This window comes from Accipiter gentilis, chromosome 12 (genome assembly GCF_929443795.1).
Source record: "Accipiter gentilis chromosome 12, bAccGen1.1, whole genome shotgun sequence".
NCBI lineage: Eukaryota > Metazoa > Chordata > Aves > Accipitriformes > Accipitridae > Astur > Astur gentilis.
Window position 1 is genome coordinate 23,638,312 of NC_064891.1, and position 70,716 is coordinate 23,709,027.

The 70,716-nt window shown below is 40.2% G+C and overlaps 1 long non-coding RNA gene across 1 annotated transcript; it reads left to right on the forward strand.

Moving 5' to 3' along the window:
* The first annotated feature begins 20,695 nt into the window (after positions 1–20,695).
* LOC126044795 (uncharacterized) lies at positions 20,696–44,589 on the forward strand. Its single transcript, XR_007507780.1, has 3 exons — positions 20,696–20,846; positions 30,928–31,126; positions 43,349–44,589. It is a non-coding gene; the product is annotated as an uncharacterized LOC126044795 (long non-coding RNA).
* The last annotated feature ends 26,127 nt before the right edge of the window (positions 44,590–70,716 follow it).

Sequence of the window (70,716 nt, forward strand, 5' to 3'; positions counted from 1 at the left end):
CAGCATGTTTTCCTGAGAATTAGAGGTTTGTATCAATTACAGACTGCCCTCTTGGACACATTTAGTCCCAAGCCCTTATGTAAATGAGTTTACTATTTATCCCTGCTTTTATCATAGAATGAGCTTGTATTTGTGGTTTCTGGTTTCACTTACATAAGGGTAGGATCCTGCTGCAGGAGTTTCATTTAGTGATAGCAACAAGTGCTATATGGTATGGTTCAGCTTGTCCTTGTAAATAATCCAAGAGATTCAGCCTGGTTAAATTATCATAAAGGAAAATGATGACTGCATATATGTCTGCTCTTGGGGAAAATGAGGGTGCTTTCCTCTGATGTGGGAAGGTGTGCTACCAAGAGACATTGCGTGGGAGTGGAAAGAATGGGGCGGTTTTGCCACAACTGAATGTCTCCGAGACGTGGTGAGCTCTGGAAAGTGCACTGCAGTCAAAGGAAATTTATAGACTCAATGCAGACAAGCAATAAGATTTAAGAATGTGTAATACACAGAACAATAAATTAGAGCTGTATTTGCATCCTTCATCTGAAATATTTAGTATAGCCTAAACTGCATATATAAATGTATATACAATCAGATACAGTCATTTAGTCATATTCTTGATCATAGGCTTAGATGCAGTTACAGTGCTCTCATGCATGCCTTTTTCTATTTTTGGCATGGAGCTTTTGTATGTTTTCTAGTCTCAAAGACTCTTGCTAGCCAATCTGTCTTAGTGCAAGAGGAATATTTCATGGTGCTCATAGTGGAGGATTCACTTTAATCTTGTATTCCCCAGGAAACTGCTGGGCTTTATGAAATGAATCTCTGTATCCTTCCATTACATCTTCTGGCTTAATGCTGGTAGCACTGGAAGTCAGATGGTTCCCAGTCTTAATATCTACACGATCAATTTAAGATTCAGGCATGGTTTGAAAGCAAGCAGTAGTGGGACATTGTATCTGCAATTTAGAATTGTAAATATTTTATCTGCTTTAATGCATACACACATCTTGCACGTTCATGACTAATCTGCAAAATGAGGCCGGTTTTTAGACAATGTCTGGGGTAGGCTTGAATAGTTTTACCTGTTCAAATATCCTTATGGATATTAAAATAACATGTGCACTAAATGCTAACTAATGTTTATCCTGGTGTCATTTCTCCGTGCTAGTAACCTTTGTGAATACGCCCTGCTATTATAGCTGAACCTTCTATTATTTCTATCCAGGCAGCGTTGTGCGTCCACTGCATCATTCCTTCTGCAGTGTGACCCTGAGTCCACTGCATTGACTCTCTGAGATCTGCACATTTCCAATTTGCCAGTCTTTTTTTAGACATTCATCTGTGTTTTGTGGTTTCACGTACTTCCCACTGCTTCTCTTTGTTTACAGCTTCATTGTCTGCTAGCTTTTGGCATAGATTTTTTTTTTTTTTAAATCTGCATAAACACTCAGTGAAGCGTTGTCTTCTGTTTAGACTTGGATTTTCAGTGGAATTGTGTTCCATTCTATGTGTTTTAACAGTGACATATTTAAATCCATTACATTTGAACCTTGATTTATTTCAAAAGGAATGTAGTTCATGATTGACTCATGACCTTTAAAGGGACTTGTCCCCTATGACCAACATTTATATCAGTAAAAGCACAAACTTTACCTAGGAACATAATTCTCTCCCAAAGTATTTTGTAAGTGCATTCAAATGTTACACTCCTACGGACTCTTTTGCTTTTGAATACTAGGATTACCTTTGGGATGACAAGAATATACAATCATATATTCATAGAATGGTTTGGGCTGGAAGAGACCTTAAAGATCATCTCGTTCCAGTCTCCCTGCCATGGTCTATATTAAGCCTATTAATAGTACAACATCTCTAAAAAGCCTATTAATAGCATGTCACCAACTATTTTTTCTCTTCAGCTAATCTACACATCTAAATACCTTTCTACACTTCAGCAAAGACTAGCTAGTACCATTTCCCCTTTTCACTTTTGATTCCAGGAAACTCTTAGAGCATCACTCCTCAAACATCCAGAAACTCTCCTTTTCCCAGGGAAGTGCTGTATTCCCAGAATTAGTTCCCAGAGTCCTTCATTTGCAGACCCATCTCTACTGTGGACAGTGGTGCCTTGGTGGTACTTCCAGCATCGGGTACAGTTGTGCTCACTGTCAGGTTTTGCTTTGTCTGTGCAGGCATACTTGTAAGCAGCAGCTAATCCTCAGCAGCCATCCTAAGCAATCGAGGAAGAGGGAGAGAACCACTTAGAACCAGAGTTTTCAGATGGTATCTCATTTAGTTTCCTGGTTGGCGTAAGTAGCTCATGTAACCTAGAAGAAATGCATATGACTAAGAGAAAGAATGTTGTAATGAAGATCTTGATGGGCAGGAAAAAGGGAGTGGAACAAGACAGGTGGGAAAGTATGCTGTGAAATCGCCACAGAGGCCCAGACAACCACAGACACTAAAACACGGTATGTTTCTCCTTTAAAAAAAAAAAGTTAAAGTGAGCATGGCTAGTTGGGTCTGTGATGGCAGCAGCAAATTGTTCTGCTGAGAATGCAAGAGCTTTTGGTCCATTTCAATAGTCAGTCAAGACTGTATGAGCACTGCAATATTTAAATTGATGATTGGGGAACTTCCACATGCAAAGAAGAATTACAACATATCATAATGTCCACATCCCCGCCTTGGAGGCATCCAGTTGTGACTCAAAATTGAGGTGAGAGGACCTTTGAGCACGTTCTTTTTCTCAGCATGCAAGTGCAGGCAGGTGTTTATTATTATTCTTTGCACCTTCTTGGAAGTAATAAAATGCAGGCTGGAACTTCAGCACAATGTTGTATCTCCTAAAACCCACAAGGAGAAGAAACCTCTGAATGTTTCATTACGTATTTTTATTTTATATTTTATAAGATGCTACAATGTATGAAAAAGAAATCATAAGTAAAGGTTAAAAAATGGAAGAGTAAGGTGCATCATATCTGAAATTTGAAATAAAAAATAAGAAAAAGTGTAGTGGTGTTCATTACTGGAAATAAAAAAATTTTGAAAATCGATTTAAGTGATTAGTTGGGAAGAACATTACCTAGTAAATATAAAGAGCAATTATATTAGATATTTGAGGAATAAAGATAGCAGTGGGACCACATTTACTGTGTAGAAATTCAAGTGAAAGAGCTGGAACTGATAACTGAATAGAGCAGAGAGGTGGTCTTTTGGTTAAAGGACAGCTTCTAGATAGGAGAGATCCCTTGCCACATTGGGGCGGGGAGGGGGGGGTTGCATCATACGTTGGCTGTATATCTAATTTCTTCACAGTTCTCTGTGTATATACATTCATTTATAAGGAGCAAAAGTAAAGAAAGAAAAGTAATTTTTTCTGAAAAGATACAAAGATTGATGAACGCAGTGATTCCTTGGTTTAATCTGTATTTCCTGAATCTCTAGACAGTTCTAATTCATTTGCCTGCGCTTAACTGTGGAGTAAAGACCCCAAAGTCCAGTAGGAACAACCCTTCTGGCAGTGCAGAGCTGCTGATGGGCAGCAGTTGAGGAGCCAGCCAGCCCCTTTCCCTGCAGGGACCGAGTTTTGGGCCTGGACCCAGGCAGCGTCCACAGCAGATGGAAGGAGCGGCTCCTCTGTCTGTGTCAGCCTGACGCCGGGCTCTTCGGAAAGGGGGCCCAAGTGCCATTCCCATTGCTGGAAACGATAAAAATAATACCACTACTACTAACGCGCTACATGTTGCATACTGTTGACATAGTAATGCCTCTGTCAGCAAAACCTACAGCCCAATGCGCTTTCCTAACCTTAATAATCCGAACTATTTCTCTGTACCGAGACACGTATAGTCAGGCATGCAGAAAGCTGTGCTGTGTGGCCGTACAATACCCTTCACAGCCTCCCTGCTCAGCCTGTTTTGCTCATTTCAGTACAGCTGTCTCCAGCCCAGCACAAAAAGCATTAAAAGGGGCTTTTCGTAGTAGCAACACTTCACATCTAGCTGTCTTTAATATAAATCCATTTTTTTTGCACGCGTTTTCATGACACTGGCAGATTTGGAAGTCCCCAGAAGAAGGTATGTTCCACGGGGGCTTTCTCGCTTCCCACCCCGTCAAATGGAATTGCTCCCCTTACACGACACTGGGACAACTTCTCAAAAGCACGGAAGGACGCAGACACGCTGCCCGGGGATAAAGAAGCAGTAACCGTAGATGTGCTGGGACCCCAAGGGAAAGGGAAAGAGGCCTGCTGGGTGCGAATGCACGTGTGAGGAGCGGCCATGTTCCCGCCGGCCTGCTACAGCCGTGCGCGCACCCCAGCTTCTTCCTGGAGCTCGATCAGCTGCCCGCGGTCTCAGGGGAGCACAAGTCCCGTGTAAAAACTTGACTTTCCTGCTAGGAAACTTAACTTTCGAGGCATTAATACTTCTTAGGTGTTGTTGGTGATGGCGTGTTGGTGTTTTTACTAGTCCTGAGCATTGCAGGCTAAGCAAGCAGGAACAGGGCCTGGAGTGGGAGGCGGTAATGAAGAGGAGGGGAGGGGGCTACGTCTTCCTCTGCTCTTCAGTAAATCCATCTTTGTACCAACATGAATACTGTGATTAATAATAATAGCGGCTTATGACTGTTTTGAAAAATTACATTGCTAGAAAATGAATGTTTCCAAGTTGCTCCAAGAAAGGAAGATTTAAGAGGGGAAAAAATATACACAGAACTGAATTTGAAACTGTTTACAACTGTAAGTGCTGACGGTAATTAGGATGACTTGAGTATTTCAGTACGCTGTCCTTGTAGTACTTTACCCCCCTCTTCTGCTTTGCTAGAAAGAGTAGTGTTTTTCTATCTTTGGCTAGGAAAAATTAGAAACTTATATATGTTGAGTATGACATGCTCATTATAGGGTGCCAATTGAAAGAAAATCTGTTGTGCATATAGATATACCCACACTGAACCTCTTGCTAATACTGCCATGGTAAAAAACTCTTCCTAGATGTTTGCTTTAACTTGTTTTATGTAATTTGAGAATTACAAAATTACAGACAGACAAGATAAGGACACTGCACTGCTTTTGCAAAATGAGCTTTTACAGGAAAAGTTTCTTCTCTTTTTCACACAATAAACAGGGTAATGATCAAAACTCCAGAGCAAACAAAACCTGCCAGATAAATGATGTCTTAATGTTTGGTCGAGTTCAAGGCATTAACGGTATCATGCAGCATAATTTCTGCTTTCTTGAAAAACAATGGAGCTCATTTAGAAATTGGAATTCCCTGGAGAATGCCATGGGAGTGTAGACTATTAATTACCCTGTTCTATTGTTATCTTTTGTTCAGAACAATAGTGCTCTTGAGGTCCTGTGGAATTTCTCTCCCCTGCAAGGTGTCGGGTTTTGATTAAGCATCATTTCATACAGTTCATTAACAATGTATCTTAAAATGAGCTTTTGATTGAACATTTTTATTGGGCATTTAATATAATTTATGGTTTCTGTTGAAATTTCACATACAACATTTGCCAAGCTAGTTATTATATATTTTTCATTAAACAATGGTGTTTTACATTTTCTGAAAGGTTCTATTTTTTAAGTAGAGGAACAGATTATATAAAAATTGATTATGAACGCAGTATATCATGAAAATAGCCCTCCTGGTCATATTTTATTCCAGTAGAGCTACAGCACATAGGTGCACAAGCAGGTCCATTTGCAAGTGTTGTCATTTCTGACTGCCAATCTCAAAGCCAACATTTAAGCTTAGTTTTCCTAGCTCGAGTGCTAACATTTTAATAAATCTGTCTGCTTTTATAAGAAGTTACACCCTAAAGTGAATGAATTCTGCTCATTAAACTTCATCCATCAAATCAGAAAAATTTTAGCAATTGTAAAATCGCAGCACAAAAATAGCATGTTTTGTCACACATCAGCAGTACAAAGATTGTAAGTACTCTTAGGAGTGGTGGCCACCAGTCCAGCTGAACACCTAAATGCAAATACAGGGGAAATTATCTCTTAAAAGATTTACCAGTAAGTTCAAGCTTTGGCCTCTAGCAGCCTGGGGGACACTGAAATCTGAGGAGTCAGGACTGTGAGTGGTTAGACAAAGTAACTCTGTGTCTTTCTTTGTAGAACAGCCACATCACGAGCAAACTAAACACCGAATGCTGAGTAGGTTTTAGCTCAGCCAGATAGATGCATATTCTACCTTTCAGGTAAAAAGAGGACTGTTTGAGACTGGAATTCTAATGGAGAAATTTGGGCATTTTTAAAAAAATTTTTTTTAACCTGGGAATGTATCTTCATTGTCAGTTAGCAAGAAGACAAAAAAAAGTCTTGTATTGCCAAAATGGCATGCTGGGGAGGGAGTGTGCACAGAGACAATCATTATAGTTAGAAACAAACCGTTAGTTGGATTTTATGTCCAGGGAAATTATTGGAATTATTTACATGCACATGTGAATACAGAGGGAAGCCCTCCAACACTGACTGACTGTTAACATAGTGTATGAGTCTGTTGGGATGAAATGGTGAGTCAAGTTTTCACTCAAATACTCAAAGCAAAACCCAGAAGAACATTTTGCTGAGATTTGAGACAGTTCAGACAAAATCTTCCATATTTTTTATCTTTTATTTGGACCCGTGAATTAGTGGTTGTTAGTGTGATGGGGATATTAGAATATTCAGTCCTCTGTTTCCTTGACCTACTAAGAATTAGAAAGCACCAAGATTTTTCAGGAAGTCCTGCTATAAATATTTCCAACTTAATTGGGCGTATCCCAGAGGTTCAGATCGTTTGGGATTTGGATGTCTGTCCAAACCAAACCAGAAATCCTTTTAAGAGACATGGGACCCAGCCACAGCATTCAGATTCAGATTGATGTTCCTGTTAGAAGTGAGGGGGGATTTGGAGCCAAAGTGTCCTATTGTGCTTGTCTCAAAAAAGGGGTCAGCTCTAATGTTTGGAGCTGGACCCTTGCTTTATTCCAAAAGGACACTGCATTTCCCACGCTCAGTTTAGGATAGGAGCCCATCTCTGATGCTATATATGCCTCTCATCAGAAATGACCATAACTAAGAACTCATAATTTCTAGGGCAGCCTCAGTTTTCCTTTGTGTCTGTGGTTAGAGTAATAGGTACCACTCTGTGACCGCTCACGTAGTCCTGTTCTTGAACCTGGTGACCCACACTGTGCTGTTCAATCAACCTGGCTAAATTTCAGACAGTTCTTCAGAAAAATGACCTTTCTCACACTGACTGCCAGCATCATCCCATCTTTGAGTCAACTCCCTTTCCCAGCACTTCAGGCCTAAAAGGGTCACTGTGATACTGAAAACATATTTTTTTTTCTGTTTTTTTCTTATCTACTGTTAATACTTTTAATACTACTGTAATTGACAGAGATGTGGCAATACGCATATTTATTCTAGGGTTTTAGTGCTGTGTACTTCTTAGCACTTTATATTTCAGTTTTCTTCTAATTAGTAGTGCAGTCAGCTTTCCCTGTTCTTTTCAGATGATTCACTGTATAAAAGAAAAAGAGATGAAATCACTTAAAAATAAGAAAACACAACTCCATGAAATGTATTATATTTCAAGCTGACAGTATTCTTTTTCTTTCCTCAGCCCTCCATTGATAGATAGAATAGATACATATACTCTATATAACTCTTTGCCTGCTTTTCTGTCTCTGTGATCTGTCATAAATTTACCCATGTTTCCCACTCCATTCACAGCTTTGCTTACAATAGTCTATTTGTCATTTCACCCATAAACACTTGTGTCTTGCTTCCTGGGGCTGGGAATCACTTCCTTCACAGGCACATTTTTCCTGAGTGGTTACCTTGTCTGTGAGTCAACCATTGCTCTAATCCCATTAAAATATGCTTATTTATTATGTTTCTAATGAAGATGCCAAGATAAGAACATTCCATAACTGATCAGTGGCATCATCTTGTTTTGTAACCTTTGCCTCTCCTAACCCTGCCTGCTCCCAGCGATGCTTTACCCTCCTGTGTCACCGCGTGTCTGCATTTAAATTTTGGACACTTCAGGACATATTCACCTGTGTTCTTTAAAGTGACTGGCACACTTTTCAGCAAGCTAAATACAATAAGTAATAGTTGATCGGTGCTTGCACTCATATTACTTACTATGTCAGCAAATTTCTGTATTTAAAAAATGGCTGTGTCTTACAAAGAAATAAATTAAACTGGCAGGTTCCCCTGACTAGAAAGCTCATTACTGACCCACACCCTCCTCTGTCATTTGGGTGTGCCTGTGTGTTTGTAAAGCCCTGAAAAATTCAAGGTAAGTCAAAAAGCAAAACAGTTCAAGGAAACACTTCAACATCAGATCACAGGGCTTGAAGAATGCAAGGCTAAAAGCAAAGTCAATGCTGGGGGCTTTTTTCTTTAAAACAAACGATACGAATGAAACAGGAAAAACAGGAAAAAAATTAATATTTGATATTCCTCATTTCAGCAAGGGAAAACTGGGGCACAAAAATTAGAAACTGGTCCAAGGTGATGTTAAGGTCTCTGCTTGTGTGCCCTTGGCTGGCAGACAGCTTGCTGTCATGCTCAGAGGGCATCCTTGCCTGTGCAACCACTCTTGCTCTTCTGTCCCATTGCCAATGCAGGAAAGGACAGCTTTTCAAAGTTTCACATGTGCTTGCCAAGCAGAGGCAGTGGGGCTTGCTGCGGGCTGGGAGGACGTGGGCAGCCCCTCAGGCACTGCAGCTGGTGGGGGAGCAAGTCCTGGGCATCAGCATCTCCTCGAGCTGGGCATGCAGTGAAGCAGCAGCAGCAGCTTTCTGCTGGGCTCTCCCTCTCACACAGCCCCATCTCTCAGTCTTGTGGTGCTTTTTGAAGCCTTACAGTTTTAATTCAAGATACGGAGGGTTACAGTAATAAACTGCTGAGGCTGCTCACGTTCTGGGCCACCACAGAGAAGCTCAGCTGTGGCAGAGAGGGATATCTCTCTGAGATAGCTAGAAGATGGGAAGAAGCAGTGCTGGCTGTTGGTTTTTCCAGCCCTGCAGAGTGAAGGAAGACAGAAGTAGTAGATTTTCTTATTTGTAAAACTTTTTTAAGCTGAATTTCCTGTGTGGAAACATTTATATGTTCACCTGCACCTACAGCTGTACCCGTGCTCCTGCAGGCTCTGTGCACGCAGGTGTGGAGGTCCTTCTGCACTTCTCAAAATATATCAGTGAAGGGACAATAACGGATAAAGGCCAGATCTGCTAGAGCCTTCCTCTGCACCCCTCGCTCCTCATTTCTTCTGTCTATCCAGCCAAGCTGCCAGGAAGGCAAGTGGGTCTGTATTCTCTCCTCTAAACCCCCATTCTCTCCAGCCTCTGCTTTCTGGGACATGAAACAAGGGCTTCACAAAACTGCTTGGAATAAAGAGATTAAGAGTGATGAGATGCAGACAAACACGTTGTGTATATTAATGTATATTTGCTTTCATACTTCCCTAAATGGTGTGTGTAGTACGTGCTTTTGTCATGCCTCTAAGGCAAAGAACAAAGGGATGGGGCTGAAAGAATTTTTCTATGTTCTTCACAGAATAAAGTTTGTTTTTCTCTGTTTGACCTTCAACTCCCAGAAGACCTGAGTTTAACTGCTTTGATTTACTTCCATAATAAAGTGATCGATTAATGTTAAAGGCAGGCTTTATGAGGCCTGTCCTCAAATGGTCTCGGAGCCTGCCATAGCGAGGATGTTATACTGCCATACTCTGAAAAAGGTCACATGAAGGGAATCAAAGACAAGATAAATGATGGTTTACACATCAGAAAAGCTCTCCATGGTACAGACAGGGAATGTGGAACATAATGTCTCTCAGGGCTCGGTGCAGATGGTATATAGTAAATATAGTCTGAACTGCCTCCCTAGGATTTATTATTGTTGCTGTTGTAGTTGTTTGGGGGTTTTACTTTTGGACAAAGCTGTGCTCTGGAAGTGTGTGACGCATGCAGAGCCCTGGTTAAAATCTAGCGAATGAACAGGTCTGATAAGCTGATCTCAACATGCTGGTGTTGAGGAGCTTGCTCTCAGAAGTTAAGAGCTTGATTTCTTATGATTTTCTGTGCTCGGTTAAAAATCATAGTTCGCTTTTGTTTTCTAGTTAGACTTCACTGCAGGCATTTTTCCTTAAAAGAGACAGGCAAACTGAGTAAGCAAAATAAGAATCAATTCAAAACTTCAGGCTCTGCCCATATCTGTATGTCCTAAAGGAGTATTTATATGGTATCAGATGGAACAGCAAACTTCTCTGTGTTTTCCCTCCATATTTTGATGAGGAATTGTTTAATCTTGCTCCATTTTTGCCTCCACGGGACTATGTTTCCTCTGACAGGCAGAGATATTCCTTATTTACCCTGATGTAAAAGGCCAAACTGATTAATAAATTTTGAAGAACAGATATAAGCAGGAACCTGAGCTTTAATTGTGGTCTTAAACCTGAGTAGGACTGACCAGGTAATTCTATAAAAATTCAGCTTCTGGGGGAAAACACATTTTTCAGACCGAATCTCAGGCCAGACACTCACGCTTTCAACAGCACTCTGATTGGGAAGGCTTGTCAGGTGTTGGATAAAATTTCAGATCTCAGTCAGGGGCAGAGAAGGAGGCAGAATGGAAAGCAGGCAAGTAAATGAGGTGCTCCCCTGGGGTTTGGGAGCTGCAGGCTCAAAGCCTTGCTCTGTACCAGTTCTAGCAGGTATTTAAACCTTGGCTGCTTATCAGATCCTGCCGCCTTAACGGCCGAATTCTGGTCATCAGGGTCAGGCTGGGCTGAAGGACAGGACCTGTCCCCAGCCCTGGGAGGCTGGAAAGTGGGTGGGCATGCAGGGAAATCCCTCCAGAGCCAGCAGCTCCCCTGCTACTCCATGGTCCCCAGGGGAAGGGGATGTCTGGGGGCACAGGCAAAGATGCACCCCCACAGACACCATCATCAACCCTGCACAGGCTGACCAGCACTGCTGTGGCCAGCCTGGCTTTCCCACTGGATTAAATCAAATGGGTCCATGGCTAACTTGCTGTCTCCGGCAGGGCAGCTGCACTGTGTCTGGTTTTTTAGTTTGTAGAAACTAAATAGTGAATATAATGCCAGTTTACGGTTCATATCGCAATCAGTGAAAATGATGAAAATCCCACGGCACTTTCCTGGCCAGTTTCAAGCCTATGGGCAATATTACGCATCAAATCAGCCTGTGAACAGCTGATGCATGTAACTCAGGAGCGAGTGGTATTATGAAAATTGCAGTTCAAGGATGCAATGACGGGTTCTGGTGTTGGGACACTGAGGCACCAAAATGCCATGGAGGACATGCCCTAGAAGCACATATTACCAAGGCAGATAGTGTTGCCACCTTTGAAAAATAATTCCGCAAATGGCCACTTCAGGCACTTGGCTGCTGTGATTGTGCAAGCCTGTGATAAAACTTGTCATGATAGAAGCAAACCAGCTGAGTAAGAAGCTTATTATTAAAGGGCTTACAACTAATAGGACTTTTCACGTGGCAGTAATGTGGTAAGACCGGGTCTGCAAAAGCATTTGTATTTCCAGTTGTGTGGTATCCTTGGGAAGGAAGAAAGGAAAAGGAAGAGATCTAGTGGGGAAGGCTCATCTCAAAGTACAAGGAGTAAATCAATTTATGCAAGGCACAGATTGATGCAGCCTGCTCCGAAAAATATTTGGCAAAAGGCATATAATGAGTTTTTCAGAATTCTAGTATTTCCTTTTTATTATTTAGAGCAGAAGCAGAGTTTAAAGAAAAAAATGGGCTCCCCTAACAACATTCTAATCACATATAAGTAGGCAAATTACAATTAAAAAATAAACTTGTTGAAAGAACTGATGGAAAAAGTCCCGGCCCTTATTAAGTCCATCCTTTGCCAGTACAGAGCTGCTGCATACATTATACTAGCACTTCCGTTCAGTCAAGTTTTAAAGCTGACTTTAAATATTCTTTTTAAATCTAAGGTTTTCTCCTGCTGCCATCCCAGCCTTTTAGAGTTGCAACCGCTTAATATTCTGCTTGGCCCATGGGAAGAGATGAGCGTATTAAGGATCCAAATACAAAACACATTTCTCTCTGCATTCAGTGTAACCTGACTAGACACTACAGTTGGCAGACACCAGATGGTTGATTGGAGTCTCTAGTCAGTCTGCAATTGCCGAAGCCTTAAGGACAAAACAGCACCAGGGAGATAGATTTGATATGATCATGAATCACTTCTGGGACCACAGCAGATAACTTAAGATAGAAGTCATGTGGGTCACCTTCTCGAAGCTCCTTCTGGTACCAAGTGCAAACAGAGACAGGCGAAGATTGATATTGGAGAGCAAATGATGATGGATGGCGTTAGTGGGGTAGTAAGGTGTATTTGGGATTTACTGAATGTCTTCACACAGAGTTTTGAGAGGATTGACTAGCAGAAGTGTATGGGCTTTTCAGAGTCAAAAAAGGCAAATCTTGTTGAGGTGGAAAAGAAGGAAAATGAATGGGTTTGCTTCATTTAAATGATATTGCAAGTACTTCTAACAAACAAAGTATCAGATGGTTATTCAGGAATATAGAATGAGCAATATGAAAATGTCCCCATTAAAACTAGTTGGTTATTATTAAAAAATCTTGAGCAGCTATTCAGATTATAAAATGAATTTCCTGCAGCTGTACTCACATCACTTTTTCCACTTTTCATAAATTCTTGAGTAACTGATTTTTTTTCTACGCTCTAAAGTTTTCATGGAGAGGAGCAAGCGTTAGGCTTGCATGCTCTAGAGCCTTGCGAGTATCCACTAGAAAGCATGCTATTTGTGTGAGAAACAATTTGTACAAACAGAAGGAAAAGCTTTCTAAAAACCTCAGTTAGAACTTAAAACAGATCTCAGTGAGTATTATACGACCCAGGTGAGACTCTGACTGCACCTTTTGTATCTAGAAGTACACTTGCATGCAATCTTTTGGTCATTTGGACAAAAGAAGAAATACATTTATATTACAAACACTGCCAAAAAAATTCCATAGTAACAGATTTTGCTTATGTATGATGCCTCAGATTTGGTTTTTAAATCGCAAAGATTTTTTTTTTAAAGAAGCTACTTGGTAGACACAAAACTGCTGTTATATTCAAGCTCCTGACTTCGTTACAGAAGCAGCCTCTTCAAATTAAAAGTACAGCTGATGCTCTGTGGTTTGTCTTTACTACAACTACCTGAAATAATACATGCTTTGGGTGTACACTATCTAGTGAACAGCTTAATGTCAGACAATACAGTAGAGCTTTATGTACAAAGTAAAAAGATTGGCCTTGACTGAAGAGCAAGAGATTTTATCTGCTTTGGTGGATAAATGAACTCTGAAATTAAGGAGATCATGAAATGATCACTGTTTAGAAATGAATGGCGGAAGGAAAGTAGACTTTGGATGTTGTCGTGTTTTCTTTTTCTCTAATTTCTATGCTTCCTGTGCGTGACAGCTTGAAGGGGTTTACTATATTGGGCTGGATGAATTACTGGGGGCATTCTGTGGTAAGTATTTTGTACTTACTGTAAATGTACTGTATCTGGAATTTCCTCCTTTGCTGCCTCCTATTGTATACATATTCAAGCAAAAATATAGCTTTCACTCTCAGAGCATTACCAACAATTTTCCTTTATTCTTTGCAAGAAGCAGCTCCAAAGCAGGAGTATAGCAGTCTTCCTAGGAGTCAGTAAAACTGACTATGCCTTGTATTCTGAGCAGGTTAGCTGGGAAGCACGGCTGGCGTAGTCGGCTGTCTATATACAGCAGGCGTTAGGCCTCTCATCTAGTTCAGCGCTGGCCCAGGTCGGAAACCACATACAGTGAAGCCATTTGACTTGCTGAAAGGTGGTGGCTGGAGCTGAGCACTGGTTTATGACTGTGTGGACTGTCCCAGCTCCAGTGTAACTTGGTGATGTGAGCCAAGAATAATGTCTTGTAAGAATTAATATCTCCCCTAAAATTTCAGCCAGTGTATAAGCTTAATACCTTCTTCTGTACACTTCTACAGGATGAGAAGGAATTGACAAAAATATCTGTGGTCCATTGAACAAGCAGCAGGAAAGCAGATTGTGCTGGGAGTTAGAAGGTTGGCACTCCTAACGCATGAGCTTTACTGTGAATGAAAAGATGACATAACAAGTTTGTCGTTGCTACTTGGGACTACTATATTTAAAAAGTTTCATCACCCTTTATGAAAGTACTGTATTATAAAAGGAGAGAAAATATAATGAAGCTCTACTGAAGTTCTTGACATGCTTTCGAATGACCTCTGCCTTCCCAACCTCTGCCCACCAAATGCTGCAAAATGGTGTCTGGCCCCTGCAGCTGGCAGGTGGAGTCCTGGCAGTGGACTAGCTGAGAGAACCACATCAAAGTCTTTCTTATTAGCACCCATAAGTAACGATCCTCAAGCCAAGCTGATTGTGAGTCAGACACAGTCAGTTCTACCTTCAGATGCTGCAAGCCTTGTGTTTTTATCAGAGATAGGTGTTGGAAAGGGCTCCCGAGAGAAGATTGAGGTGTCGTTTTGTGGAACGACATTGTCACTTCCTGGCACCAAGATGTTAAACGTAGTGCCGCTTCTTTGCAGTTCACAGGGTTTTTTGACTGATTCTGTTTAAAAGCCAAACATCCAGCAGCACCTGAGGAAAGCTCCTCTCAAACCTTGCAACCCTTGCGATGCTTATTAGTCCTATTGAAGGGGTGCAGCAAGTGAAGGGGAATTTCCTGACAATGAGAAAACTTTCTTAAGCCATGTGCAATTTATTGGTCTAGTCGAGTCAATTACATTCATGACTCACTCTCCAAAAATTGTGACTTGGCTTTTGTTGTTTTCATTCAGATAGGGCTGGATGGTTGGACCCATCCTTAAGTTTCAATCATCTCGTACTTTACTCATGCTAGTTATAGTTTAGTTATTGCAGAGTAGAAAGGAGGAAGATTTCTTTAATTACTTTTCTGTACCTCAGTATCTTGGATTCTATCTCTGTAGAGTTGAACATGTTTTCTGTAAAGTGTGCAAATATGTGTCTTTTCACAGTTACTCTTTGACATTTTCAAAGATAGTTCCCTCTTCCCATATCTAACTTGACAGTCAATCAAGCACAGAGTAACAAGGAGCAAAAGACAGAGGATCAGGGAACGAAGGCAGAAAAGGAATCCAGGAAAAAATAAGAAATGCGAAGGAAAAGTGGAGAAGGATGAAACAGGAAAAACCTTTGAAATAAATTCATAAAGTATTGTTTACCAAAAAAAAAAGAAAAATAGGTGCTTTGCACCAGCTGTCTTGCTCTTTCCCATCATTGTCTACCTCCAGCTCTTTTCTTTCATTGCTATGTCTCTCCAACATGCAGATTTTCTAGCTTTTTGGCCCATAGGCTTCACTTGCCTTACTCTAACGCATACTAATTTGTACAAGGAGTTCCAGATGTAAATGTGCACGTTCACCACACAAAACATGGCTAAAACGAGCCACAGTGTGACAATTTACATGAAGCACAAGGAACCTTCAGGAATTGCTGATCTTTCCCTCGGCTCCCCCCTGGAGACTTTGCCATGGTTACTTGCTGCTTGCAGGTGTCACCAGGCTCCCTTGCTCTGCAGTCTCACTGAAGTCAAGGAGATCTGAATCCAAGAGCAGAAGTTGGCCTTTACGATTCACTTCCATGTAGCATATGTTACTATATTGTATACCAAGAAATGTAACCAAGAAGAACCGTGGTATTCACAGTATGCTAAAATTTAACTGTTGCTGTAGCCTTCTGAAGCCTATGGGCCACATCCCAAAGACTTCACCCATGTTTTACTTCATCTCGTGTGAGGTAGGGTTCCTATTGCTGAGGAACAAATGATGCAATATGAATAAGGATTCCGGATCTGGCTCCGTGCCCCTTAGCAAACTGAGATAGTCCAGTGGTGACTAATTCCCTTAATGAGTGGGCCAGGAGAGGTAACATTGACTAGATGAGGGATACTATTCTATTTTTTTAGTTATTATTTTTTGGTAGCAATGTCAGAGAATAGAATGTTAGTTTAAGAGACATTTAGCAAGTAGCAATGAGTTTTCTTTCCAACACACAGAGGGATGAAGTTGAAGGTGATACAGTGGGTATGGGAGGTTGCTGCAAAAATACGTGTCTCTGACACTTTAAAAAAGATACTGCCTATAAAATCAGTAATGCAGAGAACAACTTACAGCACACTTGCTGAATTTGAAAGGACAGTAGTATACTATTGGGTCAAGTATATCCATCATCCCTCAGCCTGATTCCTTCTATGAGGTCGAGGGTCCCAAAATAGTGAAGTAATCTTCATGATACAGAAGAGGTGTGAAAGTCTGCTCACAATCTGGTTGTGTGTAGGTGTCTGTATTTCCAGGTGAGTGATACTACCCACATGCCAGTGTCCATACATCCGTCTGCCTGTAATGCAATTTTGCAGCAGCAGGATTAGAACAGATTGCGGACATTATGGCAGCAAGGATATTGTTGGGAGTAACTTGGCAACACTTGTAGGTGTTGTGACACTGGCTCTTTGCTTAAGGGCAAGGACAGGGGAGGGGATGCTGGATACAAACCAGTGAGAGAAATAATGTCAGAAAAGTTCAGAAGATGAAAGCAGTGACAGTAAATAAGTCTGAAATTATTTTAGGTTTACATACTTTAAGTCCTCAGTGACTGAAAACACAGCCAAGAATTGCTTCAGCAATATTCCTTCATAAATCTGCATAATAATCTCTCAGAGGGGCTTTGGTGAAATTACAAGTATTCATTTACTAAATTGGGTTCAGTGTCTGTATCATACGCTGTATGAATATTCAGTGCTATGAATTCATCCAAACTATATTGAAGATAGCATGGTCCGCAAGCTATCTCAAATGATAACCCAGACAGTAGGCATGGGAAGAAAGGACTTTCTTTTAAAAAACTAAAAAACAACTTCCACTAGAATCCAGTAAAAAAAATATTTAGGAGCTATGTCCCTAAGAATGGCAGTAATACATGCATGTAATTTTTTTCTTGTGGAATTTCTGATCTTTATAGCTCTGAATTCAGCAACAAATGCTTTCTTGCTAGAAAAGGACCACAAACATAATGTGAAGGATTTATGAGTAATTTATCAAATAAGACAATGATAACTGCCAGCCAGATGCAAGAAAACTGTTTGACTGTGAGACTAATAATAGAAACACTGATATAAAATAAAGTGACCTTCATACAAAGCAATGACTGGTCTTAGGTGACTGAAAAACTTTCCAGCGAGTCAAAGATTGTACTGTGAGCTGCAATAAACTGTAATCCTGCTTAATTCTCCAGTGTTTTGCACACTGTGAATCTAATATATGGAAAAAAAAAAAAAGCCTACCTAAAGAAAATCTGTGGTAGTGAGTGTCTGCAGCATACAAAGCATCTCATCTGAGTGTGAAATGGATTGAATGCAGGTTAGCCATGCTCTGAGCATTTGTCCATCACTGTCGTATTCACTCTTGGTCTGGTCTTGTTTGGGAAACACAAGCCAGCAATCCTTTCCCTCCAAGGTTGCTGGTTTGAACATGAGATGTTGCAGCAATTCTATGAAAAATAAAAGAAGTAACTCACAACTTGGAGATTTCAGAAGCTGTCTGTAGTGAATTGAGAGAGACCCAAGAAGTCACTCATGCTACATAGGAGAAGGTGGTGCACTTCAAAGGCAAATGTTCAGTGGGTGGTTTCTGTGGACCAAATGGCAGCAAGTGAAATGCAGAGCAGAATGATAACTATAAGAAACTGCTCCAGTGGATAGTTTCTCGACTTCTTATGTTAAATGGCATGGGAGTTTCAGCCTATTTCCACAGAAGTCATCATTACCTGAGGTAGTTATTTTTGTCAGCGGTCATTGCAGACAGTAAATTGTCTGCCTTTGTTCATTATTTTTTTTCTCATTTCTAGGTTTTGTTTATTTCCCCATCTCACATCAGATTGTTTTAGTCACTATATGTATTTTACCCAATGTTTAAAGAGATATGAATTCAATGTTCAGTTCACAAATCTCCAGCACTTCTAGGGATTATGCTTGTGTTCTTTGCAAGGTAAATTCTGTGATTTGTACTCAAACTGTGCCTCTCTCTATTGGCACTTCTACTGGTTATTCTTAGCTCTTATTCATGGTATGATATGTTTCTTCACCAAAGGTCCAATACTGAGACCAAATGGAGAGGCATTTAGAAGGAGCCTACACTTCATTATTACAGAGCATTTAATCTTTATATCACTTGCTCTGTGGGTGAATGAAGGGCTTCAGATGCCATGATTGCCAGCCCTGGCATATTTTCTAGCAATAAATTAATTTATATAAAGTCAAGGTATATAACTAATGTGTTCAATCTTATATATTTCCTTATCTTTTTTTATGCTAGCAGAGTGGAACAAGGGCTGCAAAATTCAAGTTGATAAAAATGAAGAAGTTGGTCCAAACTAAAAGGAAAAAATCCACATAATGGCACCAAGGCCCTCTATGGTCATAAGGGAATTTGTGAATCATGCAAGGAAATTAATTTCTGAGGGGTCTGGGGAGAGTTCCAGGAATGAGCAGCAAAAGGAGCTGGGAAGCAGGATCAGCCCGGGGTTGTGATTCAGCACTCTTCAGTGGGATAACAGGGCACAGGGCTTGGTGCATTTGCTCTTCTGCTATTCCAAGGTGAAATGGCAAACACTGTGCTCCACGTCTGCTAAGTTAAAACTGGGGTTCATCACCTGGAGACTTTCTTAAACTGCTGACAGATTAAACAAAAAACCCAAACCCCAACCAAATAAATAAGAATAACTTTACATGTAATCAGTATGGCAATGAGCTGATGCACGGCCTGATTTTTTCCATTAGTGAAGAACAGTCCCTGCTTCCTAGAGAGAATGAAATTGTGCCACTACCACCAAAGCTTCAGAGATTAAGTAGTCACAAGGGGGAAACGTTCATTAGGAAAGAAAACGCGCATGGATGACTTTGAGAAAAATCATCCCTTCATTTTTGATCTCTGAGTGATGTCGCTAGCATTGTGCTCATCTGTCATCGCACAAGGTCAGGAGAGTCCTTTGAATCCAAGTTGTTTGTAAAGCAACTAAACAGCTGCTTCCAGCTGGAACTTTCAGCATCCAGGAGTTGTTTCAAAGGGGGACAAATCTGTGAGTCCAGAGCTGCCTTGCCAAATCCTGAATCACCTTGTGCTACCTTCACACTCTCCCCTCTCTCTCTCTTCTCCCTCTCCCTCTTTATTTTTAATCTTTTGGTGAAGTTAAACAGTGACTTAAAAAAAGCAATAAAGGAAACTGATGATCATTGTACTTTTTCTCCACTTTTTGGTTTTAGCTACAATTTGAAAAGATTTCAGGCTGTCGGGTTCTTTCACCTGAACATCCTCCATCTAAGGCTGGATCACTTTCTTGGTGGTTATATTCGCCAGGTTAGCAATCAGAAAATCTTGATCAACAGAATTGCTTTGCATTGGTTGCTCTCCATTCATATATAAATTCACGGTCTTTTGTCAAATCAGCTTATGCCATATCATCATAAGGTATAAACCACGTTCTTGTATTCAACAAGCAGAAAGCATAATAGTCATTTAGAGTCTACATTGTGACACTACTCTGTTGCTTAGTGAGGGCATTGATTATGCTCAAGAGAAGTTTGAGGAACAGCTTTCTTTAGTCTCAAATTTGCGACAGTTCCCCTTTGAGTTGGCAGTACATTAATGGAAATGGAAACTTGCCTCATTCTAAATGTCAGAATAATAGAGCACCAAAAACAATTCAGTCATGTCTTTCAAACCACGCACATATGGTTCAGCACCAAATGTCACTATTCTTCCCCACTTCCTTTCCATTTGTCACTATCTCTGTTGATTATCATTGTTTGGGTTAAAACTTTCATGAAGGCTAAGGGCAAAGCTCACCTTGACAGAAACTAGACATATTCGCAGCGTGTTCTATACTTGGTATATGCCTAATATAGTCTTCCCAAATGCAACAGATTGGAGATGCTGGGTAGTATTACCACTTACATACTCCAGAAAACTTCAATCTGACTCTTCCTTATTTTTAAGAATTTGCTTCCATCACCTTGCTGACTTCTTTAGGACAAGTTACACCAGCAATACCAAGTGGAATGGAAGGAACTACATTGTTAATTTTCTCTTGCCAAATACAGAAAATCTCTAAAATACCTAGCAAGTACTCAGCCATAAGATCAGCTTTTTGGAAATGTTTTTCTTTTTCATGAATGCTAAGACTTTGAACACCATCATAACATTTTTCTTAGGAGTGTACCTTCCTATGTCTCCTTTTTCCTAAAATAATTCCCTTTTATGGCTTAAAAAGGTAATTCAGGTTGTCATTATTTTACCTGTTGTGATACTGTTTACATGCTGGTTGTCAGCCAGACATTTATTGGCCTAAAGGATTTCATTCCTGTGGCAGATGTAAAGCAACAGCTAAGAGAGGCGAAAGGTGTGGGAAAGGAAGAACACGAACAAAGCAGAGATATAAATATGGCGTGCAAAAAATGATCTTAAGGGATTGGTATGTCTTCAAAAATCAAATATTCCAGAGTTGCAAAATACCCCAAATATGCAGGCTGTGACCACATGATTGCATGTTATTTTCCCTTTTTCTTCCCAGAAGATGTTGGCCTCATTCAATGAGCAGAATGGGTGACATTCACTTAATGATTTTTTTTTGTGTCAAAGTGCTGTAACTTGTAAAGATTCAGCTGAAGAGGAGAAAGACAGAGTATCGTCCGCTGATTTTCCAACCACGGCGTGACATTATGGTGAGAGTGAGGTGAGTGCAAAAGCCCCATTCCTGCTGGAGGGAGCAGGCATCCCCAGGGACAAGGGTAAGAGGCTGGGGATGGGCAGGGAGGGCACTGGATCAGTCAGCTGCCTTGCTACAGAGGGATGTGAATATGGCAGTGTGGCCAGCAGCTTTCCTTCTCCAGAGGAAGGCAGAGGAAGCAGATCTTGCCTAATATTTGCACCAACACCGTGTTATGCCCACCAGGAAGTACAGGGCACCATTTGAGCGGGTAATTTATAATCAATCAGTCTGAAGCCCCTTTGCATTTCTACCCTTCAATAGGAAGAACTTAGCTGAGAAGTCAGGCCATTGTTCTCAAAATGAAATGTGGAAAGCAAGATTTTAGAAATATTTTAATCATATATTCATGTTGACATAGCCACCTGAAGAGACATTTTTTGTATGATCTAATAATGCTAATCCATTATTCCAAATGTGGATTTTTCTATTTAAAAAATGCATGACAAACCATTTTTTTCCAGCAACCATTTAAAATGACTGTTCACTTTAGTAAGCTGAAGTATTTTAATTTGTTTCTTTGTGTCAAAAACTAATAGAAGTGTAAATAAAATTGAGAACACAGAACTTCTCTTTGTTTTCAGTAGATAAGCATTCTTTTGCAATCTGAGACTCTCTATGTACAACAAAGTCTTATACATAATTTTCAGACATCCAAAGAACCTATGTACCTATGTATTCCTTTAGCAATACAAAAGCCTGTAGTAGAAATAAAAATAACGTTGAAATACATTCCTTAAAATTCATTTGAAGGTCTATTATGTTCTGGTGAGAAGGATCATCAGGAGCTACAGCACATACATCACAAAGCTTTTAAACAAAACATCTTCCACTTCTCCAGGAAATACATATCAGTTGTACTTTAAAAATCATTTAACAAAGATGTTTTATGGCCACTGTATATCAGCACTTATTGCTGTGTAAATTAAAGTTACTAATCAATTAATACAGAAGTAATTCTATTACCAAATGGATAGAGGAGTTATGAAAAGCCCTAATTAAAAGCATTGTCTGCTCTGTTTTACACTAATGATTCTCTAAGAACCAATGTTATTTGTGAATTAGCTTAATCACAAAGGAATTAAAGAGAGCAAAATTATTTGTAGGAAAATAGTACTCTAAATGCATGAAGACTAGACAGAAAAAGCACCCAGAGTCATTTCTATATCTGATCAACTGGCTTGTCTAATCCATTTTACTGTGGATAGTTTGCCTGACATGACTTCAGATTAGTTTAATAGGGATTAAAGTGGCATGAAGTGTATAAATCTATGAATTCGCAAGTACAAACATGTTTAGGAATACATTTATCTTTAAGGGCAGGAGGAGGAGAGAAAGTTCAAAGTAAAATCTGGTTACATTTGTAAACACAGATAATTCCATGGGAAATTTGGAAAACAACTAAAACCCATGCAATTTGGGTGGCAAATCCTGATGACTTTACTCAGTTTCTCTGCAGAAAATCAATTACTAAAGTCAAACAAGAAAGAACCCAAGATCTGGTGCTTGGAGAATTGATGTGGAAGTTCTCAGGTAAACCTACAAGTCCCATTGATTACTGCCCAAATAAAGCAGACCTCTGGCATTCAGCTTTCTGAGCTGGCATGATCAGCACATAATGTCTTTGGAGCTAGAGCTGCCAAGAGAAAGGGATCAGAGACAGCCAAATTATGATATCACACCAATAAAACCTCATCGTAGTGACATACATAAAACACTCTGTAAATTGCTTTTTGTAACTTTTAATTTATTAAGAGCTTTTGAACTATGTTTTCATTCTGTGACATGTTTTCATTTACCTCTCATATCCTTCATTAATTTGTTTCCTGTTTGAGAAATAATACCACATTTTTGGCAGTTTGAAACTGCTGAAAAAATATATCATACCCTACATGAAGTAGCTTGCCAGAGAATCAGGAGTGTGTGGTATTTTGAATTGCTAGGCTGAATTACAGTGAATTATTTGACTACTCAATTTGCCTAGTATCAAGGTTGAGTCATGATAGCTGCTTGTCATGCTGCTGTTTGCTCATCCATAAGCCCAAACTGGGAACAGCTTCTGCAGCTGATATTTGGGGCCTTGGAGAATTTGGAGATGCTGGATTTGTGCTCTGGAGGGTGGTGTGTGGACCTGTTTGCAGGGCGGCTTGCAGTGTTAAATAAACCAGATCAGACGCAGTTTTCCCCGCTGGATCTGGGAACGGTGGGGACGTACCATCGGCCGATGTAGCTCAGAGTTCAAGCATCAGCGTCCTGCTCCCCTCCCGGTCACTGTCTTTCTCTACCATAAGTTCTAAAGGTGACTCAGCCATTCTGGGAATGGGACCAAAGGCACAAATGGACAGAGTAAAGGATTAAAATAACTCAATACCACATCATGTAGTGCTGACACCTCAGGTATCCATCCATAAATCCACTCAAGAAGCATTTCTGTTTCTCCTACAGCCTGCTCGGCACATTTTTTCCAGCTACGCCTGCACAAACAACTGTTCAGCCATGAGCTGCAAAGTTTCTGAAGGAAACCTGAAACTCTCTCCCAAAACATCTTCTTCACCCTCGCCCCTCCAAACATCCTTGCCTAAACTGTAACTGGCTTTATGGTCCATTAGCTAAAAGGCAACTGTTTCAAAGCGCTAGGTCTGTAACTTTGAAGAGCAAAGCAGTTGGATCTTGTTACAGGTAGAGTTTGCAACTATTGAAAATATATAGCACATTCGGAACCCTACAGATATTATACCCTTTCACTTTGCTAATACCAATCTCTTTGTGTTACCTGTGATCTAAGTTAGAAAATTTCTTTTGACGATTTTCAAGAAACTGGCACAACAGAGAAATGCGGTTAAAAGTAAGGAAATCAGGTACAAAGCTAGCTGAAGTTTCCCTTTCTTTCCAGTCTGCTGTGTAGAACATCAGTCAAGAAGGGAGTTACAATACCTTTGAAGATGACCTTTCAAGGCCAGGCCATTCAGGTGATATTAATATTTCTTGCCAGCTCCTGAGTTAAACCCCACAGGAGGGGAAGGGAGTGTTTGAATTGAGGGACACTGAATCCAAAGCAGCTTTTGGAATGGGTTGATGGGAAGGGCTTAATCACACTTGGGAAAGATTTCCCACAGTTCATGTGTCAGACAGGGAGGAAAGATCTTATGAAAGCAACAGGGGCCAAAGGTTTTGTAATGAAAACTGGGGCAGAGAAGAGAAAGCTTATTTTTGTTTCCTTCCGAGATACGACTGGATTTTGACATGAAAAAATACCGGCTTCCTGCTGTGTAGGAAGCTCATACCGTGAGATCAAAGAATAGTAAGTGTCTAGCTGCTAGCTCACACAGATTTTAAAAGCTGGGTATTTGGAATTAAGAAAGTCAAACCCCGGAGCAAACAAGAAATGAATGAATGCTCAACACTCAGTGCTACTCTACCTAAGACAGCAAGCTGGAGACTGCTTTCCCTGCATTCAAGGGTGACCCTGGAGAACTCTGGGGGTTGCACTTTTGCCATGGGGGGATCTATCCTGGGATGTGCTGAACACCAGCTGAAATCCAGCTATGGCAGGAGTCACTAGAGGGTACTGTAATACACAGTATTATTTCTTGTGCATGAGTGACATTCATTCTTCCTGTCAAAACTGAGGCTTGTCATTTAATTTGGGGGGGGGGGGGGGGGGGGAGAGGCTGATGTAAATAGAAATAATTTTATTATTAATTCTGTCTTCAACTGTCTGGCTAGATTCACTTGCGTGGGTATCAATCTACTAGAACAGGGCAATGCCTGCATGTTAGTCACCAACACATTCATTGGAGGACCAATGTAGTCATGGGAAATTAAACTGGAAGAAAACATGTATTTTCTCTAAACACAAACCAGTTTGCAGTGCAGTGAAAGCTACTCCCCAAAAGCACACTTGATCTCATGCAGATTAGCAATGCTGTACTGTGTGGGTTCAGATACATTACGATCTATGATGTAGATATACGCTCAAGAATCAACCCCCCCAGGCAGTCAGTCACTTCCCTAGGAATAACTTGAATAACTTTGATACTAAGGACTTTCCTATGCACCGCTATCCTGGGATTTGGAGCAAGTATTTTGCACAGTGCTGTGTGATGCCATCCAGAGTTGAGGCTGAACTTTGCGTGGATGTCTCACCTTCTGGCCCAGAGAGCTCTTTGCCGCCGAGTCCCTAAGGGCATTACCAGGTGTTCTGGGAAAGGGTGTGAAAAAAGAGGTAACTGACTCCCCCACTCTTTCCTCTTATTTTAGACTTCCAGTAAGGAGGAGATTTACACACAGCTCCTGGGAGACTTTTATTGCTAGTGGTTAGTTGTACTGCATGAATATATTTTCTTTTCTGAGTGCCTTTCATGTATCTATAGATCTATATATATATATATGCATTTCACCACCTTTAAATCTGCATTTTGTGAATTAATTATAATTCTGCTGTCAGAATGAATGATAAAACATGGTTATGTTGCTGTCTAGGAGGTTAGATGTTCTCTTTCAGACATGGATAACAAATTCATGTTTGTGATTATTAACTCAGTCTAAATCATTTGAACTGTTGTCAGATCCAGCTGACATGATACAGTTGTAACTGCTACATACATGATCCTGGAAGCCTGAATCTGGGTCTATTCTTCTCCTATTATTGCTTTTCCATATATGCTGCCTTGACATTTGATCTCATATAGGTACTCATCTCTCATCATGTAGTTTGTGATTTCAGTTCCTGTTTCGGTTGGCAAATTGTTATCAGAATTATTTTTGTTTTCTGCAGATACAATAATTTTTTACTAAGTAGTCAGAGAGTACTTGCTAGCTGTAATATGGTGGTTCTGATTATTCATTATTTGTGCTGTGTGAATGATCACTGAAGTCATACGGATCTTTAATCTTATTAAGGACAAGTAAAATAGATACATAAGTAATCGCATTTCTGATCTTTAAATTATTTATATACATTTCCAGTATAGTCTTTTATGTTCAGTACAACTTCATTTTTTTCCAAAATATTCCAATCTTTGAAAATATTTCCAAATATTCTGTCAAATTACTCATGTGCTCTTGTAGCCACAAGATTGGACTCTGAATTTGTCTTGTTGAGAATGCCTTCTAATCACAGAGTTATTAATTTCTATTTTACTTGAAATAGTTGGAATCATCTCAACATTTAACTCACTTCAGTTAATTAAATGCAAATCATATTAATTGCAGCAAACAACAAAATACTATTAAGCACAAATAACAGTGAGAGAAAAATGAGGCATAATATACTCAAATTATTGAAAGGAAATTTTCAGATCAATTCCTAGAAATAGCTCTCCATTTTCTGAACCCTTCTAATCACTTTGTCCCAGTGGAAGCTGCCATTTTACTTAGAGTCCACAGAAAAGATCCAGAACAGCAGTGGGAGAAGGCAGAAGCCTATTCATGTGCACAAGAAACAAGGGACTTCAGAAGGTGTACCTCTGCTTTGAAAAGTGACTATGTAAGATGGCAAGTTATTCCCCAGTTTTGCCGCCTGTGTGCATTCAGTTATATCTACTGACCTTAGTGACAAAAATAGTTTTACTGATCTTTAAACTTACTAACCCTGATGAGCAATACAGACCAAGAGGCTGAGCCTCATCCCATTCCTCCCAGTTCACTATCAGTAGGGTAACTCCCTGTACGTCACTCTAAAGTACAGCTGATCACATTTGTGCATACCCACAGGTGGCATTTGGGGTGCCCAGAGGTCACTGAAGGTGTACTGTGAAGACAGTAGGCTGCTCAAGGACAACTGAGAAAATAAGCTGTCTCTCGGGCTCCTTGGTAGCAGTAATAATGTACAGGAAGGAATAAATCCAATTTGAGTTCTGTATTTTAACTGAGTTTGCCAGGCTGAGAGTTGAAAACAAATTTGCTCTCTCTTTTCCTTTTTTTTTTTTTTTTTTTTCCCCTCATAAAATGAGCAGATTTGCTATAAAGCTCCTCAACTATACTCCTATATACAAACTATATGAACCCCTCACTCCTCCCAATGCAACACTTTTTTACTTTCCCATATAGAAGGTTGCTGTGCTTCAGGGTAAATGTAGATGCTGAAAAGTGTCATGGGTGAGTCAACACTTTGGGCACAACAGAGCTTTCAAATAAAACCCTCTGAAAAGCAGAAACAGAAGTATTACTCATCTCCTTTTTTTTCTTGCTGCCAAACTTGTTTCTCCTTCAAGATCACACTTTTTTTCTCATTTGTAATCCTATTAGAAAAAGGCATGGAAGTAAACTGTCATGTAAGGACAAATATATTGTATGATAGAAAATTTTTTGCTACACTGTTTTTCTATCTGTCTATCTATGGCTGTACGTAAACAGTATCAAAACAGTGAGCTAAGCCCAGCTAATTGTCTCCTTGTGGGGGGATTTTGTGATAGCCTAGAACTAGAAGATTTAACTCTCCGTGCTTTCAGAATAGAGTTCATTGCTCGTGCTCAATGAAGTAGCTCATTGCTACTTCATACGCCTCCTTCTTTGTATAATTTAAGACATCTGGTGGTTTCCCTAAACTGTATTAAAGGACCATGGAGCACCTCTGAGCTTTGCTGTGAGAGCCTCTACCATTGCCAAGGCAGCAGCAGCATCCCGAGTCATGAGTCATTCTTTCTTCCATGCTCCTGGGGAGTAGAGGGCTCACTGTGTGAATGCTGTACTCTCATGCACAAAGACTGAGACTGAAAAAGAATTACATATTCTTTAAAACTGGGTGAGATTTGAAATTGAGATGCTTTGCTGCCCTTTTCCCTCGGGAGCCAGGAGATGAGGGGGTGGGTTTGTACTTGCAACCATCCTTCTAAATCTCAGACTCCCATATGGCTAATATTGCTGCTTGTTGTGGCATTGGCTACAGCCTTAGTTCAAATAGGCTTCATTGACTCATCTGCTACCAAATTATTATGTGACACTGGCTTTGTCTTCTTGGTTGTTTCTTCTTTATTGGTGAACCATTAATATTCAGCCTATTATATCTGTTACCTGGAAACTTTGAGAAGATTGGCAAAAAAAGTTTAACAAGTGTAGGCTTTGTGTCTCTCACTATTAACAGTGTGCCTGGGGATTTTATGAGCAGATTGGCCATGTATGTCTTTAGGAGACAAGCCACAAGGAAATATGACTAACTTACATGTCAGCTGCTTCTTCATGACTCCTCTTCATAAGTAGGATTTTTTTTTTTCCTAACAGATGAACACAATTTCTTGTAGAAGTAGATATGCAGGATATTTGAATGGCACAAAATACGATAAAGACGATATAATTTGAAACTATATAGGGATAATCAGTTTTGACCACCAGATTGCTGTCAAACAGATAGCCTTCATGGACAGTTAAAATAGCTAATGTTATCAGTATTTTGGTCTGAAGAGACTAGGGTTATCATTTGTAGCATGAAGTGATCCCTGCAGAGTTGAGCAAACAGGTCTTTTAGAAACTAATAATCACAGTAAGAACAACAAATATTCAACCCGTTTGCTGAATTGGAGAGGCATATTGCTCACAAATACTTATTGGGCTATATTCTATTGTACATCTGAAATTTCTTATTCCTTTTTCAGGCAATTTAAATTCTTGAAATCGTTGCTTTCTTAGTTGGATATAATTGAGCTGAATGTAATTGCTACAGGACACGAAGTTATTCCCAGTCAGGTTTGGATATCTAAATTGTCCTATGGTTAAAACAGCCAGAGTAGACTCGCCTTACAGTCAGTAAAGAGAAAAAGGTGTTCTTAGGTTACACACATGTGATTTACTTTAGGTGGCTGCTTTAGGATGAGATGAATAGTGCCCTAGACATTCTTGTCTATATTGCCTAGATGCCATTTGACTGAAAGGGAGACAAGGGTAACTAGCTTGTCTATAGCTATGCAGATGAGTCCCTCGTCTTTTTATTCTAAATAGCATAATTAGTTGGTGCTTGTTAGATGCTTTCAACCTGAAAATGCTGTGTATGGGCTTGTTCTACTCCTCCCCTATGAGGATGCATGCAAAATATGTATGGATTTAACAATGATTTGTTTTGAGGGAACAATTAGGAAAAAACATATGGGGTGTCCAACGCTCTGGAAGAAGCTGAGTTAAAGAAGTTTTAGAAAATTTTGTATATGCAATCTCCATATATGCATCGTCAACAGCTTATTACAGTTTTTTCCATACCACGAGTTCTAGGCTTTCTGCCAGAGCACTCTTTGGGTATGTTTAGTATGCAGCACCTGGAAGTACTTCCGAGATCACAGATCAAGTTGTGTATCCTGATGCCACCCTCGTTTTGGGGGGTCAGATTTGGATACATACACTTCTCCCTTCCTCAGTTCCTTGTTTATTGGGGGAGGAAAACCAGCCACGTGAAGTGGGGACAAGCCATGACAGCTTGGCTAGGGAAGGACTGGGATCCAGGCAATGTGGGCTGGTGCACGTATCAAACAGTTTAAACATACGCTATGTGGCAAATGGTATTTAAGGAGTGTAGCACATTTCAGTGCAGCAGGTCAACTTCTGCTTTTTGCTTACCGATCTTACAGTGTTAAGTTCAAATAATAGGGACTGAATTCAAACTGCCTCCTATTTTGCTGACAATGAGTTCTGGGGCGATTTCTTCACTAAACCATTCCTTTACTGCTTGTAGTGCACACGTGTGACGTCACACAGGACAACAAATACAATTTAAATGGTCACATTTTCTCTGTGTTTTCCTGAGAGTGTATTTCACTGTTTCTGCTGTTGCTTTCCATTTTGTGACTGACAAAGGGGTGGGAAATGCTCACTTATTCTCCCCTAGTCGAGGTGTAGTAGCAGTAACAAGCAAGAGACACTAGAAACAGCAGCAGCAGGAGAGAGACCTCCCCTGTGATCAGACTGGATGCGACCAAAGGCACCAGGAGCCTTTCTGTTTACTTTGAATGGAACTATCCTAGTCTTTGAGGAAATAAAGTACCTTACGTCTCCCTTAATCACTTGCATGTGAAATAATTGTAGGTGGAGGGAACTGTGTGCAATTGTTCTCAGCTGGCAAGGATCATATAATATTTAGAGCGAATCTCACAGAACATTTCAGGGGGAACAAAAATGCTCCATATTGACTGTTGGCGTGACGCGATGGAATCTAAACTCACTTTGCCATTTAGATGTAGGATTCAAAATCCACATCTTATTTCCTTGGCATGCCTTCATCTTCCTCCTTTTCTTTGCAGTCTTTCTGAGTTAATTGCAGTTCTGGGGCCAGTGCCTAAAGCTCTCTACAAAGGCTCTGTTGTTGTTGTCCACTGAGGCCTGGGATGCCTAAAAGATTATCACTTAAATAAGGTACCTTTTATTATGGTCAGTCCTGCAACTAAGATCATGTTGCATGCAAAACTGCATGTTCAATTCATAAGCTGTAGGAGACATACAGTAAAATATTGTGTGTGGAAACATTTTTCCCAACTGTTCTCAAAGCAACGCTCATTGCACAAGAAGCAGAAGGCATCACATTACTCTTAAGTTTTATGGCATCTTATCATAAAATGTTATGCACCAAATCGCTGTGTACCACTATTATTAAGTCAAAAGCTACTAAAAATAATTATGTATATATTCTATTCATGGTAGAACATGCAAGTAACAAATTATACTTCCATAATTCTTGATGGAAAAAGGTATTTCTTATATATACCTGTCTTGTTCTTACTCAGAGGTAGCCACTATGTAACCTTACTCTATCGTTATGCAATATTTACCTCTGTATTACTTATATATTCATATCCTAACCCTCTGCCTCATGCTTGCTTTATTTATTTAGTACTGTTTTTTTCCTGATGGGTATTCCTAGAACTGGAAAATCAGCATTTAAAACCATCACGTGCTTAACAGAGTCTGCTTTTGCTCTCATGCTACAGTCTGGTCTACCAGTAGACAAGGAAGTCCAGGGGTCTCGCTTAGGATGATCACAGGAGATATGAAAAGAATGTAGCCATATTCAGTGCTTGCATGCTCTTACCTCACCTGCACTACTTCTGGGACTTCTTTTTCCCCACAGAGGCAGGCATAGGGTGCTTGGCAGCACTGCCCATGGACCCCAGCCTACGCCTGCTGAACTCGCAGTGCCTGGGGAGGGCACTTGCATGCAGACCACCACCCTGGCCTGGAAACCTGGAGGCCAAACACAATCAGGCCCTGAGAAGGAGGTTTGGGAAGCTTGCTGCTGACAGAACTTGCTCCAGCAACCGGAGGCAAAGGTGGGTATGATAAAGCAGAGGACTGGAGATGGGTATTGGACTTGGTACAGCCTTTTACACATTATGTATCTAACACTTGCAGCTTTATTAAAAACGAGGGAGAAAGAGTATTGCCTGCCAGCTGAAAACTCCCATGAGTTGCATCTGCAGGAATGAAGAAGCTGCATTTGCACATCTGAAGACAGGAACAGGCTTTCTGTTTTGAAGGCTGAGGACTTTAAGGCATGATGGCATCTGTACCTTCCACCTGATGCTGAACAAACGGGTCCACAAATTATCTGCATAGGTCGATAGGAAGCCAGCCAGACCCAGAACAATTTTGGGCAGTGCTCTCTGGCACACGATCATGAGCTGCCCAGGATGGTCTAGTCAATGGTATTACAGGAGCTCAGATTTCTAGGCTGTCTATCCTTTCTCCAGTCACACTGCTCATCATTTAACAGGGATATTGGCCATGGTATCTAGATTCCAAACTGGAAATGTACTGTATGTTCTGAAATACGACTTTCTTGTACTGAAATCTCCAGTGATTACCAAATTTTGTGATGGAATTGCCATGCCAACTCAATTGCATTGCCATTGCCATGCGTTGCAAAGCATCAGATATGAGTCAGCCAAGTTTAAGTATTAAACAGATTCTACTTTTTCCTTTGAAAGCAAAAAATATGAATGTAAGTCATCTTCTTTTGTCCATATGGGTTTTCCCCAGAAGGACAATCAGTTCTTTCCTTCCAGTAGTCACCTTCATGACATTGCCAGGCTTCAGATGAAGCTATTTCTGGGGTGAGAGGCGGGTGAAATGGCAGGCGGGGAGCACAGCGTGCACAGGGAGCGCTACAAGGGGAAATCCTCTGTAATGGGGTAGGAAACCAGAGGCTGATCCTAGATTTGGGCATTGCTGGCTGCTTTATGAGGAACTGCAACTGCTCTTTTACTGAACCTAGTTTCAATAATCTTCAATGGTATTTTGTTTTTGATAAGAGTCTTGCACACTGTAATTCAGGCTCTGTCCTCTCTTTTCCTTGGTTTGTCTGGGCTACTCTTTCTTTCAGGTCCTTGAGTCAATTTAAAAACAACTTCTTGGCACACTTTCATTTGGTAACTGCTCCCAGAATATACTTTGCCTCACCTTCATCTGGCTCCAGCTGTACTCACAGAGACATTTCGAGTACAACAACTGAAGTTTTGTTGTGAACCTCAATGTCTATGCAAATGAAGCAATTAGACAACCATGATTTGCTAGGCCCTCGTCACTCTGTTATATTTGCAGAGATGCCTTCTCTTCATGATTTATATCTATGCTTGTTCTTCATGCTAATGCTATTTTCTGTTAATATATACAACTATTCAAATGATGAAGTGAAGCAATCACGAATATAACCCATTTAATGCAATGCTGTTTTGGTTTTTTTTAACCAGAGGGAAGTGTACAGATGAAGGCATGCTGTTTAATGTAATTATGAAACAGATAGTTGCTACATAATGTGTTAGTTTCCCCCTTATTAAATGCTGACTTTAATTTAATGAACTCTTTACCTAAGAGAAGCAAATTGATTTTGTGATTCAGATATTGTCAATAAAATCATTATAACTAGTGAGATCAGATGTTAATAATTAAGAACAAATGTACAATTATAACTTCAAGGTCATTAGTTGTCAACTAATGGACAATCAGAAGAGCAAGGTTTACCAAGAGATTACTTCACAAATTAACCATTTATCTGATAATTGTGTTACTATGATTTTTGTTATCGTTACTATCATTGCTACTAAGACATATGATGTAGTGATGAAATCGTTTACCATTGGGTCAGTCAATTCATTGCTAATAATACCAAAAATTGGGGTTCAGAGCTAACATCCTAAAGTGATGGTTAAATACACACACTATTTTATATAAAATAACCCCCAAAATGTTGGAAAACTTGTGCTTCCTTACTGAACTAAACCCAACTATTCTGTTTTTCCTACATGTGTATCAGTCAAAGTCAGACTTGTACTTGGGGAGAAAACAGTGTAAGGTCACCAGTCACAAGCCTGGCACTTTCTGAGATGTGATTATTGTTTTGGGGACATAGTCTGAACTAGGTTAAAGAGGCTTCACTTCCAACAAGGTCTAAGCATTGAAAAATAGGCACAGCAGTTGACAGCTAAAGATTGGCCTTCAAAATTTCTTCTGGAAGACTTTCTGCCATATATTATTAATCTGTTAGAATTGGCCTATACAGTAAATGGCATTACATATATAAGATAAAACAAAGAAGCAAATTTACATTGCACTTTACTTCAGTATAGATATGACAGAGCCTGCTGAAGGAAGTTGTATGATTTCTTAAGCTTCCATTTTAGTTTATTAGCTTAGGTCTGTCAAGGTTTTAGATGTCTGTGTTTCTGGCTATCCCTTTTCAGAAATGCTCCTGTCTCAGCTACTGACCGGGTAAACTCAAACACAGGACTGCCAAACACAGAGCTATGGTTACCACTCATCCTGCCAGACTTCATTAGTCTTCTTGTTCATTTGTCTAGCAAAACATCTACCTATCTCTTTTGATTTACTGCTGAAAGATGAATAGTTTCATTTTAAGTCTATAATTATTTCATGACCTGTGTTCAGAAAAGATGCCAACCTTTTTTCTTTTTGTTGTTTTCTTTTAAGAACACCTGTCTGACTTCAGTACAGACATTAGGATGGACTTTTTGTACTACACATAACAGACATAGGTGACTTCTTACATTAAGAAGTACTTAACACAAACTTTTGGACATTGTTTAGTTTGCTTGCAGTAGAGCATACATCACAGAGAATATCTCAAAGGGATGTCTTTCAGCATCAGAGGTCATGGTTTGATTTCTGACCAGCTGCTCAGCTGTCCTTCTCAACAGGGAACATCTGCAGAAGGAAGATGGGTAGGTGGAAACAAATCAATGAAAAATGCCACCGAAACTTGTTTGGTTTTGTTAGTGAGTAGCCATTTAAATTTGTTTCATTTAGAATCTAAACACCCTCTGGCATCGTCCAAGAAATTAAAAAAAAAAGAAAATTATAGAAGGGTTCATCTCTGAAAGTTTGTAATGTAATCCAATGTGATGGCTTCCAATGTCATCCATGATGTGGAAGTCTTTGAGGTTTGATTTCTGTTTAGGCAGCTGGAGTTTTGTTAGATAATTTGGACTTCAGCATCCTGCTCATATTCTATTACAAGTTGCTTCATACTGGATTTCTCTCACTGCCCAGCTTAAAGAGGAGTTGTTAAAGGGCTTCTCAGTGCATTTCTACAGCACCTGATACACGCCTCCCATTGATATGCTTGGGTTGACCTTTGAAAGCCTTCAAACACAGCAGAAACTGCAGCAAGGAAACTACATTAATAAAAATAGCGCTTTTATGCTAATTGATTCCAGACAGCACAACAGCTCCTACTGCGAATGAGAAGCTGGGAGCCCACTGGCAAATGGGAGTTTTAGAGCAGGAAGCGAGAGTAGCTAAATTAATCCAGGAAGCACAGGACAAAGAAAGGCAATCGAAATTCTGTGATTTTTCTCTACCTTCCAAGTCCTCCACCAGTGGCACACAACTGCACGACTGCACTTTGATTTGTACGCTGCATGGCTCTCCCTCCCACAAAGCTGAGACATCTACAACGTTGCTGTGTTGTCCAAAGGCCTTGACAAAGTCACGGTGCCAGCTGGGGTTGCTCAGGGCATCCTTCCTGATTAGCTTGTCTGGAGAACCCCATATCGCTCACACGTGCTCTACATTCTCCCCAGTTTACCTTGCCAAGGATACCAAGGAGCCAACCCCTCAGCTGCTGGAGAGGAAAGGCAAGCATTTCCAGCCTCACACTGTTGTGCTAGGAAATTTTTGCAACAGAGGGTATTGATGATATTGTAGGAAGATATTAGAACAGGATTGAGGAGCAGTAAATCTGTCCCACTATCCGTAGATCATATTTATGGTGCAGAACGAGTCTTGCAACTCTTTCAAGGGCAAGCAAGACTTGCCTAGGGGGAGCCACTTTGTTGACAAAGCAACCAGAAAGTAATTTCAGTGCAAGGAGACACCCTGTGCAGCTGCCTGTTTTTGCAGATCTACGGCCAGCCTTTGTTGCTCTGAAAAATGTGATGGAGTAGCTGACCAAGTGCTGTGATGCTAATAACTCAGCTATGTTTTTAACATATTCTACATCGTCTCGTTTTGCATCTGACTCTGTGTTTGTACTACGGGACTATTTCAGCAAATTAATTCAGTGGAAGGAGTGTTTGCCAGAGTACTGAAAATATAGGTGGAAAGCTCATTTTTAAATTCAGGTGCGCTAACTTTTGCTGGGGTTTTCATTCTAAGTTTTTAAGTCATTGCAGTAAAGACAGGGAATGGATGGTTTTGGCCAGGAAAACCACCTATTTAGATGATAGTAATACCCACAATGTGGTGGGTGCTGTGTATTTTTATAAAGCTTATATATATAAAGCTCTTCATATACAAATATATCTATTCTTAGATAAAGTTTATTCCAAACCTAAAAGCATTTTACATAGCATGTATATTCAAGAAAAATACCTGGAAAACTCACAAATTAAGAAAAATAGAAAAACTCATCAAAGATGCTTGTTTTAAAGTAATAGTTTCATTTCTGTATTATCATCAGCAGGGTTCAGAGCCAGCTATATTTTTCTGCAATGTGCTGTTTATGGGGGGTTATTTGTTTATATTTTGTTAGATTTTTTTTTTCTTCATGTCCCTTCCTTTTGATTTTCAGTTAATCGCTGCATTCCCAAGGGAAGCTGAGAACCATTTTGTTTTCTGGGAACATCTCTTTCACCCGCGGTCCCAGCCCAGTTCTTCGATTCCACTCCAAATTAGTTTTGCCGTTGTTTGTTTTACAGGTACAAGTGGGAAGCTTCTAAACTGTTGGTATATTTGTTGTTTCATAACTTTATTTTCAGGTAAAAATTTACCAGCTGCAGTTTAGAGTAGGATTGAATTACACACTTCTATAACTGGGTTTCAAGTGACCATTGACACATCTGGCCTCCATATTTTTGAAAAGGAAAAGGCATCTCTCCAGTTCAAAAATCCAGTAGTAAGTCTTTACATCTGTGACTGAACACGGGGCATACTCTTCAGTCAGCTTCATCAGGAATTATATTTTTAGAAATACCATATATCTTTATGGAAGTAGAAGGATGGACTCCATGTTTTAGATTGAAACCCAGGTACTAAATCATGCCTGAAGATGTATCTGATTAATTCATGTCACTTGAAGCTTCCTCACTCCAGTCTGAGATACTGCCTTGTCATTCCTTTCCAGATGCCTGTTCCTCCACAATTTAGGCTATGTTTAAGCTTAAGCTAGCTTGCAGTTTGAGAGAACAGGTTGAAGACAGACAGTAACACTCAAGCTAATTGTCTTCTAGTGATAAAGGTAGGAGCAGCCTGAAACAGCACAGCTCACTGTGTGTTGCTGTGCTGCTTTGCTGTCTTGGCTTACTCTGGTTGGCCTCATCTGAGGAACATGACTGCGGTAGAGTAATAGTAGCTGCCTCTTGCGGTGGAGATGAGCCTTCAGATAATGCCTTTCACAGTACAAAAACATGGGGTCAGCTTTTAAAGACATTTAAGCATGCCGAGATTTGGACAGGCAGAAATGAGATTTTAAAAATTCATAGGTACCTCATTTAGTTATTTAGAAGCTTTTGAAAAGTCCATTTATGGACTGTCTGCCAAAATACACCTTAAAAGTCAGGTCCTTAGGGCAGGACAGACTACTGTTTGCAAACAATTGGTTTCTCAAATGTTAATTTTTTTCCTCCAATTTGTAAGTTATCCAGAAATATGGCTCTTTTTAACAACAGCAAAAAAGTAATAAAATTATTTAAAATAGGTTGGTGAGCAGTTTTGTGGACATTTTTGAGTTATGAATTGCCATTTGTCAGCTGTTTGTAGTAAATATTTAGTTGTCTCTTTGATGTAGGGTTGGTGTTTGGCTTCCTAAATCACAAGTTCTGCATTATTTTCCTGGAATGGATGATGTAACCTTATAAATGATTTCTGTTTCTTTCCATAATGAACTTTCAACATATAATACATTTTATTTGTTTTGTTTAAAAGGACTTCAGTAAGTGGGGCTTAAATTAGCTGTTTGGGATCGGTTATACAGAGAGCACTTTAGTCATTCAAAAACTAGTAAAAACTCATTAGCAAAGGCACATGGACAAAGTGATTTTATACCTTTTTCCTTTTTGCCAAATGTTTTACATCTTATGGTTTATGACTACCTTTATCAGTTCTGTACAAACATTAACTGATTAGTCTCCAGAGACTGCTGAGAAACCAGTAAGCCTGGTGTTCGTCATCCAGTTTTACAGTGGGAAACACCTGGACAGAGGCACACAGAGATCCTACACCGAGGCAAGTGCAGGGACAGGTTGAGCCTGTGGTAACTAGTGCCGTACCTGCCCAGGTCAGGCTGCTGTGCTGTCGTGTGGTGCACGACATGCTGCTGGTAGGTCTCTGATAACGTACAGTCACGTAGAAATGTTCTGCCGAGAGTCTTTAAATTTTCTTCTCAGTGTGTTAACTTCCCACATTTTTGGAAACTGGTCAGAAGACAGTAATTCTCATCCTTGAAAACTAAAGATGTTTTATTATTTTAAAAATAGTCTTTTAACGGATCAGAAAGCATAACCTCTTTTTACATCGCACGTAGAGAAGATAAATCATTGGATGCCTTAATTTATAAGTACCCATTATATTCCAGCTTCATTGCCAGTATCTATTTACACATTTCCCACAAAGAAATTAAAATAGAAGAACATATTGTTCCCCAGACTTGTTGATTGACTTACTGATTTATGAGCTCGGTTTCTGAGACTCAACCAGAGCCTTTCCCATTGCACCACACTAAGAGTCATGAAAATAATGGAACAGAAATACCACATGGTTAAGCCATGCATGCTTTCTGTTTAAGCAACGTCAGTCTGACCTTGAAACATTTGAATCTCCAAACCTTGAAATCTCCAGCAAACCACACAGGAAATAGTTGCTCTACACCAACCAAGACATAGAAGAAAACCGGTGTTAAAAAGAAACATCAATTTGTTTTTCTTTCAGCACTAACAGTTAAATTAACTTAAACATAGTACAGCATTGACAAAATGTATGCTGACATTGAATGTTTTGAATTTGAATTTCATGGTAATCTTCAGGTCCTACTCTGCTTTCAGACATGTGGGAGGAAATGTACAGTAGATAGCCTGTGCAATCTATCCGGTTTCCTTTGCCTACAGCATGAACACCATACCAGGCTATGTCTTTTCTTTTTTTCCTTTTCTTTTTTTTTTTTTTTTTTTTTTACTTAGCACTGTGTACTTTTACTATATAGGTTTTCCTGCAGGTAATGCCTGTTTATTTTTAGCACAGCTAATGGTGTGCTTACTTACAACATAACAGCCCTGCCTTCTGAATAAGGGGAATGACTCACATTCATTAAAATGAATCTTGATACATTTGGCTACTCATACAAAACAGAGGTGCATAATGTGGGGGAATTAGAGGACACAGAATTCATTAATCCATGAGGTGGCAGTGATGCCAAGCAGAGACAGGCATAAATTTCTCATATGTGTCTTGGTGACAAAGTGATTGTTTTGGGGAAAAAGAAAAGAAGTCTGGAATTTGTGAACATTTAACTCTTAGAGGGGGATGTTCCACAGGTTGAAAAGAAAAATGGTTTGTGAAAATCAAGCCGATAGAGATTTTTAAGAAGAACATTCATGTGACATCTTTGTATTTTTAATTTCATTTTGAATTTTGTTAATCCTTCAGGCTGTTTTGATTCAGTAATTTCTTTCCTTTGGAACAGTTTTGCCTAGGAAAATTTGTACTGGTGCACAGACTGACAACATAATCCGTTATATGAGTAGCAGCAAGAGGTGACATCAGCTTTATGCTACATGGTGATTTTGATTGTGTGTGGGCTGCATGCAAGTCATCCCCTTCTGTTTAAAATAATGGTGTGGCCAATACAAATAGTTGCTGATGTGGACAGTTGGGGAAAGCAGAGGAAGGGACAAAGAGAGCAAGTTCTTTATGTAACTTTTATCTAAGAAGAACACAGCTCTCAGAGCAGCATTTCTTTTAGGACCAACCACCCACTGACTTCAAGAGGAGTTTGCAGTGTACGAGGGAGATGAAAGTGGTCCAGCGTTTTGAAACTGGGATGCTTTCCATAATGCCAGTCCTTCAAGGCTGTGTTAGTGTGGGAGAGGGTCATCTCCACACACTGGTGGTTGTATGACATCTACTGAAACAGAAATGTTCGCCTCAGTTAACTTTTATGCCAAACACATGGTATTTTATAAAGACAACTTGCCTGTGTAGCCCTCTCACGTCCTCCAGTAGCTATGACAATATGTTCAGTGTTGATATATTTTAATACAGACAAAATAATACATAATCACTAATAATTTGCATGGAAGTAGCACATTTTATGCAGTGTCTGGTAGGCATAATACTGATTTGAATTGACTGGGTTTCCCAAGTCTTTTTTGAGACAAGTAAGTGAAAGCTGACATTTACAAAGTTGGAGGGTTGAAGTTAGACATCTAAATCTGTACTGAAGGCTCAGAAAGAGTGTTGGTTTATTCAAAAATTCTGTGTCTCTGCAGTTTCCAATACCTACAGTATTATGCGAGTCATATAGCAAGTCAATGATACAGAAGGAAAAGGCGTCCAGGAAAAAGCCCTCATGCTCAGATCCAAGTCACTCACGTGCATATCCATCAAGCAATTACCATGTGCCACAATAATTAGAACTCAAGAGCAGGATTCCTCACAGATCCCACAGGTTCCGTTTCGGACTTGGACTGCGGCCACTTCAGACCTGCTACAAGGGTCATAAGCATCAAGTCCTAAAGCATTCCAGTAGTTTGTGGAAGAAATTTTCCAGCTTGAGATTTTGGGATGTAGTAACAGCTTTGGGAATCTCCATTTGATCGTTGTGTCCCAATGCATCTGCAGATACAGCCTTGATGGGAAGGCTATGCAGAAAAATGACATCCGTTGTGGACAAAACCCACCCCTGCTCTTCTGCACTTCCCTGCACTACAGAGAAATGTAAAGCTGAGAACGAGCAGGCTGAGTCTGAGCTATGTAGCAGCATGGTGGCACTGGTGGTGAGCTCTGAGATGTGGAAGTCACTTCTGCTGTGGGTAACACTGATCCCAACTTTTGCAGGTTTCCTATTGCTGCCCAAGATTTACCTCTGGAGCTTGCATTTTACTCAGCCTCTAGTGGTCACGCCAGGGGGCTTCTGGCCTAACAAATACATCGGCAGTGACGTATAACCCGGCATCTTCAAAGTCTCCTTTATCCTGAAGGATAATTGTTTTTATTATTTTAAATTATGTAATAATGCCAAGACACTGCAGTAATAGATCCCCTAAAACACACACACTGTAATAATGATTCCCCTTTTATTATGTCTCTCTAGGATGCTTAAACTAATAATCTCTGGAAAGCTTTCCCTGCACCAGATGCAGCTAGCGAATGGTTTTATTGTTATTCCCCACACTACCAGCATCTAATCCATGAAGCCAGGAAAGACTGTCCAGAGAAGAAGCAAATCAGCATTGATCACTGAGGGACTAATTTCCAACAGAATGGATAAATCCCCGTTATCTCTCCTAATGTTCTTCCTGGCCCAGGGCACCCTGACGAACCGCTGGCCTCCCTCCAACCGGCTGCGAAAGGAAGTCAGAATCACAGTGAGATGATTCAAGGGAATAGTCTCATCCATTGCACCCAGACTGCTTAATTTTATTGAAAAGCCCAACACCAGCTCCCACTGCCAAATCTGTCTTGCTGAGATATACATGAGCTGAAGTTGAGTCTGATTATGTGTCAAGGACAATAGCAAATCTGTTTCAACTGAAACTGTGAAATATCAGGAGTTGGCTGGGAGCGGAGTTAGGTCCATCTTCCCCTTCCCAATGCACTCCCACCAGGAGCAGGTCCCTTCGTTTCAGCGTTAGCCTCTGTGGTGATGCCTATGCCAAAAGTTATCTTGGGAAAGAGGAGCCGTACAGACCAATTTGCTTCCAAAATGTGAGCAGGTGATGGCTACATACAACTTAAGAAAACATTACCTCTGTTCTTCCAGCTCCATCTGCAGGGGCTGGGTTGGTGCTGGATGCCCTGGAAATGGGTGAGGGTGCCTGGTACGGGAGGAGGCTCTCCATGACATTGCTGAAATGGGTGCTGCAGAAGAGCGTGCCCCGTCGGCTCTTCAAATGTGTGCAGCAGCGTCACGCACAGAAAGACAACGTTATGGATAGATGTTATCCCAAGGAGTCCAATTCTCCATTTTGGCCTTAGCATTGTTATGTGTGATTTGCAAAGTAGGTATTTCCAGGAAATGACATGCTAGAAGCCCTTCATCTTTGCATATGAAACCAAGAACAAGCTTTTTGTAACAGGACAAAATGCCTTTTTTAAGTGCTAGAGCAAGAACTACCCCACAGCGGTAACTCACTTAATTTTAATAAATTCATGCCACTTTTTGTAAGATTGTGTTTGACCCCTACTTTTTTTCTCGGGTTTGGCTCTGGGTCTTTAGAAATTTTGAGAGTCTAAGGCTTTTCTTTTTTTTTTTTTTTTTTTTTTTTTTTTTTCCCAGAGCAGCATGTAAGAATCTGTGTCTAGCTCAAGGATAATTTTGAAAATAAAATATGGATGAATTTTCTGACCTTTATGAGTATATTGGAAAGAAGAAAGTCCTCTGAACAATGTGGTTTGACTAAAAGACTGATATTTTAGTGAAGCTGAAAGAGAGCTATACACGTATGAATACGACAGCAACTGTAGTCATACTAGCAAGAATTAAATGATAAGGTCATTAGTCCTCAAGCTATGAGGCCCTCCCAGAAGATTCTACCATGCTTAACTCTCTTACCAAAACCACTACATAATAGAATAGAATAGAATGGAATAGAATAGAATATGATATATATACATAAAAACATATGGAGAGAGGAATTTGGATAAAAGTGCATCCTTTATAAGGCACGCCACCATTTGAATCTTTCTTATTGAGAAAATGCCATTTACATTATGATAGTCTGAGATTTCCTACCCTAATCATGGAAGCATGGGAAAAACCGCACAAACTAGAAACACAAGGGGGCCAGAACCTTTTTAAATTGCTCTGGCATATGTTAAGGAAGACGGTTAGCCTTTCAATATTGAAATTTGGGGCTGTCAAAAAAACCTCAGAACCTGCCTTCTGGAAGCTAACAGCTGCAACCAAGCTAAGTTAGGCACACACAGAGGAGTCTTCGCAGGAGAAATGTTTGGCTCGGATGCACCAGAGGCTCTCAGGCCAGTTACTCCCATCATGCCTAAAAGCATGGATGCATTTTCCTCCTCCCACAAGCACACTGACATTGCTGAAAACATTTGTTTAGCCCAGTTGCTGATGGTAATTTTTCCCTGCCTAGCCGCTGTGGACCCGTAGGTCTGTTTTGTAATTAACAGTTGTTGCTCTTTCAGACTCAGAAGTAGTAAGGGATAATTGGGGAAATGTGTTAAACTAGCCCTATTATGTTGAGACTATTATGACTGGTCTATTACGACTTTACGCTTCTGTTTTCCCTGGGACACTCTTAGCTGCGAGTTTGAGCTCCAGAGGGCTCCGCTGATTGCCTGACACCCAGTGATGGATTTTACCCATCCCGGACAGCAAGGCAGAGCTCTGCTGTTATTTGCAGCTAACCTTCCTAAAACAATAGCCCATCCATTGTTTGCAGGGATTGCAGCTCATGTACAAACAGGATGGCACGACAGTGAGAGGCCAAAGGGACAGCCTGCTCTCTATAAGTTCATTGGGGGTGGTAAACACAAGAGAGGGAGAGAAGCTATTTAAGCTACAGAACAATGTTGGCACAAGAACAAATGGGTCTGAATTGGCCATGAATAAATGTAAGCTGGAAATTAGAAGAATATTTCTAACCCTCAGCACAGTGAGGCTTGGGAACAGCCTTCCCATTGGGGGCAAGAAACTTAACTGGGTTTAAGATGGAACTTGATAAATTTATGAAAAGGATTATATGTTGTGGTTGCCTAAGACAGCAGGGGACTGGACACAATGACGCAAGATGCGTTTTCCAAGCCTATGTTCTTCACAGCAAAAACAACAATTACTGTTTCATATGTGTGTTTTTCAGGGCCTTCTGTTCCAGTCTAGAGCTGCACTTCTATTCGTAACCATGTTGAAGAAATTCAGATTCAAATGTCGACTCGACCTGGCACCTTTCTTGCAGCAGACAGTGGTGCTGTGTTGTGACCATGCCGAAAGTCATTCTGGGAATGAAACCCAGTCTTGATTTTGTTTGGAAATTATTTGTTGCAACTGGAAAATGCCAGAGCCTTAATTCTTACAGTGCTCTTACTGATGCAGAGACTGCTACGCAAATTTGGCACAGCTTGTTGTTTCTTATCAAGAAAAGCCTAAGACTGGAATAATAAGGAAATTCCCAATCAGGGTGAAGGTCCATTGGCAAAACTGTTTTGGGCGGTTTAAACAGCTTATCACACATTGTATACCTGGAGGATGTGATAAAAATAGTTGTTCATGCTCATAAATTGAAATTGTTGCATAGCATTGTTAAAGACTTCTGTATTAACCAGCTGAAATTTAAGATCAATATTTCACATTAGGTTTTCTGTATAACAAATGCAAGACAAACTCATCATAACATTTTTACAGTAGGAAACAGTGGTGGTATCATTCCAATATCTATTATTTTGTTTCAGGAAATGCAGTTATCACATTGTTTTTGTGCTAAGTCATGGGCTAGGGATAGCAAAGACATTTCCTTAATCCTATCAGACTTCCTCCAAATTATGACTATGTTCAATGCAGTCAAAGTCACATTACCTGAATGTCAGGAATTGCGTAACAACGCATTCCTATAAACACTTGAGCTGTTGGGTAGAGCTTCAGTTCACAAAGAAGGAAGATGATCGTTCCTTAGAGGAACTTCCAATTATATATTGGTTATTGCCTGAACAAACTACTTACAGTCCAAAAGGGTCACTTCAGCCTCTTTACGTGAGAGCCGTTCTTCTGCAGTCTTACAGCATTCAGCAGGTGTAGTTGGCTTCAGATGTATTTTTCATGACAGGATAGCTTGCCAGCCTCAGCGTCCTGCTCTGGACAAGAACAGGGAAATATTTTCGACAATAGCAGAGGTGTCTCTTTCTGGTGACTTCCCCTGTGGGTACTGCAGTAGAGCACACCCATGTCACATATGGTACCTTAGTAACCACTTTGGAAATCCGAGATGGTTGCATATTATAGTTATCCACTGTCCTCTCACTGAGCTGTGTTTGATGTCAGTTGCTTAGCTGGTATTTGTAATCTCTGTTTTGGAAAGTCTATAAAAGCTTCATGAAAAACTTGGAAGCTGGTTGGTCTTACTTCTCTGCCTGCCAGTTGTGCCGTTCATAAATTAGGGATAATGATATTTACCTCCTTTGTAAAGTACTTTGAGGTGCAGCAAATGAAAAGCAGCAAATAAAAGATTGTGATTAGTTGTTACTTTATGTTATAAATACAACTGGTTGCTTCAGAGTTGCATTAACTTGAATCTGGAGTTCTATAAAACTTTATTAAATCAAGAAGGCAGGTAATCATTTTACAAACACTATCTCCTACAAGTCTATGCTTACTCTTTACACAGATGAATTCCAGATGCTTCTCCAAAAGAGCTATATTGTGCTTTATCTCACAGAACCTGGTGTTCAAAATGCCAAGGAAAAAAGTCTTCCAAGTACTAAGGGCCAAGCAAGTAAAGATATTTGTTGGATAGGGGAAGTGTATATGGACCAATTCCAAAGGAAGTGTCTCAGAAAGTGATGGACTGCACCAGACCTCGAAGCCATTTTTGTCTGGAAGACCAGTTGTAAGCAGCAGTGATGATAGCCAGAGAAAAAAACGTTCAAATGTCGCAAGCTGGTTTGTGCATTAGAAAATAATTCACCAAAGAATCCTGCTATTAGGAATCCAGATTTTACACCAGGAATAAATGTAAGCTGCCATATATACTGTATTGCAGTATAAGCAGTAGTTGTGTATGACTAATTTCCATACCAAAGTGCAAAGTATTCTCTCGTGATTTTTGGAAACAATCACTTAAAAGCCCTGGGTGTTAACAAAACCTTTCTGATTCGCTCAGTGGTGCTGTGTCTCACTTCCTTGCTACAAGATGGGTACTTAGATCTGTGCATTTCAAGACAATTTTTCTGTAAACTCAGTTATTGTTACTATATTTATATTTGTTTGGGTTTCTGTTTGCAGGCTGCCTACAGTTACTATGTCCATCAGTAAATAAGATACTCACAGGCCACAAAAGTGTCAGAAATTGTATGAGAGTAACACTACTGGTTTCAGTAAGATGATGCAGTGTTACCAGCTGGCACTAATGCCTTCATCAGCCTTTGCGCTGTTGCAAAAAACATACCGATGCAGTAGGAATGTGGGATTTACCATAGCAGATTAGTGCTGTGATTCATCAAGTGCAGGATAGACACTCTGGTGGAGGCACAATATTACCCTCATTATTTAGAAGAAGATGAGGTTTGATCCTGCTTTTATTGGAGTCAAAGGTGAAATGCCATGTGAGAGCTAAACTATAATTCACCCTGTGAACTGCATGATGCCAGAGTGGGATCTGAGCAGTGTCATAAAATCATCCAGCTATTTTTTTTCAAAATCTAGAGATAGTGTTTAACTCTCTGACCTCCAGCAGCAATAAATTACAGAGGCAGGAGGAAGAAGTGGACATATTTTGGTTGGTACATTTCGATTTGAGGTCATTGTCAGGTTTCTATATTTGTGGCAGGAGGCTTAAAAGCAGAATGTGCATCCCTTTAAAAATAAGTAAAGGGACATGAGCGAAACACTGTCCCTTGCATGCTGGCTATTGACTTTGTAAAGAAATCTCTTTTGCACATTTAAAGCAAATGAATTTCTATACAGTTTAGGTTTGTATCCTGACGGAAGGAAAAGATGAAATCAATGTGATATACAGAACTATTTGGACAAGCTCTATCAGCTTTTGGAATTTATATGACATTAGCAAGCAGTCAGCAGCCAGAGACTTTTGCCGTTAAATGCCATTTTATGCCACCTATGACTCACAGAAAGTATTAAACTGTTCTAATACGGTGAATTTGGTATTATACAAAAGGTTCTTCTAATATTTTTCTTTATTCATCAACATCCTGTATTTATTAGTAAGGACACTGCCTGGTGACAGATCTCAGCTGCAGATTTCTTGAGGTGATACGGTTGCTTGTTTTCAAAACAGCAAGTGAACAGACAAGAGACCAAATGCTTTTGCTGTACTTTGAACTCTGTTACCCTCCCCAAATTTCACACTAGCATCATTTCTATCTGTGTGTCTGCTAAGCAGAAGCAACATACTTTTTAATACAGCTTAACAGTTGTCATTTGGCTGTTAATTTGCATTCTTAATGTTTCGACTTGCAGTCATCATCATTGAGCTGGCCCTTCACAATCTTAGGGCACTGATGTGATTTGAAGTATTTAACCTCTTGGATCAAGGGAACTGAAGCTCTGAATTTAAAACAGGAAAAAGAAGCTTTGCTAAGATTAAGCAGAATGGCGGGGCATGCTACTAAAGTATTTGTATTAAGCGCTAGTTTCCTTCCATTAAAGAGGCACACTGGGAATGGCTTTCTCAGCTGGAAGTGTTGTTATGTGTATGTAGCACACATCCCCAGGGAGAGATGCTATGTATGATTTACTTCTAGTTTTACAGTTAGATTTGCTCAGCATAGATTGGGAAGCTGCTTCCAGCCTCAGAGCCGCACCGCAGTGGGGAAATGCCACTGACCGGAGCAGAGCAGCGTCAGAGCAGGATCCCCTCCTGGGGTGGCTCCTCACTGCCTCTGACTACACGGTATCCTACACATTTCATAAAGCTGAGATAAACAGAGTGTCTTCTTCCCAAAATGCATCCCAGTCATTATTTTTATGACTCTCCTATTTAATGTAGAATATTATGGTTGAGATAGGCACATACAGAATACATTTACGTACCCGGTAAGGTACCTATGATATGAAACACTATGCATTGGCAGTAGGTGAAATGTCAGGTGGGTTTGTTTTTTCTGTCTTTTTTAAAAGTTGCAGACTAGAAAGACATTTGAGCCGCATCCTAACGGAGACCTACGAATCGCTTTAACCTTGGCAGAACAGTGTCAGCTGGCATTAGGCTTTATCACAGCTATAACATTGATGCAGAGGGAGTCACCTCACCCGTCCCCGCAGTGCCTATTATGTAAGATGCCGTCTACCCTCCTGAGAAGTTTGGAATTCTGCCCCCATAGACAGTGGCAGGTCCCGGGCCAGGTGACGCCGGGGGCAGAGACGCAGCCAGGCAGCTGCTGGCACCCGAGCAGCATGGTGGCCATACCTCCCATGGCAGGGAAAGCCACGCTGCAGCTGTACGTTCCAACCAGAAAATGGGTATTACGGGAGTGTGAGAGTTTGCTGAGGAAGCCACTTGTAGCAGGTGGAAAAATTACCGAATAAATCTTTCATCACCGGTGAGATTTCCCCGCGTGATATGCATGTTTGAAGGTCACCTTAAGAAACCCAGAGGGCTACAGGACGCAGACATTCCCGAGAGAAGTCTTTCCCTTTGATGAAGTTTCCTGCTTATGAGCAGTATTTTCCCTGGCAGGCAATTTCTCCAGACTCCCTGTCTAGCCCCTGGCTCTTGGCAGGGATGGAAGGGGCGAGTTCAGTTTTTTGGAGCTGAATGTTACTAATTATTCCCCGAGTGAAGTACAGCTACAGGTACCATCTATCTTCTCTAAGTGACTACTCTACAAGACCCAGAAGGCTTGGAGAAAAGTTTCAATAACCTACTTCAAAAATGGCACTAAAAAGTATATATTAATACTCAAATTACACGTTTCAACTCGATGCTTTTAAGCTTCAAAGAATTTGAGGAACCCCTCACTCACCTACACATCAAGCCTCCTAGATGTGACGCCCACTGTTCTATAAAGACTGGAACGGAGCAGAGAAAACCAGACTGGTTTTACCGGGGCAAGTCTGTGAAGGGTCTGTCCCACGGCAGCTTCCAGTAAAGGCCCCAGAAGATCTGCTGTCACTGGGCAAGTGTACTCCTTTACTGCAGGTTCTTTCAGCTGAAAGTCTAGCCTGCCTAGTGTGCAGTTTCATATGTACTAATCCTGCAACCTCTGCGATGTTTTTCTTAAGCATTGCCTATAGATAAAGTGGGGGTTTTCATATTGCGTTATTCATATACATTAACCAGCCCAATTTAAAACGTCTCTTATGCCAGTATGGAAAAGAACAAAAAGTTTCAGTGAGTTATTTGACATCTTTCGTTAAAATAATGGAAAAATGCATCAGTCTGAGTTCTCCAATTCTGCGCTTCTTCTAAACCTCCTCATCACTAGACTTAGGTGGATTTTAGCCTAGACATAGTCCTCTACGTCTCCTTCTAACTTCATGGTCCAGAAATAGCTATTATCAAACAAACAAGTGGAGCATTAGCCCTCAGTATGCTTTTTCAGAAAAACAGCACCAAGTGTCAACTCTGTCACAGGACCTTCACAAATAATAAGCAGCCTTCAAAAAGCCTAATATTGGACAAAGCAATGTTAAGTCACAGCAGAGAGGAAACTGAATGGTATTTCAGCATCATTTGCACCGAGCTACTTTTACAAAACTTAACCTGAAATGTTGGAATGTTTTCTTGCTGTCCTTATGTATAAGGATGTCTGAAAGCTGATTTCACGGCCTCTTTGCGGATGTTGCTAACATCCAAAGAGGAAACATCGCGCAATGTAGTGGTGGGATAAAGGCCTGTTTTCTTTTAAATTAACAACTATTGGACAGGCCACCAACTATCCATAAGGTTAGTACTGTTAGTCAGAACTGATCTTGCCAGGATTGAAGATGGTGGACCCACAGTCTCAAGAATTCTGGTCATGTCTTGCTGCCGGTAAAGGGAAGCTACCTCCATGATTATTTACACTCACATAATGTAGCATCTAATTGCTAGTCCCAGTCCTCCTTTGCATCTTTGAGGGCTTATTTTGACTCTTAATGCCTCATAAATTATTTTCCCTGTGAGATCATCAAGGAGAGCAAGAGGCAGAGGGAAAAGTCCCATATAAGGTGACATAATTGCTTTCTTTGCAGACTGAGCTTTAAGAGAGCTGCACAGTCAAAGGTATTATTTAAAATTTGTTATAAGAGCCCCCACTGTCAACAAAGGGAGGGGAAAAATTATTATTCGTGAACTTCAATATTCTAAAATAAAGGAAGCTAATAAAATAGCTGACAAGATGCTAAAAGCCTATTGGCCTTTTTGATGGATCACCAAGAACTTGCTGAAACACCAATTGACAGACATTATATAAAATTTAAAATCATCAAATAAGTGAAGAGCAAGTTGAGAATCTATAACACTGAAATCAGCAGAAAAGACCCATTGACTTAAGTGGAAGGAAAACCTGGCCATTAAACAGCAACTTCCCACAATCATAATATAAAACCTAATCATGAAATCACAAGGCCCCTTACATTTTATTGCGCCTGTATTTCTGTCTCCTTCACTGACCCACAAATCTGACAACAGAATAATTACTATTCCTAAACGCAGTCCTTGTCGATAATGGAGCTGATGTAAGTTTTCAAACTGGGTCCTATGACATAATTACGAATTATAGCATTTTTATTCTTCATCCTCCCCCCCTGCCCCCAATCTATCAATGTGGCATTCCTGTGGTCTCTGACAGAGGTATAACCCCCCAGCACGGGATTAGTCTGCAATTGCTGCAGATGCAAAGTGCTTACTGAAGGGATGGAAGCAGTAGCGCACAGGAGGAGGAATACCTCTGCCTGCACCCTACTGCAGAATAACTTAGTAAGATACTTTTAGTGACAGAGATAAGTCAACTGATATGTTCTACTTTGTCTAAATGGCTTCCTAGTTTCTTATTATGAGTAGCTCTTGGGGACATCTGCAAGCTTTTTTAAGCAGACGATGGTTAGCTGCCTATTGACATCATTTTTTTCGGTTGCAACAGAGTGGAGATAGGTCTCTAGGAAAGGGAGAAGAGTTACTATGGGACAAACACAAAGCTTTATAAAGCAGCCTTTGGAGACTGCCCTTTAGTGTCTGGGCTCAGGAAAAGGTGAGAACCACAGCCCAGGATGCAACGAGGATGGGCTGAGGACACTCAGAGAAACATCTCCAGAGGCTGGTGGGGTGGTGAACAGTTGGTCCCCCTGGACTCGTAGGCGGTATGAAGCATGGCAACTTCATGGTCCTCACTGGGATCAAGCAACTCTGCTTGAGAGACCAGGCAACTCTGAGAGCCAGGGAGGGCTGTCTGCACAGATTGCTGAAGTTGCAGCTGGTGCTTCTGGCTACCGAACCTGCACCTTTGGGATGGAAACGGTATAAGTTTAGCTCAGAGCCTTGCAGCCTAACTGCTAGCAAACTGCTTCGTCTCATGGATTTAATTATGCGACAGTCCAGGATTGTGCACAAAGTTTCTCAGAGTCTTGGTCAGCAACAAACATGCCACCGTATACTTCCTTCAGAACGGTGTGAAACCCCCTGGGCTGGCAGGGAGGGGAGAAAACTCTTATGCTGCAATTTTGAGAAAAAGGACAATTATTACAATACACTAAAATGTTCTTGACCTGAAAAGAAGAAGGACAGAGAAACATTTACATCTTATGCTCTGTACAACCACCAAAAGCTAGGCCTTTTTCCAGATCCTAATACAAGGGAAACTCTCCTGCAACCTGATTGCTGTTTGGTGAAGACCATCTGCAGCTCACAGAACCATACGGGCCTGTAACAAAGCGCATGGATTTCAGTCCTTGCCCTGGTAAGGAGGCAAGACATCCCTTTCTATGGGATGCCTCCTCCTCTGAAGAAGGGGCCACGCCAGAATGTCTCCCTCCAGAGGAACACTGATGATGTTGCAAAAATACTGGAAATACACATTTCCATTTTTCCTATCATCTCAAGGTGAGAGGATTAGATCTTTTTGTATTATTAAGACGCTGGTATGTTGTGTGAAAGTTAGTCCAAGGGAAAAAAGTGATATAAAGTGATTTTAAAATGTATTCCTGTGTTATTGTTATTGTTGTTATTTCTAACTTCTGTAGCAGGTCCGCAAAGCTACTCAGAGAATAGCTACCTCTTGTCTAATATCACAAACAGTATTATAATTTTAAATTTATGATTGCTTATCTTTTCAAATTTCATAATCACATAATCAGTAGAAACACACTGTTTATACCCCAGAGATAAGAATAATGTTCCCACCCCAAATGACATGATTGTCAATTTGTGACAGTAACAGAAGGTTTCTTGTATGTAACTTCCACTGCTCTTGCTATTTTTCATTTTGAGAGCATGCCATTGCCTTGTGTCAGGCAGGATTTTCTTCTTTCAGTTCAGTTCCTCAGCAAAGCAACCATCTGAAGCAAGAAATTTATGTATGTAGCCTACTCCATCCACTCTTTCAGTTGGCAATGGAAGAGAAATAGATGGTTTCCTAAATGCATATGAAACTCTGTATTTCTGTAATTTCTGAACATCCTAATGCCATCTAAATGCAATCGTGTAAGAAAAGTTTATTTTTGGTCTTTCAGACCTGAGAATGGAGCATCACATATTTTAATACCTTGAAACAGTTAATATTTTACAAAATATTGAAAGTTGCTGCTGCCAGACAAAACCAGATTGAAACAAATATAAACCGGTTTTAAATTTGGAAGAAAAGCACCTAATTCCCATCAACTTCCAGGTTAAAGAAATTGCAGAGGATAAAGTCTCTTAAAGAGTGTTACAAAATGCAAAGAGCAGGAATATCTCAGTTATTTGCTTACCAAATCTGTTTTTATATCGAAGTGGAAAGATGTACAGACACACATATACACACTTTTGTCCATTTATTTTATTGTAGTTGTAGTGCTGTAAAACGTATGGAGGGGTGGTAGATCAGTCTGAAGGCAATTATGCCATTACAATCACATACGGAGCACGAATCTGCTTTTATTTGGAGTAACTGCATGCTGATGGTTGTGGTACTTTAGCTATTCTGGTTTAGTTAAATCTGTTGGGTAGACAAGTTGTCTTGTGAACCACACATTGCACCTTCCTCAGGTAGACAGTTGTGTTGGAGGATTTTATTTGCCACTGCTATGCCTTGCGTTGTAATTCTCCTCACAACAACAGAGCACAAAATAGTTGATGAAAATGAATGAAGTAGTATTTTATAACCGTATTTAATGTCTTCCACCCACATGCACAGGAGGCTGTTCAAGAAAGAGCAAATAAGAATAAGGTCACTACATTAACTAGATAATTTGAAACTAAATATATATTAATGAATCAATGAGCTTGCAAATCTAGTAATTCTCTAGCAGAAAGAGGTCTCCTATCCCCACTCCCCTTCAAAACGTGTTCATGTTATACTAACAAGACATATTGCAAAGATGCCTGGAAGAGCTGGCCCTTTGCATATGTCTTGCATGCCTGTTTATAAAGTCACTTTAGAAAAGTCAGGAGAGTCTCCGTTTAAGAAAGTCCTCTCAAAAATAAGTTAATAGTAATAACTCTTCGCAATTACTCTTCATGTCACAATTTAACTTGCTGGATCTTAGGGATAAGCCAGGTGCAGGGGTTTGTAAATTCATGCACTCAGTAGTGTGCTTCCATCCTACATGTAGGCCAGCTGTTAATATGGATTTTCCTTTGATTATCAGAAACGGACCACCTGGGACTATTCTTTGTCACTGCATTTTCTACATTTCATATGTTCCCATTTTCCTTCATTTACTCCTGTCATTTCACCTCATCTTCTGCTTGTACTGCCAGTGAGATAATAATTTACACACATGATCTTTTATCCTTGCAGTCATATTGAATCAGTATGCTCTTTTACTCATGCTCAGCCATATTGAATCAGTCACTCAGTCATGTCACATCACTTTCAGGTGGGCAGCCAGGCATATTTACTTCCAGACGTGTTCCCAGTCATATTTCCTGACCTGTTCACTTGCACTCATTCATTACCGCCAACACCTAAGCAGTAGCATTAGCTGAAGAGAACTTTGATTTGTAGAATTACTTCACCAAACTCTCTTTTATAGTTATATTTCTCAGGCATTTGTTAACTACAGGTTGCTTTATTTTTATATCTTTGAAGGAAATAAACAAAGGGATTGTCTTTTGTGGATACCTTCTGTGCTCGTAACTTGAGCATGTTTATGAGACCACAGGATTTGTCTTTTAGTGGCTATATCCAAATCCGCATTAGCTTCCTAGCCAACACGACTGGGACCAGACTGATTGCAACTCTGAGGATGGTGTATAATATGTTTATATATGCATATACACATGCATATCTACATGTACATAATTAATAGTGTCCAAATAAGAACCCTTGTTCTTTTCCTTTATTCCTCATCGATAGACAAGACAGCCAAGATTCGTCCAGGGAGATAATACATATGATTTGATCAGCTGATATATATTTGGAAAAAACCTGACACTTTCTGAGCCACCGAAGCCCATTTGACATTCCCTCAAGTTGCCGCTTCTTCCTGTGCTTTTCCCTGTAAATTCATCTAGTGAACAACAGCAGAGAGAGAACAGTGTATGTGTAGTTTTGTGAAGTATGTAGAGATTCAGGGCAGACGACTGTTACCTATTTCTGTTCCTTGTGCAAACAAGGTCTGTGTTTTATGAGTGATCCCATGGAGAATATTTCAAAACAGGAATTAATTCATTAGTTCACTGCTCTGCTCCAGCAGTAGCAGCTACACTAGAAGCCCAGCAGCAATTCTCTTTGCAAAGCTCTGCCACAACATATTCTCAGCAGTGCTAATGAGTGCACATTTCTCTTTAACACAGGAGCTCTATGTGATATTGCAAATCAACTGAAAATATAAAGCTTTGATTATGGATAACATAGATAGCATCATATTAGTAGTAGCAGCTGCTGATACGAGGCGACTGATGGAGTAAGAGAGCTACTGCCATTTTTCTCTGCCTTGTACTTTGCTCATCTATCTTGTCCGGGTAAATGCTGTGATCACATCCATTTGCCATCTCTTGGCAACCTTCATTTCTCTTCTACATCCACGACTGGTATTCTGTGACTTAATTTTGTCCACTGCATGTCCTGGTTTTGAGCTAGCTGTCCTACTTAGTTGCAATTACATCTCCATGTATCACTGATGAATAATTTCCTAGATGGATGTTTGTTACAAACCCATTCATTGATCTTCCTGACTTGCCCTGAAATATTTAACACCTTATATATTTCTCTGTGCTAAAAAAAAAAAAAAAAAACATTCTGTAGAGACCTTTTATTTCTGCTCTATACATCATTGTTAGCAGGATGCATTTTTTAAATACTTAAAGAGAGACATGAGCTGATTCTTCAGAAAGTTACAGAATTTATTAGACACTACAACCCATCTTTGTTCTCTGATCCTCCTTCACTCAGGACCTGTGCCCTGAACACCTGTATTACATTTATCCCCGGATTTGCTGGAGTTTCTCATTCTACAGAAACCAGCATTTCCAATGAGATATATCTAGATTGTCCATGTTTGCTTCACGCTCAGACTTTAATTTCAGTGCAGCAGTTCCCTTACCACAGACACAAACCCCCCATCATTATCTCCTTGTATATAAATATAGTGGGAACTGTAAACATCAAGTGCTTGACCACTGTCATGCTTATGACCACTCATGGAAATGCAGGTGGCATTAATATTTCTCACAGGCTCGCATTCCTACTTACAGTAGCTTGAACGTTCCTGCCTTCCTTTGCTGTCATTACTGGGACAATTCATGCTTGATATGGTGCCAGGAACTGTCTAACCCCAAACCAAGATACTTCAAACGTGAATGTTATGAACAGAAAGTCAGGGAATCGCATCCAGTATACAGGTAGAGAAGCTGCAGTTAAACAGTATATTTATTGGCCAGTGCGCGTAAAAACGACCCTGGCCTCTTCATTAAATATAGGAGGCAAACTGCAAGGACTCTTGCGATATTCTGCTACCACTTGCAGTGGCAACATAAGATGTGGGCACCTTTTGTGCAGCTAATCTCTTGAGAGGTGCTGAAAGGGGAAGGCTGAAAGAAGGACCTTGCATACAGCCCTTCTCCTCACCAATACACACATTATGGCAGTTGTCGTTGTGGTAGTAAATCTAAAAATGGGATATTGGCAGTGCCTGAGCATCAAGGTGAATTCTCAACTACTCCTGTAATTCCCATTCTCCAAATATTATCCCACTGCAAAGAGATTATGGGCTTGTGACAGACAGCTGATTTCAAGGGTATCACTGAATCCTCTATCAGTTAATTTACAAGGTTTCATTGAAGTTGGGGCCATGACTTATGTAGCTGAATTTAGGGGGTTTTCACCCATTTGCAATGAAGCTTCCTATTTGTTTTTCAGGTTCTTCCATTGAAGAAATGTTCAAAAAGAAGGGTATTGCTGAAGTGTGACCTAACATGTAAGAATAAAGTCAAGATTTACAATTTATCCAATAGGTAAATAATGTTCTTCTTAAGTAGCACTGACTGTTGTTCTGCACCTGGAGGAGAAGAAAATCAAGACTGTCACTGTCCAGCTTCTCTTCTTTCTTGTCCCATTTATTCTGCAGAAGCCAAACTCCCTCTATACTCTAATTGAGAAAATGGTAGTTATCCACATTGTAGAATAGTTTGGGTTCTATGGTAAAAAAAAAATAAATCTCTCCTATGCGAGTCCCTATGCAACACTGCAATATAGATTGTTATGGTCTGGATAGCAATAACAGTGATAGTAGTTGTGATTAATATACCCCATAATCAACATAATAGAGATATATTCAGATCAGTAAGACAACCTTGATGATGATGAATAGTTAACAGGAAGTTTTTCTCAACTCCAAAATCATGAAATCTGGCTCCTGTGCATTATTGTTTTCTTCATTCTCCTGGGTTGTATGCTGCTCAGGGCAGGGACCTGCTATTCCTCTTTGCTTTGTAAAATCCCAAGCATGCTCATGGGTCTTATAATAAATAATGCAAACCAGTTCAGAGCAATAGAATTGCTTTCAAACAAGGATTTTTATGCTTTGCATAGCACCAACTTCCATGTGTTTCTGAAAGTATTCCTTGTGAACTCAGTTGCTTTTCATATTTACATTGTAGGAAAAGGAAACAGTATTCATCTGGCTACTGTGCAAATGTAAGCTAACATAACAAATGCAGTCTTTCTCCTCTTTTCACAGCATCATTAGCATTGAATAATTGCTGGGTGAGGTCAAAAATCAATTAAATGGAAATTACAGTTATTTGTTTAAAAAGCTCAAGTAGTATTTTATATCACAAGTATCTCAGGTGACAGGTCAAATGGGTTAATCAGCAACCAGTTTTCTCTGCAATCCTGACTCAAATTTGCCTTTAGCTGGAGTGATAGAAGAGTCTCAAATAGCTACTTATGGTCAGTGGCAAAGATGTGGGGATTTTGGGGAAATTGCAAAAGTTACTGGCATCTGCCACTGCTTTGTTATTAATGCATCTTACTGCACCTGGATTGCATGGATTTTACATAGTGGAGAGCTATAGTGTGTGCTCCTGAATGAACACATCTAGCTTTCCGGCCCATTCAGAAGTTTGAAATGTCTCAGGCCAAACACTGTTACACCATCTTTTGGGATCCAGATTTTTCAGCTAAACCCCAGGTTTTCCAAGCAGTCCTTTCCTGTTAGCAAGGCAATGTCTCCATTTCTCTTTCTCCTGTCTTTCCCAACAAAAAAAATGTGGTTTTTCCAATTCCTCCTCATTTCCTGTAATCATCAAAATCTTGAAGCAATTATTGTAGTGCCAGAAGCAAAGATCCACATCTTTAATTGTAAAATATGATATTCCTACATCCATGATACCTGTATTGAAAGAGTAATAAAAATTCTACTAACTCCATGTTTGGCTTAAAAAGTGATTTTAACTAATCCAGACCTTGTTAAGGAGATGAAAAAGTGGCACCTTCCATAAACAACGAAATTAAAACAAAATATCTTTTTATAAAAAAACAAAACAAAACAAAACAAAACAAACTAACAAGCACAACTAAACCTGGCTTACACACTATTCACAGAAAATTCATGAGATTGCTACAGAATAGTGTACATGTATTTCATCCTCTCATTTATAACCTCACCCTTTAAAATTGCTGGCTGACAACAGCCAGCTTGGTTATTTCTGCACTAGTTTCTGATGGGATAAAAGGGGGTAAAACCTTCCCATGCAGCCCCTGGGGCAGAAGCAGAACATTTCTGCAGCTGCCTTTCTGGTAGTGGTGGCAGTCTGTTAGATGCTACATAATAATACCAGCACAAGGAGTTTAAGCAATACCGATTCTGATGACAATTATTATTATTATTATAAAAACAAAGCTTTGGCTAGTAATTTGAATGCTAGGAGGCATTTTGAATTTAACTTCTTCCACATCATGTCTCCTTGCTCTTATCATTGTATCTGTAAAGTTCAAAAGTAGAAGAGAACATGGCCCTACCTTTCAAATGATACGATGTCCACCAAAAAGGCTGCCAGTGCAGGCACTTGGTAGTTGAAGGTCTCGGGTGTGGTGCTGTTCGATGCCATAACGTCCCTGGAGGCAGGTCCACAGAGGCTGCCTTCTGGTTTGAGTCTGATGCTCCCCATGTTTGCATGGCCAGGAGGACTGCAAAAAATAGCGCCAGGCAGCAGGAGAAAGACACGACCCAGGCTGCATGTCTACAGGGGCATAGGGTTGTAAACAGAGTCTTTCCAATCTGGTGTTACCGTCTAGCCCTCTGTCTTTGTCTTGACCAACATTTTGCCTCCACTGATAGCAAAGATGAATGTTAACACTCTCAAATCCACTCATGCTGCAACCTTATATATTAATCCTCCATGCTTCACCCTCAGCTGCCATCAAGCCTTCCAGTGAAGGTACTGCCAAACTTGCATTTCCAAGATGGTCCATTTCTGTTATGTGTTTCCAGTATATTGGAGCACAGTACATGAGATGCTTTGCTGAGGGCCTTACAATGCGCTATTCTTGATTTTGAGCCCCTTGTACTCCCCTGTCCTCCTTGTCTCCTCCATAGAGTCATGGTAAAGAGAGAAGATTCGGGCACCTATAGGGGATCTATTTGATATGGACCCCAGGAGCAATCTCAGTGTCAGCAGCTGAAATAGAAAATTAAAAGTAAACAAGGTGTTGTCTAGATGGTAGACAACCATTTTCCATGTGATTCTTGGGAAGATGTGGTGGTGGGATGTCAGGATGTTTGTTTGATTATGCTAAATTGTTTACTGGCTATTATTCACTGAGTTGGTATATAGTTTTGTTGTTGTTGAAATGCAATTTGCAGCTCCAGACCTAATTACTGATGGTAATACAACTTTTTGTAATGAGTTGCTTTTCTCTAAATAAATAAATAAAGCATAGAGTTCTTTGCTGTACTGTATTAATATGATGGTGACCTCAGCTAGGTGCACAGTGAGATGGTTTCAGCTTGATTCAAAACACCGATAAATGTTTAAGATACCCAAATGGATTAGGGCTCAGAGGGATCTCCTGCATCAGCAAGTCCAGCCTACTGTCTTGGGTAGCCATGATCTCTGGAATACCAGCTCCATCTCAAAGCTCGAACAGCTTCTTGCCCTATCTGCAGCTAACAGGGTGATGCTCTAGAACCTGACACAGGAATGCTGCTCCAGTCATTGGAAAACTTATGCTGTTTTTTAGACTATATTTGGTTTGGGGTCCTTTGCCTTAAATAGTGTTTCTCCAACTTACACATTTACCCAGAAGATAATTTCTACTATACATTACTGACCCTAACTGTCCACCCTAGGTGAGCAGCACAGTTTTCTTTTTAAGCTTCTTGTTATTCATTTTGCTTTTCACTGTGGGTATGCGGGGGTGGTTTATAAAAAAAAAAAGGGAAGATCTAAATTCTGCATTATGGTTTAAAAGATAATGGAGTGATGCTTAGCTCCTCCCTTGCCTGTAGCCCCAACTGTAGTTGCTTTTCTATGCTCATCCTCTTAATCATTTAATTTGTTTATTTAGTGGCCAAGAACATCGGCTTAAAATATGAAACTTGCATCAGTCATCAGGGTTTTCATTCATTGTTTCCTATAAAGGGAAGAGGACAGGTATGTGTAATATGAATGGGTAACTATTTGTGAGATGCACACACTGAGATGATGAAAGAATTATGTTAGTTATTTAAATATTAATAGCTAGACTGTTATGGGTTTCCTTGTTTTCAGACTTCTTGGTTTTGCTCCCCCTTTCTTTGTTTAACATGAATAATTTTTCCTTACTCTTCTTTCTTCCTCCTATTTTTCAATTCCCTTTGCTTTGCTGACTACTTTTCTGCAAGACAATGCCTTAGCTTCTATTTATTTGTTCCTTTCTCTTTAAAAAAAAAAAATTATTTTGCCATATTCTTTCTCTTTTTAGCTGGAGAGCAGGAAAAAAAGCACATGGACTGGTGAAAAGGAAGAGCAGCAACATCCTCTGTGAAAGTTGCTAGCGAAGAATCCTCACTCAACTCAGTTTATAGACTGGCCCAAGAATGTAAAGGAGCCACGAAACATCAAATTTGTTGCTTTTTCTATCATTCAGCTACCTACATGTTTATAGGTAATAGTGTTAAAATATTGCTGTTTTCTCCTTGTTCTTAAATATTCAAACAAATAACTATGTCAACTAATTTTTCCAAGGTTTTTCACTGAGCTACCACATAACAATAGAGTATTTCACTGCTTATCGTATGATCAGTTTTCTAAACTGTACCTTACATTCATAAGTACTGAATAAAATGAACAAATTTCACTGATAATATAATTACTTATGGTCTCTTATATTGTCACACATTAAATTAACTGAGAATATGTAATTGCTGTCATTAATACCTCCTGTCTCCTTAATGAAGCAAAAGGCAGAGGCAAAAGCTTATCCATTGTGTCTCCGTAGAAGCGTCTGGACTTGGCAGATGGATTGGGTCCCAACTCCAGGGATGCCTCCTTAAACCCATCAAGTCTCACTGTTTCTACTTTGCTAAAAATGTGAAGATCCTAATCCCTTTAGAGAGGTCCCAATGTCAGTGGTGTCTTGCAAAAGGCAGTGCATCTCATAGCCACGTAGGGTGTCACAGGGTGTCAAACAGGATTATTTTCTGCCTGCAATAATACCATCGAGTAAAGCAAAGCAGAATTAAATGTGTGTTGCCTCTCCTCAGAGAATACATTTTCTGTGCACCAGGCCATAGAGGGAAGTACAATAAGACCTTTTTACATGAATACTCAATAAAATAATAGACTTACTGAGGTAAGTTATTTTGAGGACACTAACAGGTGAAATGATACAAGAATGAACCCGCTTAAAGAAACACCTGAAAAATAAATTCTGCATTGCAAACTGATATAAATTTCACATACCAGCAGGGAACTTCAATGAATATTAGTCTTGTGCAACATGCTTATGTGTGTAAAATGGGTTTCTACTGTACTTTGGCTTTAAAAACATTATTCACTGTTTCCTAGTACAAAGCCCCAGCAGGCATGCACTTGGCTAGCTAGTGAAGAACTCTGCCCCAGTTTTCCATAATGCATTCATGAAGGGATTTGTAACAACCAGTGGTTACTGCAGCAGAAAGACTAAAATGTTGTACTGTGGCACTTTTGAACGGAACACAAAAGTTCAATCGCTACAGCTCTTACAGGCTAATGATGTGCTATAAACAGTGGCATATTGCTAGCAATGTATAATCCATGCTCAAAGCAGCCATTCATTAAGACTTATAATTTCTTTCTATATACTCCGTTCTTCAGGTTAAAACTATGGGTTTCAGAAGCCTCTATTGGTGACTCAGCCTCACTGCAGTAAGTACCCGCACCCTGCAGGGCTCAATTTACTGAAAGCTTTATGGCGAGTCCCCAGCATGTATACCTCTCAGCTCCCTACATCACTCAGCTCTTTTTTGCGCAGAACAGCTGTTGTCTCAGCATCTGTGATGAGGCCAGGAAGGTCAAAGGGCTCATCGGCATATCAACAAAATGTAAAGCCTGGGGCTGCAGCAAAACAAGCCTGGAGAGCAAGCAGCAAACTGATTGCAGTCAACACAAGGCTCAGGGCTGGGCTACGGTACTCTAACTGTTAAGCAAGAATAATTAGGTCATTAAATACAAGCTGGGCTTAGTTTAGGGTGAAGAACGGCACCTCCTCAGCCAAGAAAACTTGGCTTATCAGAATTGGTGTCTTCCCCAACCCTCCTTTCTTTCTCCCTCACTTGAACACTGCTGAGAGCTTGTTTCTTTCTCTCTTCTGGCTGTTTGTTTCCAGCAGTTTGCAAGTCTCTCTTCCCTAGCTTCATGCTCCTCTCTTCTATTCTTGGATTTTTTTCTACCTTTCCAAAGCTCTCTGTATTAAGTAAAGGTGTGGCCTCAAGCTGTATTAAGAAGAGTGTGGAAAAAATGTGGAAGAAGTCTATCGTACAGAAGATCTTTTCTAAATCGATATGGGAAGGTATATACAATCACAGAGAAATAGATGCCATTTATGGGCATGTCTCTCTTCACGCAGCTTAGATGTCCCTTTGAACCTGACTTCATCAAAAATAGAGCTCAGAAACCTGCTGAGATGGTACGGTACTCAATTACAGAAGAACATGTCTTATGAGTGACAGCATTGACAAGCTATATTGTTGCAAACTCAAATAGTTGGTATAATGCACAAGATGGCCACTCTTCTGGAACTTCTGCCCATGTCCCCCAGCAAAAGAACAAGAGCAACATCCACCCCGGGAGGAGTCTGGCCACTACTCAGAAGCTCAAACTGGCCACGGCAGTGTTGGTCAGCACCCCCATATGCAAAGGCATGGCCAAGAATGGCTACACTGGTAGAATTTCATTCTCAGTATCAGAAGAAGGGCACTAAACTTGATTGAATGAGCTTTATTCCTAGAAGAGGAACTAACAATAAGCATTGTCCCATGCACCTACTGTGGGATAAATACATAATGTTATAATGAAGAACTTTGTAATGACAGGCTATGCAGTTTCACAGTATTCACCCTGAAAGATGCGAATTCAGTAATTTTTGCCTTTGCGAGATTGGATTTAATCTATAATGACTGTATTTGTATTTGATTTCAACCCTTGCAAATACTGGATAACAGCTTTTATCTGTGCTGTTTGCTGGAACTGACCTATTCCACCCTTCTGGAGAACCCAAGATTTAGATGAAGACTAAAAAATACTGACATGTGTAAAAGAACTAAAAACTTCCAGGTGTGTGTGCATTAACACTGGCGTTAGTGCAGACAGTCTTTCTGGAAACTTGGAATATGTGTGTATCTCTGGAGAAAGAAGGCTTGAATTAGAGGGAAACTGCCTGTGAGGAAAGCCTTTTTGCTCTTGAATCTCCAAGAGGAGATGAAACAAATGAAAGGAAATGAAGGAAATGAAACAAAGTGTTTGTTGCTGGTCACATGTGGCAGCTATGGCAGAAATCAAGCTTCTTAATGTACAAGTTTTACGAGCTCAGACCTTTCTCATAAGCCAATCTCAAATCAACTCTTTCATACCCTGCAATTCATACACAAAAGATAGTTTGAAACGTCTTAAGTGCACTATTTGCCTCCATGACCCCTGTGTTGTTTCTGCACAGCCTGTGTACAGACTTTATTTTTATGGCAGGATGAGAATATGACAGTCATGTATTGGGACAATACCATATATGACGTGTTCAACTCTGAGTCATATAATTTATGAAGCAGAAATATAAGGGACAAGGGTGGGCGTTTGGGGGAATTGGGGGAGAGGTTCAATCCAGGAGCCTTAGCTGGGCCTCTTAATACTACTGTTATGTCAATAAATCCTAATAATAGCAAAAATGAACCGGTTGGGAAAGCGTTATTATCCTTTTTCACTGCAGGCCAAGGAAGTTATTAGTTTGATTTGCAGTCAAATCTTGAGTAGAGCTGGATGGTTGCCTGGATCCAAAAGCATTCGCCAAGCACATACAGCGAGGGACAAGGGGCCCAGGAAACGTGGAGACCCAACTGTGTGCACACCCTGTGGGGACTTCAGGCTATAGCAGTAGAGATGTTTAAAAGTCACCTTGCACAAATACCCACCTTGCACACACGCCTCTCTGACCTGAGTCACTGAGTCTTTTGTGGTTTTTTCCCTTGTGATAATAAATTAACTTTAAAGCGATAACAGTGCAGGGTGAAGTCCATCCCCAATGCTTAGCGAAGAGTGGTAAAACAGAAGAAAATGCTTCTGGAAAAAGACAGTTTGCAAAAGTCACCTTACATCTTTCCAAATGATTTGGTGCTTGTTTAATTATGCATTTCTGTTCCTCCCTTGGTGGATCTGAACTCTGCTGACTGAAATCCAAAATTATCCCTCCCCAATAGTGAAATGAACCCCCACATACTGAAGCTGAACAAAACCAGCAAAAACCTACAAATGGATTTTCTTTCCCTAAAATTACTCCTTACCTTTTATAACTCCTACACGAATAGCTGTGATATTGTAAATATGATAAATCCCTCTATGTGAGCTGAATAAATTGATTAGGAGCAAAATAGTCATGTAGGCTGGACTGGATTGGCTTATTAAGGATTCAATAGCTAATTGTTTGCAGAGTGGCATGAAAAAGAAGGAAGAAATAAATACAGAGAGAAATATATGTTTGTTTGTGGAACGGTTGATGGGTTGCTGGCCAGGGCAGGCTGAAAAAGACTGCAGGAGTTTTGGATACAGTGAGAACCTATTACCACTGGTTGCATGGAGCAAAATTCAAAGGAAGACCTCCACAGACTGCGGTGCCTGGAACAATATAGCTGTGGTTCAAGGGTTTCTCTTTTATAGCCTGATTACAAATGCAATATAATTAACCGCACCACATACTTGCACAGCTCCTTTAATCCAATGATTTTAAAGAACTTTACAGAATAAGTAAGGATAGATATTTGACCTGGGATCAAAATTTGCAGATGGATCTCCCAGCTTCCCACCCTTTCCCATCTTCTTTGTTAGATTCATCTCTGTTTACTAGATTGTGAATAGTAGAGCTTGGAAGCAAAGATAATAGAAAAAACTTGTTCGTGTGAGTTAAATAGTGTAGGAGCATGTGCATTTGAGTGGTAGTCTGAAAGACAGAAGGTATCAAGCAAGAATAAAGAATCAGGTGAGCAAAAAAGGAAAGCTAGAGGCAGAAAAGAAGCAGAATGAGTTCATATTAGTAAAGGAACTAAGGTGAAATGCGGCATCCTTGAAAGAATGCTGGGGAGAGTGTTGCATGTCAGGGTGGGTTTTGTAATATTCATTGTCCACGGTAGCTCAGAAGAAGTCCTATCCCCTTTAATAGTAAACATGGTTGGTTTTTCTTCCTTCTAAATAAGAGTTTGGACGTAAGTGTAACTAGTTCTCACCAGCCAATGCAAAGCAAAAATCTTGAGCTTAAGGAAAATCTTTAAGTCCTCTCCCTACTATTCATTTTCTATAACTTTTTCAGAAACAAGCAAAGGACCATACACAATGTGCAGAGTGAAAAACGATAGATTAATTAGCTCCCAGCAGATCTGCAGTTCCCCGGCCATGCAAAGCCTTCTGTTGAAAAGAAGTGCCCAGCCATTCTCCTAGCCCGAGCAAGCGGAAAAGGGAACAACTTAACACCTTCCACATTTTAGACAAAATTGAATAAAGCAGAAGCGAGCTCGACTCTTAATAAATGAGGAGGGAATTTAAAAGTAGCACAATAGTAGTTGAGAAACCGAAGTACATTTGAAAAATAAGTGGTCAGTTTTCACCAGGTAAAGTAAAATCCTAGGGCTGTAGATGATTTAGGTTTTATGCAGGAGTAGCAATTGCTATTGCTGCAGAACAGCTGAAGAAACTGTCAAAAACTCTGAGCAGTTGCTAATTAGTTGATCTGATGAGACAGGCCACAAGTCACTGAAAATCCAGCACAAATAAGGACAGTAGCTCTTTTCTAAAATGAGCATTCCAGGACCATAGGCTGCATGGCTTCTTCAGCAAACTGTCCCAGTGAAGCAAAGCAGAGCTTGAGCAGCATAAATCTGTCTGCAATACAGTCAAGAACATGGAATAAATATCAGGATAAAGGTACTACTGAAAACCTAGAGGAGTGCAAACTTACAAGCTGTAGAAAAATACTGTGCCATTAATTTTTAAATCTAAAAATTGAACAATAAAAAAGAGGCCTAATTCATAGCACTAGGACCTTAGGCAATTACCGAATAAAAAGTCTCAGGGAACCCAACCCAAAAAAGTAAAGCCCACCAAGCAGCCAGCAGAGCTGCAGGCAGCAGGGACACGCACTCATCTGCTTGGAGCCAGGTGTGCTCCTGCAGGACTCTCTCCAAAGGGTCTCCCAGGAGAAGGTATCATCTGCAGCAGGAGGAGGAGAGTCACTCCATGGAGATGGACAGTGATGCTCCATTCACCAATGCTCATAATGGGCTTGGAGATCCTTGATAAAAGGAGCAATGCAATATACACGTGAAGTGTTATTATTTCTGTTACGCAGGTTTATTGAATTTAATGAGGACATTGAGGCATTCCATTAATCCTAACCACAATACCAGTGTCTCTCGATATTTTCTTGATTAAGCCATTGCAAACATAACAGCTCGGAGTGCCTTGCATTTTTATACTGTGAGATTCTTAAGTGCACTCTACATAGAACTGCATTTACTCATTACATCTGAATTCTATTCTGGTACGTACTTTATCTGCTCGGCCTCTTTCACAGTAGAATAGGATCCTACGTAAAGTCCACAAATATATTTTTCACGTAACACTTTGCAATAAGTGAACATTAATTCATGCCAAATTACAATGGAGCTTCCATGGAATTACATATTACATCAACACGAGTATCCAGGGAGCAGCTTGATTAATATCATTATTACAATGAATAGCAGAGGAATTAATGTGATTTGCTGCTAACTATAACAGAGAAGCATTGAAATTTTACTTTTGGAAGACATTTTCCTTATTTTCCTCTACAAAGTCTTTCTAACTTGCAGGTAGAAAGTGTGGAAGTGATAGTCAGCTGAGTAAGGTCTTTCAGGAGCAGAGCTGTTGGATTTTTGTTTGGTATTAGGCCTTGCTTTTTTTAAAGACCTGCTGTGAATGTATGCATCTCTTACATCTACAATTTTTTTCTGTAATTTGAAATACATTTTATAATTAAGTTTGCATTTGCTTATAGTGAATTTGAAAAAAAACCTTCTCCAATACACTTGCAAGTAGTGATAATGACTTCTTTCCCTGTTATTAAAAAGTTATAAAAACTCAAAAAAATTAAAATTAGATACAATCCTGATGTCATAAATAACAAATAACCATTAAAAACAAAATCCTAGTAACCAACCAGCAGAAGCACATTCCAGTAAAATACACAATTACTTATTGCTGAACATTTCTGTTCCAGTGGTATCCACAGAGCTCGGTTTGACTGGGTAACATACACTTACAGAGACACATTTGCAAACTGAGTAGATGAGCCCCATAAAAATTTAGGAGAAAGGAATACAAATGAAAAGAAATTTTAAATAAATTTGCTGCTTCAAATACCTTTTAATGGACAAACAACTTCTCTTAATATGTCACAAAACTAGCAAAATTTTAAGATTTTAAAGAAAATAAGGATGCACAGCTTCAGTGTACAAAAATATTGGCTCTGAGATACTTAGTCGTCTTTTCAGATACACATAACCAATGAAAAAAGTGCAAGGGGTGGAGTAAAGATTGTAGAAGATGCTACAAGTTCTTGTTTTATCTTTTTTTTTTTATTTTACTACATTAAAATTTTGCAGAATACTACTAGCTCATTTCTCCAGGCTGTCTTGCTTTTGAAAGGTGAGAGGGTTGGCATTTGAGCAGTCTGGAGCATTGGTAACAACCATTACAGCCACAGCAGAGGGAACATACTCCTGTCTTTTATGAATGACATAAATATAGACTTAAAACATCCTAAAATGGTGATCTTGGGGGCATTATTGACCATACTTAATCTCACTAACTCCCACCTACTTATGACTAGTGGCTTCTGACTTTCTTCAGGGATAACTGCCATTCATTGGCGAATTTGATGGGAATACCACTAACTACAGGGTTTATAAGTGTAACTTGCTCACTACGAATATACTCACTACTGACAAAGACCACGTTGTTTCCTTAGGCATGTGTCATGTATGCCCATACTTTCAAAGCAGCATCCAAACAGGAGCCCTCACAGTCTCCTTCTGCAACACAGACCCATAAATTAAGCTATAAAAATAATTCAGAATTTTTCACAGGTCTTAGAAGTGTAACATTATGACAATCAGCCTTCTACTTACCACTTCAGGGCTTACTTAGTTCACCTAAGTTTGTATCTAATTAAAAGGTCTTTGCACAGTTTTAAAGGGAGCTACTGCAAGGGGTAGTGGTACTGGAGCAGTGTCCTGCTGCATGTAGAAGGAGGGACATGTGGATTCACCTCCTGCAGAAATGCCCAGTTAACCTGGTTCCCCTTCACGTGCTTGGGGTGAAGCTTTGTTGCCCTGAACTGCAATTTCTCAGTTACTGGTTTGCCTTCCCAACTCCAGAGATCTGTGGAGTGAAGGGCCACAAAGATGAGTAAGGCACTGGAACATCTCTCTATTAGGAAAGGCTGAGAGCTGGGACTGTTCAGGGAAGAGAAAAGAGGAGAGGAGAGGAGAGGAGAGGAGAGGAGAGGAGAGGAGAGGAGAGGAGAGGAGAGGAGAGGAGAGGAGAGGAGAGGAAGAGAAGAGAAGAGAAGAGAAGAGAAGAGAAGAGAAGAGAAGAGAAGAGAAGAGAAGAGAAGAGAAGAGAAGAGAAGAGAAGAGAAGAGAAGAGAAGAGAAGAGAAGAGAAGAGAAGAGAAGAGAAGAGAAGAGAAGAGAAGAGAGAGAAGGCAAGGCTCAGGGGTGATCTTATCAATGTGTACAAATACCTGAAGGGAGGGTATAAAGGAGGAAGAGCCAGGCTCCTTTCAGTGGTGCCCAGTGCCAGGACAAGAGACAGTGGGCACACACTGAAACACAGGAGGTGCCATCTGAACTTCAGGAAACATTTTTTTACTGTGAGGGTGACTGAGCATTGGCACAGGTTGCCCAAAGAGGTTGTGAAATCTCCATTCTTGGAGATATTCAAAAAACATCTGGACGTGGTCCTGGGCAACCAGCTCTAGGTGTCCCTGCTTGAGCAGGGTCTTGGACCAGATGACCTCCAGAGGTCCCTTCCAACGTCAGCCCCTCTCTGATTCTGTGATTTTGTGGTCCGCAAGGCACAACAGGCACGTAGAGTCCACAAACAAAATGAGAAAAACAGGTAGTCACTAAGATAAAGGGCAGTGGGGCACCGGAATCGCTGGAGACCACCACTCTAGAGACGTGTTTGGCCCATTAAGCAGTATGAACCTTTTTTTTTTGTTGGTATGTTGGCAGAGCAGGAGTAAGGAAAAACTTTCAGAGTGCAACTGTTGATACTAGGAATAGGATACACAAATGCAGAGTGTTTAAAATGCTTTCAAAGTTTATGGTCGTAAAATTCAGAGCCTGCAAGTGAAAGATGCAGAAAGTCTACAAGCTGAGCTTCTATGCCTTTTTTTTTTTTCCTGAGGTGAGCTCAATAGTTATTTGCTTTTACACAGATTAGAGAAATGTCTTACAACAGATATTAATTTTCCTCCTATCACAATGACTATCAAATAAAGCAAGTTTCTGTATCTATTGCCAACAAGTAGTGGTATGTTCCTCTATCATTATGTGCTTTAAATATCTTCCCAGAGAAAAATTAATGATGGATTTTTAAAGCAGGTTTGTGTCTTAAGAACCGGCATGATAAAAAATCCTAACAGTGCCTTCTTCATAACAGGACTCCTATCCTCTCACTGCATCCATTGCGAGTTGGGTAAGCAAAGGCTAAATTAGCTCATGAGTGCACTAGATATTATTTTGTGTGGTAATAAGGAGTGAAACTGAAAACAGGATAAATTAAAGCTGAACTTCAGGAGACATACCCTGACTACAAGGTTTATTCAGCTCATTTTCCAAAGCAGAAGGCAGAACTATTTCACAATTTTAGGCTGCATTTGGACAAAACACTAGAAAATATGATGTAATAAGCAACTCTGTCTTCGCAAGGAGACAGATCTAATGTATTTTACTGATCCCCAGCTTCTCTGATAGCATGTTTACTTGCAGTAAGTTTTTGGTGGGGGGCAAAGAATGCCATTTGCTTAGTTCATGGAATGTCTTCAACTCAGCGAGCTTTAGGTGAAGCTTCTGGACATTGCAGACGTGAGTGGTTAGTTAGTTCACAGTGTCAAGGCACTTGCATCATCCAGCACAGAAAAAACAGAGAATCTTTCCTGCCCAGCAGAGCAAACATTTTATACAGTCCTACGCTTCGCCAGGGCAATGAAGGTCGCTGGCCCTTTTCTTTTCTACCAAACGTGAATATTTAGTCTTAATACTGGGGTTACAAAGCCTTGACAGAGAGGCCGTGGGCGATCCCTGGCAGGGGGCTGGCTCTCTCGGGCAGGGTCTGATGGCAGCCCGGCAGCCCCAGGAGCAGCCTGCTCCGTGCGCAGACTTGTTGAGTCTCCTGGTGTGGCTGCTCTGCTGCCCAAGCCAGGGACAAGCAGGATCTCCATTTACTGCACCTCGGCTTGAACAGTCTATCTGCATCAGGATTTTATGAATGCTTTTATTAAACGCATTAAAGGAAACTTGAAATTAGATAGCTCAGTGATGTGAAGTGTTCTATGCACAGCAATGGACTGTGCAACGTCTGAGTTTCCTTTCAGCTTTTTCTTTTGTCCAAATGGATTCTGGGAAAAGAATGGGTTTTTAAATTAGGACACACAAAAAAACTCTTTATTAGTGTTTTTAGAAAAGGCTTGTCCTTTGGTAAAGGCATTGTGCCGTGTTTATGCAGCAAATAGTGTATTAATGGGTTTTAATTTACATTTCCCTGATAGATGGGCAGTATTGTTCATAAAAATGAGCAACTAAAAACATATTAAAGAGGTACCTAGAAACAAAAGCCTAAAGCTGAGCATATAAGTTATCTTCCCAAAGCAGGATTGTTAGCTAGGAAATGATTGTACAGTTCCAAATGTAAAAAATACGGTCTACTGCCACCTCCCTCTTGTGGACTGCTATTTATAGTGATGATTGGACGGCAGATAGCTGTTTAGCAGTTTGATGTCATAATTTATATTCCAAATGAGGTAGATAGCTTTTTGAATGTGAATAAATACAAATGCTGATTCCCATCTATCAACATGTATACATTCATTATCTCCCACGTTTACCAGAAAGCACGCATGCTAGGATCACTGGCACAGTAGTAATTACTAATATGCAGCAGGCTCTGAAAGAC